Here is a 65,331-nt window from a genome sequence, read left to right as displayed (position 1 = left end):
TCCATGTTTCTCTCTCATCGATGTTTCTAACTCTCTATCCCTCTCCCTTCCTCTCTGTAAAAAATCAATAAAATATATTAAAAATAAAAAGAGGCAACCACAACATGTGCTCATGTTGCCATTTTCACTAGAATGCCACCAAGCAAAAACAAAAGCAAAAATTATATATATAATCTTCAGTTTATTTAAGTGTAATTCACATACCAGCCATACCACTCAACTATTTAAAGCCTTCGATTTCCGCCATGCTGTTAGCTGACAGCTGCACAGTGTCACACGACTTTCTTTTTGTGGTGAGTGTGGACAGTTTTCATTGCACTGGGTACCTTCCGCCGTTTTCCACAGCCCCTGCGCCATTCTACATGCCCATCAAGGGGTGTGACGGCTGCCTCTTCCTCATACCCTCGCCAGCACTGTTATTGCCTGTCCTTCTCATTGATGATGGCCATCCTTCTGACTGCGGTCTCTCACTGGGGTCTTCATCTGCATTCCATCTGCATGTTGAACATCTTTTCATGTGCTTCTTGGGCATCTGTATACCTTCTTTGCTGAAAGGGTACTCAGATCCTTTGCTCGGTTTTAAACAGGGTTATCTTCAATAACTTCCTTTAAATCCTCACCCGAGGATATTTTTCCATTGATTTTTATTTGTTTATTTTTAATTTATTTTCATTTTTTTATTGATTTTTTAGAGAGGAAGGGAGAGAGATAGAGAGGTAGAAACATCTATCAGCTGCCTCCTGCACACCCCCCGCTGGGGATGTGCCCGCACCAAGGTACATCCCCTTGACCGGAATCGAACCTGGGACCGCTCAGTCCGCAGGCCGACGCTCTATCCACTGAGCCAAACCGGTTTCGGCGCTTTCCATTGATTTCTAGAGAGAGTGGGGGGGGGGGGGGGAGAGAAACGCCAACTGGTTGCCTCCCACACTTGCCCCAACCCGGGTGGCGGTGGTGGTAGGGCTGGTTTGAGCCTGCAACCGAGGTCCATACCCTTGACCAGAATGGAATCCGGACCCTCAGTCCGCAGGCTGACGCGCTGTCCGCGGAGCCAGGCCAGCTAGGGCTCCAGTGACCTCTAGGTCCTTTCTCCTGTCAAAGGGGAGTGGAGACCCAGAGGGAACACTGGCCAGGCAGTGCCCGCGCGTGGCGTGGCCCCGAGGAGCTGGAGCCCCTTCCTCTCGCCTTGCGGGAGGTAAAGCCGAGGAGCCCGGCCCATGCATGCCTGAGAGGCCGGATGTGCGGCTCCCGCCGCTCACCACCCACTTTCCATCTTGCGTGCTGTGCCCCCTCGCTCCCCATTCCTTCCGTTGAACCTTTTCTTCCGGGAACGATTTCCTTAATTTTCCTCCCTTTGCCAGCTGCCTCGTCTCCTGAAACTGACCTTGCAGAGTCACTGAGGCTGACGGCGAGAGAGCCAGACAGCACCGCACACAGCGGAGGCGAACGTGCTAAGCCTCTGAAGGCGCCAAGGGCCTGGCAGCCTGGAGCTCGCAAGTAGTTACAGCGCCGAGAGGAGAGGAGCCAGGCTGCTGGGAGACCCGACTGCAGGTGGGCAGTTGTGGGACAGACTTCAGTGACCTCTGGGCACCCAGCCCGGTCTGCGGCACGGCCCCCTTTCATTTGTAGGGGACCTAGGCCATGGCCAGGCGCCCCAAATCCAGGTGGGTGGCACCCCACTCCAGGGTGTGAAGCCTCCAGTGGGCCGGACTGGGGCGGCGGAACCTGGCGTGTGATCTCAGACTCGGCGGCGCGCAGGTCAACCCCAGCCGAGTGCCCAGGGCGGAGCGTGAACGGCGGGCACAGGTGAGGGTGTGCCCCGTTTGCCTGGCACCGTCCTAAGTCAGCACCACACCCACGGCCCCTCGGGGCGGAAATGGGTGCGTGCAGCTGCCCACCCGAAGGATTTGCCGGATTTTGCCTTGGGCGCGTGGGTAACGGGAAACTGGGAAACCAAGGTTGCACGGGGAGGCGTGCTGGCCCATCTCCCGGACGGCGGCCGGAGGCCCCAGGCCCCGCTCTGCAACGGGCCCGGGGCGTGTGCTGGCGGGGAGTTGGCGGGAGCCTGGGGCACGGGAACCCGCTGGGAGTCATCTTCGTACTGAGGGTCTGGCGCGGCGCTCGGGGAGGGAACTAGGAGCCAGGCCCGGGCCGGGCAGGTCGCCAGGTCGCACCTCGAGGCGGCAGGGGCCTCGGTGTGGGAACCGACTGGCGCAGAGGCGCCGCCAGCCCGGGCTCGGCCTCCAGGGGCAAACCCGGAAGCCCGGGCCCAGGCGCGTCAGCGAACAGCCGCCCGTAGGCCCCACACCCGGCAGCCTCTGCGGCAGAGGCGAGAGGCGGGGCTTGCGTGGACCCAAGAGCCACCCCGCGCTTCTCATTGGACAAAGGCCCTTGTCAATCCCTGAGGAAAGGCGACTGGACGAGGCCGGACATCCGGGACTACCATCATTGAGTGGAGGGCGGGGTTTGGGGAGGAGGGAGCCAATGAGGGTGCAGGATCCAATGGCAATCAAGAGCTTCGCCTTCGCAGAGATTGGCAGATGCTCGAACCACTGAGGTGCCGCGGAGGGATACCCGCCGTGGAAAGTAAGGTTTAAACCTGTGTGTTTTGTCCCCGTGCGGGCTTCCTCCGAGTGCGTAAAGTGAGCGATTAATTAACGCGTAAATGAAGGGCCTTTCCTCAGTATCATGGCTTTCAACCAAGGCTGCGGAGTTTGGTAGGTGTTTCCTGGCATTGCCTTGGCCTCTGGACCCATTCGTGCCACGCCCCCTCCCGTACGCAGAACCGGGGCTGGGCGGCCGGCGCTGCGCCCCGAATCACGGCCCAAATAATGGGAAATGTGCGCTGTTAGGGGTATTAGAGCTAAAATGGATGGATGATGGTCAGTAGGAAGCAGGAAGAGACAGAAACGGACAGTTTGCAGGGGTTCTCAAACTACGGCCCGCGGGCCACATGCAAATACAAATATTGTATTTGTTCCCGTTTTGTTTTTTTACTTCAAAATAAGATATGTGCAGTGTGCATAGGAATTTGTTCATAGTTTTTTTTTTTAAACTATAGTCCGGCCCTCCAACGGTCTGAGGGACAGTGAACGGGCTCCCTGTTTAAAAAGTTTGAGAACCCCTTCTTTATGGGGTGGGGGGTGGGATGTAAGGAGCCCTTAAACACTTGAATGGATGCTCAACCTCTTTCATTAAAAAAGTGCAAATTAAAACTTCACTGAGCTAACATCTTGACCTATCAGGTTGGTAAAAATCCAAAATTTGACAAGGTCCGTCGGGAAGGTCAGCGCAGAAACGCTCTGTCATGTGCTGCAAATTGGATGGGGTGGGGAGTGGGGAAGTGACACCTGACAAAGGAACCTGTGAACTTAGCTTTGACCGCCAGTCCATTCCCAGGAATCTGCCCTGAGACACCTCCACAGGGAGGCGCGCAGTGGTATTTGAATTAGCAAGAATGGCAGCGATACAGATGCCCACTAGTCGGCCAATGGCAGAATAGACGGCAGCCATCCGCACTATAGTATTGTTATTCAGCAGACTTTGCAGCATTAAAAAGAATGAGGAAGCCAGCAGCGTTTCCCATGGGGTGATCTCCAGAGATCGTGCGTGTGGGCTGCTATTTTAGCAAAAATAAGGGCTGAAAGGCCCAAACCAAAACTAATAAAAATGGTTTACTCATAAAGAGTAGAAGTGGTGGTGGAGAACCTGGTGGAAGACTCAGGAGCGGGAAATAGAGTAAAAGTAAAGTGAGAGTGATGGTAATGGGGGAAGAAAACAAAAGACCACGACACAACACAGAACTGTGACAGTTGGGAAAGTGCTCAGCTTGGCCGTCGTTCTCCAGGGACCCAGGACTAAAGCCTGGCAGGACGGCGGGCGGGCAGGGGGGGGGGGGGGTGCCCAGGTTATCCATCCTGGGGCCTTCTGTTAAGGGAGGCGAGGAGCGGAGAAAGGAAATGACTTCCCCTGCTTCACGTTCATGTAACCTCTCCTTCTACAGTGAGAAGTGGAGCCTGGACATGGATCCCAGGCAGTGAGGGTGGTGGTGCGTCCAGATGGCACAGGAGGCCCCGTCTGTCTGGGCCCAGCCGGGCGTCCACTTGCCGTCTTCCAGGCCTAGACAGCTGCCCAGAAGGTAAACTTTGTCAAACTGTGAGTACAGGGCGTCCTTTGGACAAGTGTATTTCTTATCATCAAATTGGGAAGAACAAAACAACTTTCAAGTGATCTGTTCTTAGGAAAACTCGTTACATTTTCAGGTTTTAAAGCCCTGAAAACAAGTATAAAGTATCTAAAGGGGGGTGGGAGTGGGGGGCGGCTGGAGGGGGCTGTGTGTGCAGCTCGCAGCACGCTTGCCCTTGGCTTTAGGCAGCTCTCCAGGCTGCTCAGAGTGCGCGCTTCCTTCAGTGCGGCCCCTGGGAAAGGCAGCGGCTCTAAGGGCGGGAAGCGAGGAGACACTCATTCTGTCCGATGCTGGCAGGTACTAGAGACTTAGAGGGAAGGAGGAGGCCTGGAAAGTCTCCAGCGAAGAGAGTTTGGTGCACAGACACGGACTGTCTGTGGACATGGTTTTAACCCACGGCAGGTGTGTGATGGGTGACGAGCCACAGCTGTGTGTGTGAGCGCCTCCGGGGCAGGGATCCAGAGTGGGGATGTGCCGGAGTGAAGGGGGGCGGTGCCGGAGTGAAGGGGGCGGTGCCGGAGTGAAGGGGGGCGGTGCCGGAGTGAAGGGGGGCGGTGCCGGAGTGAAGGGGGCGGTGCCGGAGTGAAGGGGGGCGGTGCCGGAGTGAAGGGGGCGGTGCCAGGGTGAAGGGGGGCGGTGCCGGAGTGAAGGGGGTGGTGCCGGAGTGAAGGGGGCGGTGCCGGAGTGAAGGGGGGGCGGTGCCGGAGTGAAGGGGGCGGTGCCGGGGTGAAGGGGGGCGGTGCCGGAGTGAAGGGGGGCGGTGCCGGAGTGAAGGGGGCGGTGCCGGGGTGAAGGGGGGCGGTGCCGGGGTGAAGGGGGGCGGTGCCGGAGTGAGGGGGGCGGTGCCGGGGTGAAGGGGGCGGTGCCGGGGTGAAGGGGGGCGGTGCCGGAGTGAAGGGGGTGGTGCCGGAGTGAAGGGGGCGGTGCCGGAGTGAAGGGGGGGCGGTGCCGGAGTGAAGGGGGCGGTGCCGGGGTGAAGGGGGGCGGTGCCGGAGTGAAGGGGGGCGGTGCCGGAGTGAAGGGGGCGGTGCCGGGGTGAAGGGGGCGGTGCCGGGGTGAAGGGGGCGGTGCCGGGGTGAAGGGGGGCGGTGCCGGGGTGAAGGGGGCGGTGCCGGGGTGAAGGGGGGCGGTGCCGGAGTGAAGGGGGGCGGTGCCGGAGTGAAGGGGGGGCGGTGCCGGAGTGAAGGGGGATGTGCCGGAGTGAAGGGGGCGGTGCCGGGGTGAAGGGGGCGGTAACGGGGTGAAGGGGGCGGTGCTGGAGTGAAGGGGTGGTGCCGGGGTGAAGGGGGCGGTAACGGGGTGAAGGGGGGCGGTGCCGGAGTGAAGCGGAGAGGCTGCTCTTGCTGGAGGAGACTGCGCCCTGGAAGTCTCTGAACCTCCAGACCTGGAGAGTTCCCTTCCGCTGGCTCCTGGGCCCCGCCTGGCGGTGACACACTGGCGGTGGCCTGCCGTGGCCTGGCTTGTGGAAGCCACCCTCTGATTTTTCTCCCTACCTTCTGCTGTTTTGTGGCCCTAATGGGGTGAATTTGTCTTCCCCGCCACACTTGTGAACGAACGGGTGTTTCCTCTTGGTTGCAAATTGCAGGGTGGGGTGCTATCTCATGGTGTTAAAGTTTTTACCAGGAAACCTCTAAGAATGGGCTCGAATCAGCAGGTACGTTATTTGGAAGGTACTTTGATTTTCTTGACCTGTAGCAATACTGATATCTGGGGGGACATGGGGGTGTCAGTTTGAAATGGGTTTTAGCCAAGCTGATGTGGCTCAGTGGTTGAGCATGGACCCATGAGCCAGGAGGTCACCGGTTCAATTTTTGGTCTGGGCACATGCCTAGGTTGCAGACTCGATCCCCAGTAGATCAATGGTTTTCTCTCATCATTGATGTTTCTATCTCTCCCTCTCCCTCCCTCTCTGAAATCAATAAAAATATATTTTTAAAAAGAGATGGGTTTTGTTTTTAAGAGGACTCTTCTGGCCACAAATGGACTTGATGGTGTCTCAGTGAGGCAGCAAAGGAAGGACAGGGGGCAGGAGGTGAGGAAAAGGAAGTACAGTGCCAACAGGGCAGTGCCACCCTGTAGGGCAGCCCCGGAGACCTGCCCGCTGTGTGCGTTCAGGGAATAGCGAGATAAAACCAGGTACGTGGGTCCTTGAGACCCCAGAAAGGGGACAAACAATTCTCAAATCATGAAATTTTTAAAAGCTTGGCAAAAAAGATAAAAATAATTTTTAAGAGTAAAAAGCACTGACATTTGAGTATAACCCTGGGCAAGAGAGCAGCCCGCCTGCCATGCCGACTGTCAGCAAAAAAGCCAAAGGGATTCCAGCAGCAGGTGGAGGAGGCCGAGAACGGGTCTAGCGACGGGAGAGGAGAGGAGGTGCCTGTCCCCAGCGTTGCTGACTTCAGGGCCTCAAAATGCCCCGGCCTCTTTTAATTCTGTGTGTTGATTTCATTTTATTCCAGCAAATAAAAAATATAAGAACATCATGGCTTCTTCCTAACTCACTTGGCTCTGAAATGTTCCGCCGGCGGGGAGATCAGACACAGCCTGCGCCCCACAGAAACACCCGGCTCTCGTGAGGGGCCCCGACTGTTCTGAGGTTTTATTGACTTTATGTTTTAGCATTTTCTTGAATGCTGCCTGGGGAGGTTCCTCCCCTGCGCCGGGCCTGTCTTCTCTAAAGCGCCTTCACCTCCCTGAAGGCAGGCGAGTGCCCAGGGTTTGTGTCTTCTGTCTGTTGTGTCTGGCATAGTGCTAGGTGCTTAGTTATACGTAAAGTCAGTCTCATGCTTATGTGAGGGAAATGCTGGGAGGGCCTTAACCCTGAGACGGATGCTTTGTTCCAGGATGGACGGTGGGGTTGAATTAGCCTCTCTGCTGAAAGAGTGCTCCCCCACTGCTTGCTTCCCTATAGTCACAGAAGCTTCCAGAAGTCCTTCTAAGGCAGGGTAAGAGTGTAGTGTTACCAGACTGGACATGCAGGCCGCAGGCCCTGATACACATCTTCCCCCGGCACCAGGGATCCTTCCACATGTGTGCTGGGGCCTGAGCCTTCAGGTCAACCCTCCCGGGCCACCCCTGCCCTGGGGCTGCGTGGAGGGTTCAGTTCGGGAGTGGAAGACAGTCTGGGAGAGTTACCTGTGTAACAGCTGGAGCCTCTGGAACCTGAAGGGTTACCTATGGAACAGCTGGAGCCTGAAGGGTTACCTATGGAACAGCCGGGGCCTGGGAGGGTTACCTATGGAACAGCCGGGGCCTGGGAGGGTTACCTATGGAACAGCCGGGGCCTGGGAGGGTTCTCTATGGAACAGCCGGGGCCTGGGAGGGTTACCTATGGAACAGCCGGGGCCTGGGAGGGTTGCCTATGGAACAGCCGGGGCCTGGGAGGGTTGCCTATGGAACAGCCGGGGCCTGGGAGGGTTGCCTATGGAACAGCCGGGGCCTGGGAGGGTTGCCTATGGAACAGCCGGGGCCTGGGAGGGTTACCTATGGAATAGCTGGGGCCTCCCCCATGGGCAGAAGCCAGAGGAGCCGGGCCTTTCTCCCCTGAACACCACAGTCCTGATTCCTGTAACAACACAGAGGCTTCGAGGACTGAGCAGATCTGTACGTGATGAACCTCTCTGTCTGTGGATAGAAGATCAAGGGACGCCTACAAAGTCGACGTGACAAGGGCTGGGGTCGGGTCAGGCCGCGTCATGGCACAGCGTCACCGGGCGGAGGTGGCAGCCTACATGTCGTAGAGCCGGAGCTGCTCCTGCACGTCGCCGTGGGACATCTCGCCGAACGTCTCCTTGTTGTCCTCCATGAGCTTGAAGATGGCCGCCAGCTGCTCTTTCTGAACTCTGCCGGAGAAAGGACACGGGCGGGGAGAGCAGTGAGCCTCGGGGGCAGGGGAGTGCTGCGCGAACGTCCAGAACAGCAGAAAACTCAACTCCAACCAACCCCCTCAGAACACAGGGCGGTGTGGTCTAGACTAGAGGACTCAGCTAGAGTTCTAAACATGACCTGAGACTTGGGTCACCCTGGAGATTTGGGGACCCCCCAGTATGGCTCGGGTTCTCGGTGCTTGATCCCCCCGGAACCCCCTTTGGCTCCTGACCACACATCTCAGTGAGGCGAGGAGGAAGAAGGTGCGTCCCATGAAGGGCTGGAGGCTCTGTGCGGAAATGTTAGCAGCAGCCTTCGTGTAGAGGAGCCAGAGCGAGGAGAAAGCACACTGTGGGCTGGGGAATGGGGGACGTACAGATGTGCTTGGCCAAGGGCGAGGGGTGGGGGTGGGGGTGGGGTTCCGCTGCTCAAAGGAAGGGGCGCCTCTCTCTGATTTGCATAGACACCTTATGGCCTGCGGGTCCCTGTCCCTCAGGTGTGGCTGGAGATCGGCTTTGTTTATGACACTCGGGCTGCTCTCTTGTCTTTACGAGGCTCAGCCACGCTATCTGCCCAGCGCAGCTGCAGACACCAAACCCAGGGAACAGTTTGGTTGTTTGTTCTGCCTGGTTTGCTGTGCTGTTGGCATGACCGGGTGCTGTGTGCTGGCACCGGCTCGCTGCTCTGGCTTCGGGCCTCTGTAATTCCTCCCTGCACACCACACCACCAGCTTGGCGTCGGTCCCCTTGAGAATGTCAGCCAAGTGTCAGGGTGGGACCGCAGCACCTCCCTGCAGCCGGGCTGCTGTCGTCACTGCAGGTCCAGCCAGGCACGGCTTGGGCACAGCCTGCAGGGCCGGCACCCCGCGCTGCTGGGCAGGGGTGCGATGGCTTGTCTTACACTTGTCCCAACACATCCCTTCTGCAAGGACCATGTCTCCCCACCCAGCAGTTCTGACTGGAGTGGCACCTGGAGGCTGGAGTACTGCAGTCCCCAGTGCCAGCCTCTGTGCCACCCTGTCCCCAGTGCCAGCCTCTGTGCCACCCGGGAAAGTAATTTCCAGTGTTTCCTGTGGAGGAGAGGGAGCCTCTGCCAGGGGCCCTGCGCCTGCCGCCTGAAGAAAGGGCAGCACTGGGCATTGGAAGGGTGTGTATTGAGCTCCTTGGATGGACTCATCAGATGTACGTGTGGGCACCCCCACCAGTGAACGCAAACGCGCCCGTGTTTCGAGGGCCGTGACACTTGCATCCTGTTAACAGGGTGAGTGCCAGGCATCAACATGAGAGAAAGCTCAAGTTTTAAGGGGTTCAGAGGAGATTATCTTTTAAAACAAGCAAAACTGAAAAAACACACAGTAATCAAGATCATCAGCTCCGAGTTTATTGGACTGAACAGAGGCTGAAACGCAGATCCACGCCGTCAGCCGGACGCGAGGCCTGGTGCCTACGTTCGGAGTTTGCAGACAGACTGAGGTAACTGACCTGGAGGAGTCGCCTGTTTATGGTATCAGCAGCTCCCAGCCTGGACAAGGACACTGCTATGGCTGTGTGGGCCACGTATGCCCACAAGGGGACATCTGTCGTCCTGTGGTTCTGTGTGGCTGTGGTCGCTGCCTGCTCTGCCCTCGGCCCTGAACCTAAAGCATCAGGCCCGAGCAGAAGGGCCCTTGGAACGGGACATGCCCGGGGGCCGACACTGGACATTTATTTCCCAGCCTTCCATTCAATGGAAAAGGTTTTCCTATTAACTTATTGCTTTAAGAAAACGTTTTAACCTACACATCTAAAGACTGTAGACTAGTCTGGCCTGGTATAAATACTGTCACATAGAAAACTCCAGGAAACCAACCTGGGACCAACCTGATTACCTGGTGAAGCGCTAACGCATCTCGGAAACTTTCTAGGAAAAGGCAAAATCGAGGAGAAATATTTGAAGCGAACACTTATTACTGCTTCAGCCAAAGCAAAGGCGGCGACGCGGCTGAGCTGGTAAGAACATCACTGAAAAGGCCTCGAGCCACAAGAGGGCTGATGGAAGCCTCCTCAGAGGGCACAAGGGGGACGGTAAGCCGACAGCCAGCCCTTGCTTTGCTGCCTGGTCATCCATACAGCGTCTGTCACCCCCAGCGACTGCGCCAGACGGAGAGCAAGAGGGAAGTGGCCCCAAGGCAGAGGAGGGCAGCGGGCCATCCCGACCCTGCAGGGAGCATGGCAGCTCGCCCTGTTCGCCCGGTCACACCCGAGAGGCCTCAGTGCGGGAGCACGCAGGAGGCCTGCAGGAAAACGACAGACTGTGCAGGGATGGCCTTGTGACTGTCTCAGGGGTGCAGGTGTGTGGCGCAGGCAGGGCTGAGCGAAAAGCAAAATCAATGTTTAGGGAGTGAGGACAACTCCTAAGCCCCTTAGCGTAACCAAGCAAGCCACCCGAGCCCGGAGGAGGCCTCACACCCAGAGCAAAGGCGGCCCAGGGTCCGCAGCCGCAGCCGCAGCCGGGGGAGGCCCGCTGAGGGTCTGGTCCCCGCGGGGCAGGCAGGATGCACTGGGAGCCACGGCTGCTCTCTGGGGTCATTTTCTCTCTCCAGCTTTTAAGCTGCCAAAGGAAAAGCCTTTAGGAGGGCGCTAAGGGCAGCTTCCTCCTTCGGTTCTGTGAAGAGAAACGGAGAGAAGATCATTGATGTCACCCGTTGCATCGTCCGAGTGGATACCGTGGCGAGGAGGGGAGGGGGTGGGGAAGGATGTTTGGAATTGCAGAGGCCGCTGGCTTCTCAGACACGGGAGGGCAGTTCACCTCTCCGCACCTTCAGCAAGATAGTCTGTCCCCAGCCGGCGGGACCCCACACGGAGCCCAACAGCCCGCCGGCCCCCTAGTGAGTCTGCGAGGCATTTGGTGGTTGAGGGAGGGAGGCAGGCCAGGCACCCGGCACTTTGGATCCTGGCCTGGGGCCGCACTGGAATGTCCTGCGATGCTGGGTTGCTTCCTAGTCCCGCCGGCTGGGTGCTGTCCCCTCTGGGGACACTGGCAGCTTAGGACTCCTGCTCCCCCAGCTGAGGCCAACAGTGTCCCCGTTTTCTAAAGGACACAGGGACACAGACAGTGGGGGAAGCGGGGATCTGATTTTTGTCCTCTGGCGCCCTCTTCAGGTCAGAGTCTGCAGTTTCTAGAAATTCACACCCATGGGCAGGGCAGGCCGCAGAGACTAGAATATCCCACCGCTGGGCCCCTCCGCCTCCTCCCCCGGCCACTGTGCTGCCAACTCTTCCACTGGAGTCGCGTCCATCCCAGCGCCGTCCGGCCGTCCTGCGGACCTTCGGAATGGAGCGGCGCTGGGTCCCGGTCCTGGGCTATCAGCCAGCCTGGCCCGCAGCCCAGGCCCACTTTTCCTCTGGCCCAGAGATGGGAAGAGCGGGTGGCGTGCAAGGAGGGGAGTGGATGGTGGTGCTTCGTCTTTTTCCTGCCAAATTGGGAGCCAGCCAAGCCCACCAGCTTCGCTAGCTCTGGGGTGAGGGGGACGTCTTGCTGGGGGGCACAGTCACCAGCCTGCACACCCACCTGTCCAGGCCACACTCCCCAGAGAAGCTGCCTGGGAGCCAGCCAGGCAGGGCAATGCCTGACGCCTGTGAGCCTGAGCCCCGGGCCCCAGAGGACAGGGAGGAGGAGGAGGGCAGACAGACAAAGCAGGTCTTAAGCAGCAGCTGCCTCTGGGTGTGCGAAACCTCACACTTCCCGCTCCTGGGGCAGAGGAATCCCAAGGGAGGAGCAGATCTGGGTCCCTTGCTTTCAGTCCTGCTTCGTAAGGGCCATTCCTTGAAAACTTGTACAGTGGGGCCTTGACTTACGAGTGTCTTTTTTGAGATACCAGCTGTCTCTCGGCTGATTTTTTGCATTGAGTTGACAGAGTAATTTGAGTTAACGAGCTCGGTCTCCGAAGGAATTAAACTCCTAAGTCAAGGCCCCACTGTAAACAGGCTTCCAGGGCTTGCTAGGTCATGTGGCCACAAACGAGTCCGGCTCTAGATACTGTATGTTGGGTGAGTTGATACCTTAAAGCCAGGGGGTTGCAGTACTTACTGTTCACTAGCCTGCAACTTGACTGGGACCCTGAGTGTCAGGGGAGGAATTAGAGATGGGCAGAGTTTGGTGGTAGGAATTCGGCCAGCAAAGACGAGAGCATCTTTTCCCTGGCCGTGGTTCCAGCGGACCGACAGTCATGTGCATGTATTGTTCATACCGAGGCTCCTGGGACAGTTTTCTGGGCTCAGCTGGGGCCGGAGCTGCCTCACGCCCATCAGTTCAGTCCCCACCAGAACTATCTTGCTGTAGATGAAAAGGCAAAGCCAGACGTGCCAGCCTCTGCAACCCAAGCATCGCCATGCCCGGAACGGAAGCAGTTGTGAGGGGTGGGCACCCGGGGGCCCCACACGGGGCGCAGGAGCTGACCACATGCAGGGGCAGGAGCAAGCAGACGCCACAGGCAGACTCATGGGACAGCCGCAGGGAGCGTGCTGGGCGGGCAGGATGAAATGAGCATGACTCCCCCCACCCTGCGAGGAACCCTGTTCAAGGACCGCGAGCTCCACCTGACCCTCCTCAACTCAGGCTGCCCCTGTGGGCACCCCACCCCACAGGGTACGAGGCGTGAGTCGGCGATCCAGACTCCACAGATCGTGGGGAGACCCTCCTGGGCAACGCAGTCCGCTGCCTGAAAGTAACGGAGGGACCTCCCTCCCCTTCCCCAGGCCCCAGCTCGGACCCGGCTACAGTGCAGCCTGACACCTCCCCCCAGGCCTGGCCTGACGTCCCTCCCATCTGCAGTGCACACGCCTGAGGTCAGGTCCTGCCACAGCTCTGTCCGCGGGACCTTCGAGGGACCACAGGTGTGCCAGCCCCTCCCCCTAACCCGCGTGGTCTCTGCTGCTTCTAGTAGCTCCGGCCTAGCGCCAACAGCTGTGGCCGCCTGCCTGTCCGCGACCAAAGCCCTGCGGGTTCCCGCTGCCCCTGCGGCCCCCACCAGAGGGCGCCAGCCCCCCACCGGCTGGGCCAGGAGGCCCGTTTGCCGGAGGAGAACGGAGAGGGAGGCCTGGTGCCTAGCACGTGTTCCCTGGCGATGAAGGCGGCGGAGGAGGGGTTAGACCACTCGGTCGTTTGGGGGACACATTACAGGGTGAGGGGAGCACCCCTAGTCTAAGCAGTCAGTCTCCTTACCAAAAGGATTTGCAAGAATATTGTGGCTCAGGACCTAAGGAACTTGCTACAGGGAAGTGAGGTCAGAGGTCAGCTCAATCCTGAAATATAAAGCCAGCACACGGGTCACCAGAGGCGTCCTCGTCCTCATCCTTGCAGGGAGGGTGGAGGCTCGCAGGCCACCTTCCCCCTGGAGGGGCTCCTCCCCGCCAGGGACCGCCGGAGGGGAAGTGGGGTGCCCCGGGCGGAGTGGCTCTGATTGGATGGATGTGGGTGGCTGGTGAGAGTAATGAACGGTGAGTGCCCTCGGCCTCTCTGGGTGCCGGGAGCGGGGTGATGGCCCAAGCCCCGCGGGGTGCCGGTTAGACTCCGGCCAGACAAAGGACTCCAGGCCACACGCTGGGCTCAGGGTCAGCCTCTCTCCCCTCAGCCTCCTGCAGGGCGGGCTGGACAGGAAAGGCCCTGGCAGGGACGCTGGGTGTGTGGTGGGGCCGCCGTGTGTGTGTGTGTGTGTGTGTGTGTGTGTGTGTGTGTGTGTGTTGGGGGAGCGCAATTCTAGAGGAGCTGCGCCTGTGCGGCCGCCCCGGGCTCCCGGAGCAGAACAGATAAACAGGCCGCGGGCGCTGGGCTGGGAGGAGGCTGGGCGTCGGGCGAGTGGATGAGCGGAAGAGTCCGGCTCTGCCAGGTGATGGATGGGTTTTGTCATGAACTTGGCGGGTGAGTGAGCAGCCGATCTGCTCCAGGCCCTCCCCTGGCATCTCTTCCTTTTCTCTTTTCTGTCGGGGGAGGGTGGGTGCAAGGAATGGGCTCAGCATCCTCCCCCCAGTGCCCGTCCCATGACCATGGAGACGGTCAGAGTGGGTGCAGCTCACAGGAGCGGGCTCCTCCTGGCCCCTGAACCAAGGGTCTGGGTGAGACGCGGCCGCCCCCCCACCCCCCTGCCCGATGCCAGGAAAGCTGAGCCCCAGGAGGGCCGCCTACCTCTGCTCCTCCTCCAGCTCCTCCTTGGTCATCATCCTCTTGTACTGGCTGCCGCGCAGCTTCCCGGGGCTGTACTTGAGGAAGGCCTCTCCTCCTGCAGGGGGACAGAGGGTGAGCGCCAGAGCCCCCCCCCCCCCCTTCAAAAAGGGGCAGAGGCCCCTGCACACAGTGCCAGCCCGGGTGCAGCCTGGCCCCAAGAGGACCCGGCTCACCCTCACCTGCACTCAGGATAGCTTGCTGCCACCCTCCTATAGCTCTCTGCCCACTGCCCCGCCCTCCTTAGCTCCCCCACCCCCCATTAGCTTGCTGCCCTGCCCCCTCCTTAGCTCCCCCACCCCCTCATTAGCTTGCTGCCCTGCCCCCTCCTGTAGCTCCCCCACCTCCCCTCACTAGCTTGCTGCCCTGCCCCCTCCTGTAGCTCTCCACTGCCTGCTTGTAGCCAGTAGCTCGCTGCCCCACCCTCCCGCTGATCGCTGCTCCGGTCCTGACCAACGCGTAACGACCATTTGCTCACTGCATCTCCATTACATGGGAGACACACATGAGAGAACCAGGGCAGCTCTCCAGGCCTGAGGGGGACTCCGTGACATGGAGCAACGGCAGGTGCTGGACACGCGGATGCGGCACAGCCGAGGGCTGCAGGGCAGGAGGCGGCCAGTGTCCTGGCGGAGGGAGCCCTGTTGGGGAGCAGCGCCCTCATGGGTGGGTGGGGGGCGCTTCAGCCCTCAGGCCTGTGCAGGATGGCCGCTGGGCCACGGGGGACAAGGCTGAAGGCTGGTCTTACTAATTCCCAGGAGTGAGTACAGACCTGAGTGCGGAACTGCCAGCAAACCCCTCCCACACGCATATTCTTTTCGGTTCTGCTCTGGCCGGCTCACCCCCACCCCCTCCAAGGTCGGGAATCTCAGACACCTCCACACCCTGCAGGCCACCCTGACCCCCGCCCGCCGCTGTCCGTGCCTCGCGGACACAGGCGCATGTGGGCCCGAGGGAGGAGAGGCTCGGCTCTCAGGTTCTCTCTGGGCCAAACCAGGAAGGTCTGGGTGCGAATTCAGAACCCAGTCCCCATGCTGTGGGGTCGGCCGCCTCTCACCAGCACCGCTTAGGAGGTGGGGCTGTAGGAGCACTCCCCCCCACCCCCGCCCACCCGCCCGGGGCTGAGGCCTCTCCTTAGGGAGCAGTTACTGTTCTGCGTTCATTCACCAGACAGAGCCTGTCCTGGGCGCTGGGGCCCGGGCAGTGAGGAAAGCACAGCAAACAACGAGAAGTAACTCGGTGTCGAGTTTACAGCTGGTCCTGAACCCTCAGCAGAAAAAGACAGCAGCGGAGCGGAGCGCGAGGGGGAGCGGGAGGGGGGGGGGGGCAGGGAGCGGGAGGGGGCAGGCTGCCTGGCATCCACCGGGAGGGGTAGGGGGGCTGTACAGAGTCCGCACAGCAAGGAGCCCTGAGATGGGCCAGGGCCTGGCTCTTCCTCCAGATGAGAGACAGGGCGACTCCCTCCCTTCTCGGTGGGGTCCCCCCCCCATAGCCAGCCCTTCCCTCCGGGCTGAGCTCCTAAAGGCCCAGAAAGCTCACGGCGCAGGGTCTGGGCACAGGGTCGGGGCTCTGGGAACTGCTGCGTGATTCGGGGCCCCGGAGTCTGTGGGCACCAGGAAAGCGCAACCAGCCTGCCCCGGGCAGAACCCCACGGAGCTGGCCGCCCATGCTGCCTGTGGGCCTCAAAAAGAGGCAACGAAGAAGCCGTCAACCGCCAGGCGAGGCCGCTGCGCGGCTGCTGAGAGAAATAAAACAAAAAGCGCTGCCGGCGGGCGCTGCTCAGGCTTCGGCTCATGGGCAGGTCCGACCGGGGTTGTTTTCCAGGCCACAGACTTGCAGAGGTTTTCGCGTGATCACATGCATGTACCATGCATGTCCCAAACTTCCCATGTTGCTGGATCAGGAGGGCTCCGTGCGACCGCCCCCCGGGAGGGGGACAGCCTTTTGCAGTCTCATGTGAACCCACTGAGTGCTTAGGGACACAGGTCAATTAGCCTGCGGATTGAGCTGGTCACGCTGGCCTGGGAGCCCACAACCTCCCCCAGGAGGCGGCCTGGGATGGGGGTGTCCAGGGCAGCGGTCAGACAAGGAGGGAGGGCACTTGTCCTGGCTGAGGGGCCTCCAGCAGCCTCAGCTTTGCTTCTGTGTCCCCAAGTCACCCACTCACGTGGCAGGATCAGACCCTGGGGCCACGGTCCCTGCGGACAATCTGGGAGGACTGACAGCTGTTCGGAGGGAGAGTCCCTCAAGGGGCTGATGTCCAACTCCCCCCCCCCCGCCCCCCCCCCTCCCAGCACCCTGCCCTTCCTCTTCCCCGAGGCTGTGTTGACAGATGCAGACAGCCCAGCCCTGCTGGCCTCCAGCGGGAGGCTTCACCCCCAGCCCAGCCGGCCCACGCCAGCCTTGGTTCCTGCATTCCTGCAACCCTCTTCCGGCTCCTGCCGGCAGTCGACTTAAAGTCACAGCAACAGCCTTGCTTTTTAAAAATTACAAAATAGCCCTAGCCTGTTGGGCTTAGTGGCTAGAGCATCGGCCTGCAGACCGAAGGATCCCGGATTCAATTCCGGTCAAGGGCACGTGCCTCGGCTGCAGGCGCGATCTGGTTGGGGGCGTGTGTGGGAGGCAACCAAGCGATGCGTCTGTGTCTGTGTCTGCCTCTCCCTGCCACTCTCTCTGGAAATCGATGGGAAATACCCTCTGTGAGGATTAACAACAAACATTACGAAAGAGTTCAAACATACACAAAAGTATAGCAGCAAGTCCTCCGTCTCCCTGCCCTATGGGTTGAGCAAATGTTGACGTTTTGCTGTTTTTGCTTTAGCTTCTTTTTAAGAGAAGGAGACAGGACAGATGCAGCGGTGGCAGCTCCACACGTGTTCGGTTCTGTCTGTCTGTCCAGGGCACTGGCCCCAGGGGCGCCCGGACAAACACACTGCCTTCCACTAGGTCACGTTTGCATTGGTGGTTTCCTCCATGTCCTGGTCACTCCCTTTCTCTCCTGGCGCCTGACCCTGATGGCCAGCAGGAGGCCTGTTAGCTGGAGCCGCTCAGGTCGGGGCGTCCGTTCGGCAGGCGCACGGCAGCAGCCGGAGTGGCTTTGGTCTCCATGAAACAGGGCAGCAGGGCTTGGAGAGAGTGAAGGGCATGGCCATGACCCCATGGCCGCGACCCCAGGCGGTGAGGGGCAGCTCAGGACACGAGGTCAGGGGCTCCGTTTATCAGGGGACGGGCCCTGTGTTGGGAGACAGCTCACAGTTTACAGGTAGAAAGGAGGTGGGCAGGGAGGTGGGTGCAGGGAGGTGGGGTGGAGGGAGCGGCTCTGAGCTGGACATCCTGGGGCCAACAGGACTCCATGTCTCAGCCCCCCGCCCTCATCCTCTCCCCCGACCCTCAGCTGGGACCCCACGAGCCCCCAGCGCAGCGGGCGTTCATGGCCAGAGCGAGAGCTGGACGGAGAGCAGGCCTCGGTGCCAGGTCCCACTCACCATCGTCTTCCTCAGGCTCTGCTGGGGGTGCTTCCTCCTCGCTGTCCTGCTCCTGCTCCTCTTCCTGCAAGACGGGGGGGGGGGGTGGTCAGTGCCCTCGCTCCAGCTCTGGGGGTGCGGGGTGCGGCTCAGAGGCGAGTGGACAAATAGGAAACGCCTGCAGGTGTAAGACGACTGCCCACAGCGAGGAGGCAGCACCGGGAGCACGAGGTCTGGAGGGGCTGTTTCGGGAGGGGGACGGGCGTGTCCAGTGGGAAGGGCCGGGCGAGGCCTCCAAGGGCCTCTCTCCGGCTCCAGCACCGGCTCTCGGGGCTTCGGTGAGGGCACCGCCTCCTGGGCTCCGCAGTCAGCGCCCTCCGCCTCCCCCACGCCTGGGCAGTTGGTCCCACCGTGTTCATGTCCAGTGCACCCCCCACCGCCACCGAAACCGGACATCAGTGCGGCCGGTGCTCACTCGGTAAACGCGGAGCCCAGAACCGGGGCTCAGGCCCCCCTCAGTCAGAGAAACCGCACTGGGGGGAAGGTGGGCGACTGGGCCCAGGCCGGCGGGGCACCGGGGAGGAGAGCGGCGACTGCTTGGCGTGCTCTGGCGCACGGCCTGTCAGCAGGTTAAGCTGGCCCTCCCCGATCCCGTCCGCCTGGTCCCCGTCCCTCCCATTTCCCGTCCGTGGCAAAGGCTGCCCGTCAGCATGCACCTTCCCCACCCTCCTTTCCAAGCTTCAGCTTAGCTGGGGCGTTTACAGTTCTTCCCTTTGACCTCAGAAGAGCTAGAAGGTCATCACGATGCAAGGCTGAAACCCCATCGGTCCTGTTTCCCGGCAGCGGAAAGCCTGAGGCCCTTGTTGCCCGCGCCCCCAGCTGAGCGCTGTGTGTGGGCATCACCCCATGCGGTTCACGCCACACGCCCGTGAGGTGGACGGTCGCCATCAGCACCAGGCGTTACTGCAGGGTCAGGACGGCCAGCCAGCGAGGCGCTCGCCTTGAGGGTGTGTGTGTGAGGGTGTGTGTGTGTGTGAGGGTGTGTGTGTGTGTGAGGGTGTGAGTGTGAGAGTGTGTGTGTGAGGGTGTGTGTGAGTGTGAGGGTGTGTGAGTGTGAGGGTGTGTGTGTGTGTGAGGGTGTGTGTGTGTGAGTGTGAGGGTGTGTGTGTGTGTGTGTGAGGGTGTGTGTGAGTGTGAGGGTGTGTGTGTGTGAGGGTGTGTGTGAGTGTGAGGGTGTGTGTGTGAGTGTGAGGGGGTGTGTGTGTGTGTGTGAGGGTGTGTGTGTGTGTGATTGTGAGGGTGTGTGTGTGTGTGTGTGAGGGTGTGTGTGTGTGTGAGTGTGAGGGGGTGTGTGTGTTTGTGTAGTGTGGTGTAGTGTGTGTGTGTGTGAGTGTGAGTGTGTGTGTGTGTGTTGTGTGAGGGTGTGGTGTGGGGTGAGGTGGTGTGTTGTGTGAGGGTGTGTGTGTGTGTGAGGGTGTGTGTGTGTGTGAGGGTGTGTGTGGTGTGAGGGTGTGTGTGTGGTGAGGGTGTGTGTGAGTGTGAGGGTGTGTGTGTGTGTGAGTGTGAGGTGTGTGTGTGTGTGAGGGTGTGTGTGAGTGTGAGGTGTGGTGTGTGTGTGGTGCGTGTGCGGGTGTGAGTGTGCGGGTGTGTGTGCGGGTGCGGGTGTGTGAGTGTGAGGGGTGGGGTGTGTGTGAGTGTGGGTGTGTGTTGTGTGTGAGTGTGAGGGTGTGGGTGTGTGTGTGGGTGTGTGTGAGTGTGAGGGTGTGTGGGTGAGGGTGTGTGAGTGTGAGGGTGTGTGTGAGTGTGAGGGTGTGTGTGTGTGATGGTGAGTGTGAGGGTGTGAGTGTGAGTGTGAGGGTGTGTGTGAGTGTGAGGGTGTGTGTGAGTGTGAGGGTGTGAGTGTGAGTGTGAGGGTGTGTGTGTGAGTGTGAGGGTGTGTGTGTGTGTGAGGGGGTGTGTTGAGTGTGAGGGTGTGTGTGGTGTGGGGTGTGTGTGAGTGTGAGGGTGTGTGTGAGTGTGAGGGTGTGTGTGTGTGTGTGTGTGTGTGTGAGGGTGTGTGTGAGTGTGAGGGTGGTGTGTGTGTGTGAGGGTGGTGTGTGTGAGGGGGTGGTGTGTGTGTGAGGGTGTGTGTGAGTGGTGAGGGTGTGTGTGTGTGTTGTGGGGCGTGTGTGTGTGTGAGGGTGTGTGTGAGTGTGAGGGTGTGTGTATGAGTGTGAGGGTGTGTGTGAGTGTGAGGGTGTGTGTGAGTGTGAGGGTGTGTGTGTGAGGGTGTGTGTGAGTGTGAGGGTGTGTGGGTGAGGGTGTGTGTGTGTGTGAGGGGTGGTGTGTGTGTGAGGGTGTGTGTGGTGGGGTGTGTGCGGGTGGGGTGTGTGTGTGTGTGGGTGCGTGGTGCGTGTGCGGGTGTGGTGTGGCGTGTGCGGGGGTGTGTGTGTGGGGTGTGTGTGTGTGTGTGTGAGTGTGAGGGGGTGTGTGTGTGTGAGTGTGTGTGTGTGTGAGGGTGTGTGAGTGTGAGTGTGAGGGTGTGTGTGAGGGTGTGTGTGTGTGTGAGTGTGAGGGTGTGTGTGAGTGTGAAGGTGTGTGTGATGTGTGTGGTGTGTGAGGGTGTGTGTTGTGTGGGGTGTGTGTGTGTGTGAGGGTGTGTGGTGTGTGCGTGTGTGTGTGTGCGTGTGAGGGTGTGTGTGTCTGCGGGTGTGTGGTGTGTGTGTGTGTGTGTGTGTGTGCTGGGTGTGTGTGTGTGGTGTGTGTGTGTGTGTGTGTGTGGTGTGTGTGTGGTGCGGGTGTGTGTGCGTGTGTTGTGTGTGTGAGTGAGGGTGTATGAATGTGAGGGGGTGTGTGTGTGTGTGAGTGTGTGTGTGAGTGTGAGGGTGTATGAATGTGAGTGTGTGTGAGGGTGTGTGTGTGCTGTAGGGTGTGTGTATGAGTGGGTGTGTGTGAGTGAGGGTGTGTGTGTGTGTGTGTGTGGTGTGTTGTTCTGTGAGTGAGGGTGTATGAATGTGAGTGTGTGGGTGTGTGTGAGTGAGGGTGTATGAATGTGAGGGTGTGTGAGTGTGAGGGGGTGTGTATGAGGGTGTATGAATGTGTAGTGTGGTGTAGGGAGGGTGTATGAGTGTGAGGGTGTGTGTAGTGTGGTAGTGAGTGAGGGTGTGAGGTGAGGGTGTGAGTGTGAGGGGGTGTGTGAGTGTGAGGGTGTGTGAGTGTGTGTGAGTGTGAGGGTGAGTGTGCGTGTGGGGGTGGGTGGGTAATTTAGTGGCGTGTCCACAACTCCTCAGTAACCAAGGGGAGCAGGCTCCTGTTTTAATACAGTTGTCTTGATGGTGAGGCATTCACGTTGGTTACCGTTTTGTGTCGCTTTCTGGTGCTCCCTTAATGTTTTCATTTTCCCAAGGCAAGTGCCTCACTCATTTCAGCCCACGCTAATCCCCACGCGTTCTCATCATCCCCATTCCGTGGACCCGCGCTGTCCAGCCGACACCACAGGCGGCTGCCGAGCGCTGGGTGTGTGCTTAGTCCTACTGACTGTGCCCTGCCCTGAGTGTGAGGCACACGTGGGATTTTGAAGATTTGGGATAAGGTATGTAAAATATCTGAATTTTTATAGGGGTTACACATTGAAGCAATATTTTTGATATATTGAGTTAAATAAAAAATTCCACCGATTCTTCTTTATTTTCTATTTTAATGTGGCTACTAGAAACTAGAAATTACATTGCGACTCACACATTTCTAGTGGGCAGCACTGTTACAGACCGAAGCTCAGGGAGGCTAAGCAATTTGCCAAAGGCCGGGATTTAGGCAGTTTGTTAACCGCCTGGGGCCTCAGGGTTGTTAAACTGTACAGCGGGGACAATGGTAACACCTCTCTGATCAGGTCCTCGGTCCTCGTGGAGGTGCCAAGCATGTACTGGCCTCTCTTTGTGACAAGTGCCCTCTGGGGAACGTCACTTCCCATCCGAGCTAACGTCCATTCTGCAGTGTTGGGAAGGACCACCCCCCCCCCCCGCCCCCATCCTGGGCACCCCTGCTTCACCTCCCTCTTCACCTGGCTTTCTTTTTCTCACAGCTGTCAAGTCATTGTGGACACCCATGATCGTCACATGGCATAGACAGAGATACACAGATAGAGACATACATACAGACACATGGGTGTAGAGGTGCACTGACAGCCATGCACACCTAGAAGCTAATGAGCTTCTCAGTCTGATGGCAGAGATTTTGTTTGCTGCTCTACCTCCGCAGCTAGGACAGTGTTCCGCACGTGCTTGGCACTTGATAGGTATTTGTTGAAGGAAGGAAGGAATGAATGAATGAGAGGCAACATAGACTGTGCGCCTGCACCCGACTGACCCTCCTGCAGGCATTCCCCTCCCGGGACCTCTGTTCAGACCTGTGCACCCATCTGCGCTCACTGCTGTCCCGGCTGGCATCGCGGCCATTTGGACAGGTGTCCCGTCTCTACCCTGGGTTGTGGCTGGGCGCGCCCCGAGGTCGGGAACTTTGCCTGACGGGTCTCCTCGCCAGCACCTAAGCAGGGGTGGTCCCCTCAAGTTCCAGGCAACTAAAGACAAGGCAACACCCCTCAGCTCTGAGCAAGATGGCGCCCGCCACAAGAGGGCGCAGGCAGAGCCCGTGTCATTCTTTAAAACCCGACTTATATTCCCCCCGAGGGGGTGCACCGATCCCGGAGGCCCTGCAACACCCGGGCCGATGCGCGGAGTAAGCCCCTACTCCACCTCCCAGCTTCAAAAACCCATTTACTACATTGCCCTGGGATGGAGGACGTGCCAGATACTGAACTGATAGGAACAGACGCTACACTTGATCTTACCGAAAGGCCGAGAAGCGATGCTGCCCGCACCCCCTGGCCGGCACCCTCCTCCCACCACCCACATTGCACTCACGGTGAGCCGGGTCGCCGGCAGTGGAGCCCTCACTTCCTTTGCTGCTTTGCCAGCACCATGGCACTCACCAGAGGGTAGACTCTTGTGCCGGCTTCTTAATTCTCTATATTTTTAAAGAGAAATTTTATGTGTCTTGTGCCGTCGTCCTTTGCGGGGAGGTTGGGCGGCGGACTGGGGGGTAGGGGGAACGACGGTATTTCTAATTTGCATGCCCCACCCCTGGAGGCGTGGCTGCGGCGGGCGGACCCTCCCCTCGCCGCGGCTCTAACCGCGCGCTGGGGACGCAGGCTCCGAGAAGGACAGAGTCGGAGGGGATTCGCGCCGGCGGGAAGGGGCTGCTGGCAGAGGGCTTCCTGGAGACAGACGAGGCGCTGGGGCCGCCCAGGCTGTCTGTACTGTGGGCGACTTGGCCGCCCGGCCGGCGGAGAGCCGAGCTCCGAACCTGCCCTGACCCATAAGGCGGACAAACCCCGGCCAGGCCGTCAGGGCTCCGGGTCCGGGGCCAGAGCCTGCAGCCTCGGCAGGAGCCCGACTGAACAGCGAGCTGAGCGGGACGCAGCGTTTGCACAAGCCTAAGAGCTAAGCACCTTCTCTCCCGGACCACACGCCGCCGCCGGCTGGGCGCAGACAGGGCTGGCTCCTCCAGCCGCGGCCCCAGCGAGGTGGGGGCCACGATGCCCTGAGCGCTGGTCGGTGCCCGGGGTCTCCACGAAAACGTCTCTGTGACTGTGGGGTCCCCAAAGGGCACATGCCCTGGACTCAGCAAACCCACTTCTGGTGCGCAACAAAATAAAGCCACGCTCCTAACGGTGTATCCTAGAGTTAATGTTACAGTTCAGTATATTTGGTTAATATGTTCACCAAAATATTACTGGGTCACACATGTTACCGCGCATGTAGACCACCCAACACCGAGTATTAAAGAGGCAAGCCTGGCGGCGTGGCTCAGTGGTTGAGCTTTGAACAAGGAGGTCAGGGTTTGATTCCCGGTCAGGGTACATTCCCGGGTTGCAGGCTCGATCCCCAATGGGGGGTGTGCAGGAGGCAGCCGATCAATGATTCTCTCTCATCATTGATGTTTCTCTCTCTCTCTCTCTCTCTCTCTCTCTCTCTCCCTTCCTCTCTGAAATCAAAAATATTTAAATAGGTGCATCCAAGTCTTAAAGTTTAAAATCACACTAATAACTTCAGAAGCATAGATGCTACAAACATACCAAAAAATGACATTGGAAAGGTTAGTTATTGACAGATGTATTGGTGTTTCTTACTCATTTTCATATAAGGCCACACCCCTTAGTGCTGCGCGTGGCTTCAGTTGGTTCTCAGACTTAGAAAACAGGCTCGGGCTGATGGGCAGTGACTGAAGGGACTGCCCTTCCATTTCAGCCTCACGGGGTCTTGATGCACATGTGGCAGAGTGGACATGGTGGCCTCTAGGGAGGTCGGCCAGCTCTCCGCGGTGCCGTGGGAGAGCCCTCCTCCCCCTGCCCACCCGGCCAGATGCTGGCCCACCCCAAGAATTAAAATGAAAAGCTTAGCATCCAAATGTCAGCAAGCCAAGTGTAAAATACATTTACTAAGTAAATATTCACCTGATGTGTTTGTAGGTATGTAGCATTTACACTTCTTAAGTGATTAAAATTTAAAACTGCACTTAGACTTTGAGGGCACCCTATATCCCAGAATTAGATGAAAGACAAATAGTGTGGAGTTAGTGGGGGAGATCCACAGAGCTTTGTAAAACTTCTGGTGAGGTTCTGTGACTTCGCATACACAAATTAAAATCTACGTTTCCTGTGAGACGCATGAGCTTTAGAAGACTGTAAATTGGCCGCTCGCTGTTTTCTGTCTGCACGGAAGCCTCCTTCCTTCAGAAAACGCCCTTTGAAGCCCTCAGTCTCCTGGGAACTGCCAGGTGGGGCTCAGGCCCCACCCCCTCCACACACCAGCATGTGGCTGTGCCCCAGGCCCACCTTCCCCTTGGGGACAGGGGGCCGAGCAGAGGCCATTCCACCCTGGCTGTCCCTGCCTGTGAGCCACTCAACTCCAAGTGTCTGCCCCAACAGCCAGAGTCCTGCCCACTGCACTGCCCACTCACACAACATCCTGCACGCCCAGAGCAGCTCCAGTTCTCCAGGGGGGCACGGGGTGGGGGTGTGCCTTGTCAGACTCCAGCGATGGACTGCTTTGCACCTCGTGCTCCAGGAAGGCACAACGGTCAGTTGGTTACCCAGTGGGGTTTAGAGAACATCGTATCGGAGAGGGTTCCATTGTCTCTAAAAGTAACAACAGTCCTGGCCGGTGTGTCTCAGTGGATAGAGCAGCGGTTCTCAACCTGTGGGTCTCGAGCCCTTTGGGGGTCGAACGACCCTTTCACAGGGGTCGCTTAAGACCATTGGGAAACACATATATAATCACATATTGTTTTTGTGATGAATCACTATGCTTTAATTATGTTCAATCTGTAACAATGAAATTGGGGGTCACCACAACATGAGGAACTGTATTAAAGGGTCGCGGCATTAGGAGGGTTGAGAACCACTGGGATAGAGTGTCGGCCTGCGGACCAAAGGGTCCCAGGTTCGATTCCAGTCCAGGGCACGTACCTCGGTTGCAGGCTCCTCTCTGGCCGAGCTCTGATTGGGGTTTGTGCTGGAGGCAACCTGAGCTGCCTCCTGCTGTGACACCCCCTCCCACCCCCCCCACCCCTGTTAATCTGGGGTGAGTTTAGAGCAGCGTTGGGCAAACTACGTACCCTTTTATGTAATGATGTTTCCTTTGAATTTATATTAGTTCACACAAACACTCCAGCCATGCTTTTGTTCCGGCCCTCCGGTCCAGTTTAAGAACCCATTGTGGCCCTCCAGTCAAAAAGTTTGCCCACCCCTGGTTTAGCGGCACATCTCCACCAGGCGGGGAGGGGGGTGGGGGGAAGGGAGGGAAGGGGGAAGTGGGGCAACTGAACTCACGCCTGCGCCTGCGGGAACACTTGTCCCTCCCGCCCCCATAGCAGCAAGGACAGGGGTCACAGGAGCTCTCAGGGGCCTGGGCACTGCCCAGCAGCCTGGGAGGGTCCAGGAGCCCCCACCACCCTGGAGGCTTCCCCACGGGCACCGAGAGCAGAGGGCAGGCTGCCTCCTGGCTCCCGGCTCCACGCAGGCTGCGGCCTGACTGCCCCCTCCCTCCCGCTGGGTCCCTCCGGCCACCAGGCTGCTCGTCTGCAGCAGAGGGTGGCGGCGGGGGGCGGGGGGCAGGAGGTTGCAGAGAAAGGGCTGGCGCCAGCGCGGGGCTGCTGGGAGGGCAGGCGGCAGAGGTTGCGGCTGGGTCGCTGCACACAGACCAACACATGAGCTCAGCCACCAGGCTCCTGATGCTGCTCCAGGCGAGGGCGGGCAGCTCTGCATCCAAACCTGCCACTGGAAGGCACTCCCGGGGACCAGGGACTTAGGTCTTCTTGTCCTAAACTGGCCCCTCTCAGCTCGTCAGCTGTTCTCTGGGTCCAGCACCCTTGACCTTCACTGCGGCCCAGGAGGCTGACAAGGCTGAGGCGTCCTTTCCCTCTGCCTCTCCCTCTCCCTGCCTGTGGGCGCTTCTGGGATTCGCCGTCCACGCTCCCGCCACCTCACGCAGCCCTTCATTCGGCACCGTCCCCGACCCCGCTCCTCCAGTTCATCTGCCAACTTTTGGTGCTTTTCCTGCTTGAAACCCCGTAAAGGCAGCTGCACGTTCAATTCCATAGCATCGGGCTTCAGACTGAAGGGCGGCAGGTCCAGCTCCAGTCCAGGGCACGTACCTGGGCTGCAGGCTTGATCCCCGGCCCGGGGCAGGCATGTGCGGGAGGCAACCAACTGATGTGTCTCTCTCACATCGATGCTTCTCTCTCTCTCTTTCTCTCTCAAGTAAATTTATAAAAAATTTTTTAAAGGAGGAAGGGCAGGAATAGAGGTCAAGACCCCTCCCTGAGCAGCTCTGCCTCCGCTTGGGCACTGGCTCCCTCCGAGCTCGAAGAGGAAAGCAGGTACAGTACCTGGTGCTTTAAAAAACGTTAGAAAACCACTGAGCTGATGGCCGCGACCCACAGCTCTGGTGATGAAACCTGCGGTGAACTGCCGGCTCCCAGCCACCGCCGGAGGTCCAGGCCGCGAGCAGCTGCCTCTGGGGCATCACAGCCCTGGGCGTCCCAGGAGGAGGGGCCGCCTTTGACAGGAGCCCGTGTTTTCTTGTTGTGTCGACGCCTAGTCGGTCAGGCAGCACTTGCTGGTGCCACTGGGCGCCTCTGGGTGCCACTGGGTGCCGGGCCTGGGGGAGCTGGGTGTGGCCGAGCACTTCCATCGTGCTGCGAAGGCTGCGGGCTCTGCACCTGGCGGGGCGGGGCACCTGTGGCAACAAGGCTGGGGAGGGGGACACAGGAGGGACCCAGCTTCGGCGGGCCCAGCGGCGCGGCGAGGACAGCCGAGGCGGCCACCCGAGCACAGGGGTCCGAGCAGCCCAGTCCTGCCCGGGGACACTCCCCCCGGGTTCCTTTTTCCCACGCTGTGTTTGAAACGTTCCAAACCTCCAGAAAAGCTGGAAGGATAATACAGTGACCATCACATCTTTCACCTGAATCGCCCACTGTTCACACGTCACCATCTTGGCGCTCTCCCCCCACACCCACACTTGTGTGCGTGACTGTGAATCACGGCCTGTCATGCCCCAATGTTTCAGCACCATCTTCCCCAGAACAAGGACATTTGTCGACAGAGCCGCAGCGCCAGCATCACACTCAAGAAACTGAGCACTGAAACAATAAACCGATCTCATCAGCCTTTCGTTTGAAACATGTCCAATTACCTCCCAAATGTCCTTCACCGCGCCCCACCCCCACCCAACCCAGCATCCAATCGGAGAGCGGGCATTGCACTTGTCTGCCAGGTCTCTCTGGTGTCTCCTTTAAAACATTTTTTTAAAAAAACACTGATTTGAGAGGGAGAGAGAGAGACATCGATTGGTTGCCTCCTTCGGGGGCCGGATGGGGAATCGAACCCACATCCCTTCAGTGCACGGGACGACACCCCAGCTGAGCCGCATGGCCAGGTCTCTGGTGTCTCCTTTCATCTAGAAGGGTCTCCCTGCCTGTTTTGTTGGTGACAGGACACGGGCCAGCTGCCGGGCACGAAGTCCGTCCTCAGTCTGAGTGGAGCCAGGACCTGCGGGCCACGATGCCTGAGCTCTGGCCCTGCCTGAATGACACTTGACCCTTCACCCTTGACCACTGTCTGGGAAGCCAACGGTACGGCCTCACCGGAACCCAACCTCATTAGGTCAGAAGCCGGGCAATCCTCAAATCCCGGCCCTCACATCAGCCCCCACAGCCCTGTTTCTGGCCTTAAAAGGGACCCGCCGGCCCTGGTGGTGTTCACGGTAATTCTCGGTGAGGGTGGGGCGAGTCTGTGGTGCTCCCGCCCCCGACCCTGAGAAACGAGAAGAAAGGGGTCTGATCCTTTGCCTTTGCCTCTGCCGGCTGCCCTGCGTGGGCCTCCCTGCCCCGCTGCCCCCCCCCCCCCGCCCTGGCCCGCTGCCCCCCTTTCCTCCGTCCATGCTCAGTGTTCCAGCCCACGGAGGGCCCTTGGCACCGCGGGGACACTTCCCAGCGGCCTCCGCCCCCCAGCACGGTCAGAAGGCTGCCGCTCCGGGCTCCAGATCCTTCTCAATAATCAGCTTTGTGAGAGGAGGAGCAGCTGCCCCGCCTCCGGCTGGCAGGGCAGGGAGCCGGCGGGATTAGCAGGGATGTGGTTAATGGAAAAGCAGGGGGAGGGGAGAGACGAGTTAAGTGCTGCTCTGGGGCAGGGACTTCCGCTCGTCCCCTCCCCCTCTCCCTGCTGCCCTTCACTTAGTGAGAGGCCAGAGGCCGGGAGGCTGGCTGGGGCCTCGCTGCTTCCCATCCGCACCCAGGGCTCAGGCAGTGGGGTAACGGGGGGGGGGGGGGGGGGGGGGGGGGGGGGGGGGGGGGCCTGCTCTTGAAACAAGCGAGTCCCTTTCCAGACAATCTCTGAGCAGCTTCTTCCGGGGGAGACCCCACACTGGACGGCAGGGAGTAGCTGTGGGCCCCAGCACCCGGCCCCCGGCCCGAACGCAGTGCCATGACTCCATGTTTGCCAGTTAGCGTTAAGCGGGGCTGGGCAACCCAGAAAGGCTGGGGACCTGAACCCCAAAGGAAGGGCACGACCTCTGAGAGGACGCTAACCTCACACTAATCCTCTAATTCTCAGTCAGTGTGGAGGATCAGGACAGTCAGGGAGGCCTGGCGTCAGCTGCGGGAGCACGCGGTCTGCGCCTGCCCCGGGCGGAAAGGGCCCTGTCCGAAGCCAAACACCCGGGACCTGCCTCCCAGAGCGCAGTGTGGCTGGGGCTCCTTCGGGAACAGCGGGAGCCCCGCGTTAGGTACCATCTGCAGAGGCCGGAGCCCAGAGGACCCACATGGGAGGGCGCCACTAATGGGCATTTTAACCCTCAGCCCAGAGCTGCCACTGGGCGGGAAGGGCCACGGTGTAGAGTCGACGCAGGAGGAGGCTGGTTGGGAGCAAGGGCAGCCTGAGGCCGGCTCACCTCTCCGCTCCCCCGGGCTGGGTGCCGGCAGAAACCCCAAACCCGGGGCAAACCCCAGCTGCCCGGCATGGGAGGCCTGTTCCCTGGAGAGCACAGCTCCCATCACCAGAACCCTGTCCAGCCGGGAGGCACACAGCAGCCTCCTCCACAGAATCCACTCTAGTGACACTGAGTCACTCACTTCTCAAGCAAAGCACAGCTCGAGAAGGTCGGGTACTCAGAAAGCCTCTCCTCCCCGCCCCCCGTCCCCCAGGTTGTCTCGGGTGTAAACCATTGTGTCCCGTGAACTTCAGAGTGGGCCCTGCGCGCAGGCTGACAGCACCGAAGCCGCTGGCTCTCGGTTTCGACCTCCGGGCCATCCTCCCGTCCAAGAAGAACCGGAGCTGGAGTGAGACCAGGGCATCTGATCAGAGGGGCCCTCGGGGCCAGCCTGGAGGGCCCCAGGGGCTGGAAGCCTGGGACGTTCGGGGGACGTGCAGGGAAGGGATGAAGGTTTCCAATCTGAAGAGGAGCTTGGGAAAGGGTATGGTGCTGGGGGCGAGGGCAGGCGCGACACCAGGCACCTCTCCGCATGCCCGAGCCAGGCCCGGCGGGAGCAGTCTGGGCCGAGCTGGCAGGGCGGGCAGGCGCTCAGCTGGCTACGGCTTGATCTTGCACGGGCGGCACGTCTGCCACCGGGAGCCGTGCCCAGGCGCAGGTGCAGTGTGACAACGACAGCGAGGGCGGCCGCGATTGTCCGGCTCGGCGCTCGGTCCCACCCCCTGCAGCGTGACATCACCCACCCCGGCCTCTGGAACGCAATGGCCTCAGAAGGAAAGGCACCCGTCCTTTCTTTCTCTCCAAGTGTCACGCTTTCCCATAAGCATCTCGTGCTCCTTGAAACAAACCACTTGCACGTGGATTTGGGCACCGCGGGCGGGAGGGGTCGGGGGTGGGGCGTGCGTCCCGGGAGTGGAGCGGGGCTGGGGCCGCGGGAGGAGGAAAGCAGCCCGACAACAGCACAACTCCGACGGGCTCGTCCCCGGGAGACACTTTCCGGGGGATGTGAGTTCGCCGGGCGACCGCCTTTCCCGCCGGCCGCGCGCTCTGTCCTGCGGGGACCGCCCGTCCCGAGGCCGGGGGCGCGGTTCCTGGCTCCGCGTGGGCCGCGGCGCCGGGAGGGAGCGGACCGGATGGGGAGGGGCGCTGGGGCCGGGCCGTACCTGCTTCTCCGCGGCGGCCTGTTCCTCCGCCGGCTCCGCGGGCTCCCCCGGCTCCTGGGGCGCGGCCGCGTTCTCCGTGGCTGCGGGGCCGGGCGGCGCCGAGGGTGCCCTGGCCGCGGGCGGGGGCGCGGGCTCCGGGGCCGCGCGGGCGGGGTCCGAGCTCGCGGCCGGCCGGCGCCGCAGCAGCAGCCAGGCGAGCAGCAGCGCCAGCGCCGTGGCCAGTGCGGGCAGCGCGGCCAGCAGCTCGGCCAGCGCCTCCATCGCCCGGCCGCCCGAGTGCGCGCCCGCGGGGACCCCGAGGAGGCTTCCCGCGCCCCGCCCCGGGGCGGAGCCCCGCCTCGGACCCGCCCCGACACCCCGCCCCCTGGGGCGACAGACCCGGGGGACCAGAGCCCAGACTCGTTGGGAAGCGCATCCGAGGCCGGAGGAGGGGTGAGCCCCGTCCAGCGGGCCCTCTAGAGGGTTTGGAAATGTAAGTGCCAGTTTGGGCCGAGGAAAGCCAGGGAGCCCCCGGAAACTGCCCTGGACTTCCTGTGGGACAATGAGACCACAGCCACTTGCTGGGCTGGTGGACAGCACTGCGTTCCCGGGGCGGCCTCACCCGCGTTCTCAGGGCCGTTCCCAGCTCCTGCCTGCGAATGCCCTCCCGTGGCCCCGGCCGCCTTCAGCACAAAGCGCGCCCCCAGACAGGCTTCTGGAACTCAGCTCCAATGGCGTGGGGTCCCCTCCGTTCCCGGTTCATGAATGCAGCACTCTGATGCCTGGGAGGCGAGTGAGGGAGGGGAGGCCCGCTGCTCTGTTTCTCCAGGGTAAGTTTGCTCTGAATATGTTGTTACCAAAGACATTATTTCTTTACCCTCCCAACTCCCCACAGTCGCTATTTCCAATAAACCCAGCGCTGGCGAGGCTGTCAGCGTCCATGGCAAACACAACGCCTAAAGCTGCAAAAAACAAGGTCCCGGCTTTTGCTGAGGAAGCATTTCATGCGATTGGAAAAGCGAGCCGACATCTGACTGAGCCAAGATGCCAGCCGGATGCTTCCTTTAAAGCGAAGGCGTGGCAAACAGGGTCCCGCTGCAGGGCGAGCTTGGCCCTGCTGCACCCTGACATTCAGGGCTGGGGCGGGAGTGTGAGAAACAGACTCCACATGGAACACGGGCAGCGAGCACACGTGACACCGTACCTGTGGAACGGCCACACACGCTCCGGGCATCGAAGCTGCCAATACGCCTGCTCCCAGGCAGCACTCAGAGCACGTATGACAGCCCCGGTTCCACCCCACTCCCGCCCAGAGGCCCAACTCCCGCCCGGCCGCGCGGAACCGCCAACGCGATAGCAAAGCACTTACGCCAGCAACTTGCTGGCCGAGCCTTACGTGCCTCTCGCTAATTTACAGAGAAGCCGCTGCTAAGCTAAGCATCAGCTGGAATGGTGATCATGTTCTTTACGACGATCTCATACACTTGTGAGCAGCGAGGACTTCTGCACGCGGCGTTACCGACCCCGACCAGCGGCCGTGGGGCACCAAGCACACAGCGGCCCGTGTGCTGGGCCGGAGGAGCACTCTTGGTGCTAGGACAGCGCCTGGCACTCAAGCAGGTGCTGAATGCTTGAATGATTAATAAATGGGCAAAGTGTGAACCATGTTCCTGGTTTTGGAGGCTCTCAGAGGAGTCACCCTGAGCATCGCAGTGCGGAGGCACCTGCGTGCAGCCCTGGGTTCTCCAAGCTGAAGGAAAAGCCGTTGGTGCCTCATTCCCAAATTCCGTCCTCTTGAAGTCTTGGCTGTCCTGGGACTCCACTCTCTACTTTTTTAATCCTCACCCAAAGCTATTTTTTCCATTGATTTTTAGAGAGAGTGGAAGAGAGAAGGAAAGACAGAAAGAAATATTGATATGATAGAAACACATCAATTGGTTGCCTCCTGTACAAGCCCCAACCAGGGCCCGGGCTGGGAAGGAGCTTGCAACCAAAGTACATGCCTTGACCAGAATTGAACCCGGGACCCTTCAGTCCACCGGCCGACGCACTGTCCACTGAGCCAAACCAGCCAGGGCAGGGGCCCCAACTCTGAACATGCCCCGTTGCTCCTCCCCATCACTCGTTCAGTCCAAGATCCCTTCTCTCATGGCCCAGCTTGTTGGCTTTAAACTGTCTGGAGAGTAGTCTCTAAAGCAGCTTGACGTTGTACGCTGTACCTTCACTTCACTGTTTTTGGCCCCATTCAAGCCTGGCGGGTAGAAAGGAAGGATCCTGGGTGCCCACCTCCTGCCTGGTCCTGATCGCCCGGCCCCACTCCCCTCCTTTGTCCCCACCTCATCCCTGACCCGTTATTTCCAGATGTTGTTTGTCAAAAAGGAATCACTTTTGGCACCTGGGGAAAAACAGGGCGGCTGATCTCTCAAGTTCACATTGCCGCTGCGTCCCAGCCCTGCACGTCTCAGCCCTGCACGTCTCAGCACTGACTCTCAGCACTGACCGGCTACCGTGCCCTCTGGCGGCAAACAGCCTTGTGCTTTTGTTTTCTTTCCGTTGCCGTCGGGAGAGGAGCAGCTGTGTGAGTGTGAGCGGGTGAGTGTGAGCGGGTGAGTGTGAGAGCCGGAGAGCAGTGCTGGGGGAAAGATCACAGCATCCTGAGGATGGCAGTGAAGTTCTTTAAAAAGGAGAAAAAAATAATATAAAAAGGAGGAGGCACACCATCCAGATAATAGGCGACTACGGCCTTAGGGTGCGCATTCATTGTCCTCCACACACAGAAGTGGCCACCCTGCCCGGTGGGGGAGGGGAGCGCAGCACCAGGGCAGGGAGCCTGCGGTGTTCCGGTCACCTGACTCCACCAGAGCTGGAGCTGCTGCTTCTGACCGCAAAGCAGCCTGGCCAAGTGGGAGAGCGGCCCGCCTCGGGCTCTGCAGATGCCAGGGGGTCCCCTCGCATTTCCCGTTGTGAGGACTTCCCTGTGCAGGGCACCCCATCGAGGGCACACGGTGGAGTCACTACTTTCCCCCAGGACCACGACAAGAGGTTCTGGTATTCTCAAAGGGAAAAAAAATCAAAGATATAAAATGCATTTCATTTTTATTAAATAATGTACAGGGTTTCCTTGGCACCATCCACATAGGTTCTTGCCTTTACGCCTAAAACAAGCCATGGTAACTTGCACTGGTAGCAGACGAAAGAGCTACTGTAGCAAATGCTGAGTGGACTCATCGCAGGAGCGTCCTCCTCCTCTTCCTCGTTCTCGGCTTGCCGTGTGCAGAGCCCACAGGCTGCCCCGGCCCGGCCCTGCCCTGGCCGCGGCATGTCCTCCGACAGCGTGAGCTGGCCGGTCACCTGGAGGAGCTGCGCTCCTTGCTCACGCAGTCGTCCTGGGAGGTGGTGTCCCCGTTCCCCATCATGCTGCAGGTCCTCCGCTTCTTCCTGCGGTGCATCGTCCCGTCTCCTTCAGACCCCGACTCACACTGGACACGGAGGAGAGAAAACGAATTCAACCGGACGGAACCTCTGGCCCCAGGAGACAGCACTCGGATGGTCCACGTCCCCCAGAAGCAAAGCAGCCATGCGACTGCTCCACAGTGCAGTCCGAGCACCATCAGACGTTTCCGGTGCCCCGAGAACCCCCTTCTCCCCGCAGGAGGCAGTGTCCCCCGTGTTCTCTAACAGGAGGAGACACCACCCTGAGAACAGTCAGTCATCATCTGGAGGTTGCATCATGGAATTTCACTCGACCAACACAGCCTGATGCATGAAGGTAAGCACCGCACTTGCCATTCATAAAACACACCACCTCCCGCCACGAGAAAGGGTGAAATCAGCACAGCATGCAGCCACCAGACAGAAGTCGCATCTGCTAAGGGTGCAGGACCCTCTCACCCAATGCTATGTTAGCTTTTAGCAAGTCACTGAATTTGCTGGGTTCCTAGGCTCACAATGCACCACCCAGAGGGAAAATCTGAACCTGGACCTTGAGGTCGGAATGCTTGGGGCCTGAATTTCCGGCCCGCTGTCTGCCAGCGTGAGGTCCTGGCCTTTCCTCACTGGACTGGCAAGCTCTCCTCTAACCTGAGGCTGGTGCACACAGAGCTGTGAGCTGGGCAAAGCCCTTCCGTGGCAGGATGAAGCAATGGTGGTTCCCGAAAGCGAAAAGCTCCCCATCTTTCTCCCTCCTGCCTGGGCGGAGGGAGTCACGGCTGGTTTCCGCGGGACCTGCCCTGGAGGCCTGGCGGCGAGCGGGGCTCACCTCCGAGTCCGAGTCCGAAGAGCTGGAGCTGGAGGAGCTGGAGGAGTCGCTGGAGCTGTCGGAGGCGATCCCTGTGGATTCCTGAAGGTCAACCGAGTCAGCCAGGACCGCCAGCTCGGGGTGCTCCTGCTTCAGGATCCTGGGAGACAGGAAGTGCGTTCTCAGTGGCGGGACAGGCACGGACAGCCACAGGCCAGCTCCCAGGCTGCGGCCCAGACCTGGCTGAGAGGCGCCGGCGAACGGCAGGTGCCTGTTGGGAGCTGGGCTGTCGTGTGGCGGGGACACAGTCCACAGGCTGGGAGCCGGAGCCCACACACTCAGGCTCTTCCGGAAGCAACCTGAGCTCCACATGCTCCCGCCACCAGCGCCACGGGCCGGCGCACTGCCACCTCGCGGCCACGTCCCCTGACTTGGTTTTTTCTCCTTGGGAGTAAGTCTCTCTCCCTCACTTTCCCTGCGCTTTTCCTGGCTGATTGTTTGAACCCCCCTTTCCACAGCACAGCACTGCACTATGATCGGAGTCGCACTGACAATGAAATTCTATTGGTGAGAGTAGAAACCATCAGGTCTGTGAGAAGCATCGAGGGTAAAACGGAACTGGGCCATCGGAGGCAGCAGCCCCCCCTCGGGACCTAACGTGGCATCTACATCTCCCGTGACAGGGACAAGCCCTGCGGAGGAAGGCCTACAGAGCGGCCCATGGAGCACACGGCAGCCTGCGGAGGGCGACGGGCCTCAGGTGCCTGGAGTTGGGGAGAACGAAGCCACCACCCTTGCTGGCCCTCTCGGCAGGGGCTGAGCCCTGAACAAGCCAGAATCCCTCTTACCCCGAGAGCTGGTCCCTCCAGGTCAGGGTTGGGACACAGTGGCACGGGGTGGCTGGGGGTGGCTTGCAGTGCCGCTGCCCGTGCTGTATCTGTTCTGTGGATAAACAGAGGAGCTAAGTCTCCAGGGCAGCGACCTCACTCCTAAGACCGAAGGGAGTAAGTTCAAACGGGAATAATGCTTCTGGGTAAGAAAAAGAAACAAGCAAAATAAACCCCCCCAAAATGGCTTCCTTTGCTTGTGCAAGCTCTGGGGGAAAAACAAAAAAAAACAACAAAAGGGGAAATGACCCCGACTACGCGAGTGTTTGACGCTCTGATCAACAGTGCGGGGCTACCTGCTACCTGGAGGCTGGAGCATCCTGAGAGTTAGCCCTGACCTTGACCCTCTCCCTGCACCTGCGCACTCATCAGCCCCAGCTTCTGCCAGGCCTAAGTTCAGCCCCTGGCATCGCAACGGCGGGCTCTTTCCATTTCTCTCCGGTAGAAATTGGAATAAAGCACAAATAAGAAAAAAATGGCTCTCACCTATACCATTTCCTGGACAACTTTGGTCTCCCTCTTACCGTCTTGTGCCATACAACAGGGAAGTTGGTGCTGCTGGCAAAATTCTGGGTGATGGCAATGGTGGTGTCAAGATTGAGGACAACGTGCCACCAGCCTCCTGAAAGCCAACAAGTGAACGGTTACGTAGGGCCAGGTTCTGTGCCCAATCGCTCTAGAACATCAACAGTATACAACATTGAACGTGAACTGCAGAAGCGGGTTGCTCCCACCAGCGGGGCCTCCGAGACGGTGCAGGGCGACCTGCGCTAAGTTTTACTGGGCCATGGCTGTGCCCACTCACTCTGGATTGCCATGGCTGCTTCCCTGCTACGAGGGCAGAGCTGAGCAACAGCGACACAGGCCGTCTGGCCAGTGCTGACGTGCTCACTCTCTGGGCCTTTATAGAGAAAGCGTGTTCTCTCCTGCTCACTCACAGCTGTGACCCACTGTGAAGGCAGCACGCTCTCCAGCCTCAGGAGGAGGACGTCCACCTGAAATGCCTTTGTTCCCAACTCTTAACCTGTCAGAGGCATCAGGTATGGAACTGCTTCCTGCCTCTAGGCTCTAAACCACTACCTCCTGGCTGAGCCCACCCAGTACGACACCGTATCAAGCCCCAAGTTACAGAAATGTGCACAAGTCACAGAACATACGTAAGACATTAGTGAAACTAAGGGTAAAAACGAGTGGGATCCGAAACGCAGAAAGGTGACCAAGTCATGTATCGAGGTGACAGTGGACAGCAGGCCCCCAGCACCCGACAACAGAGCAGCATTTCGCTGTCAGAGGTGGGCAGGCAGCTCTGTAGTCGGCTGCAGGGGTTTCCTGGACTCACTCACTCTCTGTGCAGTTCTGCTCCAAAAGGACAGATCACTACGCGCAGAGAGCACTTGCTCCAGTTCATCTGTACCTGGCACAAAGACAGTCTCTCCCGGCTTCTGCAAGATTTCCAGGGGCTTGAATTCGGGTGGCCAGGTTGGCAGCTGTGTCCGGGGGTAGATGATCTTAAACCAGGTGATAGCTTCATCCTGCTGGTTCCCTCCTTCGTCGCGGGTCACCTTGATGAGCTCCCGGGGCGTGCTGGTGGGGAACAGGCACCAGCGCTTGTGGCCCTGCACCAAGGCATTCCAGGCGCTGGTTCCCAGAGGGTCGATGTGAATTCCGGTTCCGGAGCGTGGGGGCCCCATCACAAACCACCTACAGGACAGAAGCATCCAAGAAGTGAAGAGCAATTTAACCACACACCCCCCCCCCACACACATCCCACAAAACAACAAGCTTGCAGGCACACACTACACTGTGTCATCTTTGCTGCAAAGACTACACAAATTTTGGAACCTAGAAACGCTGAGTGAATTGTGGGTGGACTGATCACCAACAGAAAAAAGGAAAACCACTAACGCGGCTTAGCGCTGGACTTACAACTTCCCTCACAGCTCAGCGATTTGCCTTCGCTCGCCCGTTTGAGTCACCTGGGGAGCTTCCAGAACTCCCGAGGCCCAGGCGGCACCCAGACCAATTCAACCAGAGCCTCTGGACCCCGCCGGGCGTCAGGAGCCCCCAAAGCCAGTCCCAGGTGCAGCCAAGGGGAAACCACTCACTGCTTTGTAAGGGGGGGGGGGGGGGCTGTACCTGTAAGGGGGCCTGCGCTTCTCCCCTGCGTACTGGAAAAGGTCATCGGTGAAGAACTTGGGCACCTTGTAGTCTTCCAGAAGTTTCCTTCTTTTGGGATGTTCGCCGTAGCTGCTGTCGAAGATGTACAGGGGGCTGTCGTCCCGCGTGCTCTCCATGTACTCGATGTAGTACTTCATCTTCATCTTCACCGAGTAGCCGTCATTGTCCTCCCCGCACTTGAACTTCTGGTTGCGGTACTTCCTCTTCAGGCGCTCCAGCGTCCATTTCTCCTGCGCGGACCAGCCCTCCTGGGCGTTCAGCAGAACCACGGGCTTGTAAGGCCTTTCGTATCGCTCCACAAAGTCTTCCACCGAGAGCTGTAGGGCGTCCGCCCTCTCCACGTTATCCTGAGGGAAGCAGAGAGGACCTACCCAGTTTTAAAAAACCAGGCAACTGAAGGTGCCCCCAGGGCCAACCAGCAGTGACATTCCTAAGGAGCCAGGTTTTTGTTCTGGCTTCCACGGGGGTGGGGGTGGGGGGAGGACCTGCGCGCGTGCCGCTACGACGCACCCAGAGCCACGGCACCAAGGGCGGCTTCGCATCTCCCACTTGGGGCCTGGGACAGCCGGGTCCCCGCGGGTCCCGCCGTCCAAGAGGATCGAGGAGCCACAGGCCTTTCCTTTGCGGGCGCCAGAGCCGTGAGGGTGCAGCGACCCGGGCAGGGGAGGAAGAAGGCCCTCCCGGCCCCGGGGAAAGGTGTGCGGCCGCTCGGAGCCCCCGGGCCCGGCCCGCGATGCCCGCGCGCTCACCGCCACGGCCGCCGGGCTCAGCGAGAAGCTCTCGTAGTAATTGTGCCGGGTCCAGTCCAGCGAGTCCTTCAGCTCCGGGCGTGCACTCCGCTTGGCCTCGCGGATCCGCTTCTTGCTCTTGTGGTTCATCCTGCGAGGGTCACCAGCGAGTTCCGCCACGACCGCCGCGCAGCCCGCCTCCTGCCACCAACGCGCCCCTTCCCGGCCCCGGCGACAGCCGCACTGCAACGCCCTTCGCTCGGCCCGGCGCCTTTAAGGTCGCCTTCCAGAAGATTCACTCCCCAACCACCTCCCGGGCCGCGGGTTGGGCGTGCGGCTGCCGTCTTCCCCGCCCCCCGGCCGCTCGCGGCCCGCCATTGGCCTCGGCGCCCGCAGGACCCTCCTTCACAGACGCCGGGTCTCTGCCATGTTGGGAAGGTCGGGGCTGCCGAGGCACCGCCCCCGCGGCCGGCTTCCGGCGCGTCACTTCCGGCAGCGCCGCCTGTCTGCAGCCGACTTCCGCTGGCGGGCCGCGCGGGCCTCCTGTCTGTGTCCCGGTGGCCTGGTTCCGGGTCTGCCCTCCGTGCTGCCGCCCCGCCGCCGGAGGGGTGCTGCCCCGTCTTGCTTAAGGTTTTAGGGGCCCGCCGGGCCCGCGTGGCTTCGGGGAAGCGGCCCAGCCGGCCCCGGGGCCCCGCGTGCGCAGCCTGGCGGCCCGGCGGCCCCCGCTGCTGCCGGCCCTCCCGGGAGCCACCGGCTCTTCACTGGGCGGCCGTGACCTCCGAGGGCATGTGTTCCGGGCCCAGCGCTTTCGGTTCTCGGAGGAGCCGGGCCTGGGAGCGGAGGGGGCCATGCTGGAGGTCCGCGTCCCGCAGGTGCGTGCAGCGGCACCCGCCCGAAGGCCTTCCGGCCCTTGCGCCCTGGCTTAGCGGTTCTCAGTCCACCGGGAGGAGAGGCAGAGAGGGGTGTGGGGGAGCGGGGTCCGGCCTCCTGCCTTAGGGTGGACCAGAGAGCGCGAGGCCTGGGGTGAAGCCTTTGGCATGTGACGTCTTTCAGTAAGGAATCGGGGGACTCTGCCGGGAGGGAGCTAATCCACTCCGACTGTTTCCTGCCAGAAAAAAAATGGCATTTTTACCACCTAATGTTTTCTTTGATCTTGTTGAAGGGCTTCTTAAATTAAGCTTCCTCTGGGAACGGGAGCTCCAACCCTCACTGATCAAGTAAAGTTTCGGGGTTGACAGTCATTTCCTTTCAGCTCTCGAATGTCCCCAAACTCAGTAATTGTACGTCAGGTTTTTCAAAGCATTTTCACGTTGCCGTCTTTCATTTGGTTTCTAACAGCAGCCTGTGCCATGTAACACTTTCCAGAGGAAACACAGCTTACGTGGAGCCCATTTCTGACAGTTGCTAATGCCTTCACGTTGAAATACCCACTTGGATTTCTTCCCAATTTTAAGAAGATTTTCCCTGTGAAAATGGAGGCCCTTTTTCTTTTCTTTTAAAATAGATTTTTATTGATTTCAGAGAGGAAGGGAAAGGGAGAGATAGAAACATCAGTGATGAGAGAGAATCATTGATCGGCTACCTCCTGCACGCTCCCTACTGGGGATTGAGCCTGAAACCTGGGCATGTGCTCTTGACCGGAATCGAACCCAAGACCCTTCAGTCTTCAGGCCAACGCTCTATCCACTGAGCAACCCTGACCAGGGCAGAGCCCCTTTTCTTTACACCCAAATCTGCACAACTCTGGCCAGAAATCCCCCATTGTCCTCCTGGGTAAAATCTACCAGGGCAGGCAGTTTTGCTCTTTTATTCACACTGCACCCTTACAGGTAGAACAGGATCTAGCATATCTTAGGCACTCATGTTTGTTGAGTGGATTAGGTTCAGGCCTTAGTTCCTTCACCTGTTACTTTTACAACTTCAGCCCCCTTTCTACCACCCCCCTAGAGGCACCCTTTGCTCTAGAAAACAGACCTGCGTGTTGCAGTGGGTTTAACGATAGCTAACTGTAGGTTTAATGGTAGCTACCTTTGTGTGCTTGCTTGGTGCCTGGCACTAAGTAGCTGGCATTGAGTTTTCCTGTTAACGCAGTGAGATAGTATTTTGTAATTGCGGAACCCGAGCACAGACGTAGTAACGTGAGTGAGGTCACACAGCTGGTAAAGCAGATCTGGAGTGGAACTCGGGCACTCATTGCAGAGCTGTGAGCTGTTCTTGCCTCACGAAATACTACGCTCTCGCAGTTCTCTGCTTTTTCAAAGGCTTTGTAAGTTGCCGGCCTTCCCAGCTCCTTCGAGGGGATGTAAAACTGCTACACCGTGTGGCAAGCACTCTGCAGACATTTGTTCATTCAACAAGCGTTTATTCAGAGACTCATGGCCACTCAGACCTCTTCAAGGATGTCTTCCTGGGCCTCCAGTTTCCCATTAGCACACCAGGTTATGCCTGTGCTTAAAGCCCTCTGATATCTTCTTGCATTAAAAAATAAATAAAGCTATACTTCCTGTGGCCTCTGCTTGCACTACAAAACCCTGCCTCCAACCCCTCCGTCTGTGCTGTTGTCCAGCAAGAGCCTTTAGTTCCTGCTTCAGGGCCTTTGAATCACCCTCTCTCCCTATCTAGTGCAGCCACCTTGTGGTCATTGCCCCCCACCCCCCCATTACTCTCACATCACCCCCTTTATGTATTGTGCTTATAGCATTATCATGAACCAAGAATCTTTGCTTACTTGCTGCCTGTCTCTCCCTAGTAGGGTATATATGCTTCATGAGAATGACATTCTCAGCCCTGAATAGTTAAGCTATAAATGAATAAATGCTTGTTGAATGAAGAGTGCTTACCACATGGTATAGCAGTTTTATATATACTCCCCCTCCGCCCCGTAGGATGTGAATTGGAGAGCAGGGAAATGTCATTTCTGTAATGGATGCCAGTCAGGCACTCAGTAATTGCTGTATTTTGTACAAAAATTCTTTCCAGGTCCTGCATCTTCAGTACGGAATGTACGTCTGGCCCTGTGCTGTAGTCCTGGCCCAGTACCTGTGGTTTCACCGAAGATCTCTACCAGGCAAGGCTATCTTAGAGGTACAATGTGCCCTTGAGGTCTCAAACACAGTTTAGATTGACGTCTACATGCTTGTTATTTGGGCTTTTGTTCAATACAGGGTGTGGCAAAGTAGGTTTACAGCTGCATGGAAAGTTTATTCTTGTATTATTTTCCATACTGTCAACCTACTTTTGCCCTAGCATTTTAAAATCGGGGTAACTTGGCCAGCTTTTAAGGCATGCGAGTTAAGGATGAGTTTTACATTTGTAAGATGGTGTTTAAAAGAATGTGGCCACCAAGACTAAAATCCTTACTGTCTGGCCCTTACTGCATGAAGCAAAGTGACTAATTGGGCAGGGAAGCAGTCAAGGCCATCTTCCTAGGGTGTCCCAGCAGGGTCATTTGGGCTCTAACACGCCCATCCTCAGACTGGAAATGGGAAGCTTTTATTTCAATCAGTTGGAATGCAAAAGCAGTCCTTGGCATTACTCATTGTTTAAAATGCCTTGTCACTTTAAACCAAATGGAAAAATCCTTTTGTACAAAGCCATGTTCTAGACCTGTCAGGCTTTATCACATAAAAACAATTAAAATCAGTAGCTGGCTGTGCATGTAGCCCCCCTGGAGCTTCTAGAGGCAGCACGCCCTACAATTAACTCATGAAAACTGAAAATGACAGAGCAAGTTCCCCAAGACCACTTCTCTGGGCATGTTAAGCAATGAAACGGCCTGACACACATGGAGTTTGGAAGCACTAGGTCAATTGCAGAATACAGGGAGGGCCCTGTATGAGATTATAACTGCACTTTGACCCAATTAAGAGGAATCAGACAGGCTTTTGCCAAATTCAAAGCCCAGGGTTCCTACAGGTTAAGGCAGCGCTTTAATCATGGCATGTTTTATAGACATAAGCTCAAAAACACACTGCTCACAAGGATGAAATGGGAACTAAGATCCAAATTCTTTGTAGTTGTAGACAAACTTTCAAATGTCATCTTTTAAACGTACTAGATTGGAGCTGGAGTGAGCCTTCCAGGAATTATAGCTGCAAAATGTGGCGCTGAGGTGACACTGTCTGACAGCTCAGAGTTGCCTCACTGCCTGGAAGTCTGTCGGCAGAGCTGCCAAATGAACAACCTGCCGCAGGTGCGTGTTGTGGGACTGACATGGGGTCACCTCTCTCTGGACCTTCTGGCTCTGCCACCCCAAGATATTATTCTTGCAGCTGATGTGTTCTTTGAACCAGAAGGTACATTTTTTTTTTTTTTGCCTAATAGCCAATTTGGCCAGAGATACAATGCAAGTAGTAAGTCTGTATTAATAAGCCCTTCCTTCCTAGACTTTGAAGACATTTTAACTACAGTATACTTTCTGATGCAGAAGAACCCCAAGGTCCAATTGTGGTCTACTTACCAGGTAAGAAGGTAAGCCCAACTAATCCTGGCTTATTCAATTTTTATTAAGTTAAATTAAGCCTTAGTAACCAACGCCAAAGGATAACATAAAAAAACATCTGAAGCAAAGCAGGAAAATAATTTTAGAGTTTATTTTTCAGTGCTGACTGGTCACTTGAAGCTTTGATCTACAAGTGGGATATGAAATGTGTCCACATTCCGCTGGTGTCTTTTGATGCAGACAAGGAAGACATAGCAGAATCTGCCCTTCCAGGAAGACACACTGTTGAAATGCTGGTTATCTCCTTTGCAAAGGACAGTCTCTGAATTACACCTACAAGCTGTTTTGGGACAATGTTGACACCGATTAGCAACTTGGCATGCCCATTAGGATCCAGACCACTTCAGCCTGAGAGTACAAGCCATGGGTTTCAAGATGGTCAGATCTATTGGCCTTAAGACTGTGATGTGTCTACTAGCCAGTACTTGTGGGATACACAGCCATGGAAACAAAAATTAAAACACCTATTAAGGACTCACGTTGTTCCTAAGTCATTAAAATAGGGCATCAATTAGGTCATGAGAAAGGAGTAGCCACACCTCCGTGTGCTGCCATAGAGCATCACTTTTAGGGATAGTTGATGTGAACTGGCATTTTCCATCAAAAGTCAACTAAGCATTTCACTTTCATACTATGTAATTGGTAACATTCACAAGAAAATTGCACAGGTCTTTCAAACAAAGAGGAAAAAAGGCCGAGACATATTCTGAGAAAAGCTAACACCAAGAAAACATTTTTAATTAAACTATAGAAACAATGGTTATAGTACAGAATATTTATGAGCAAAAAAGATACACCATGTTTTAAGTACTTACAAAGTTACAGACCATTTGCTTCCTTAACATTTTTCAAATTTTAAGTTCATACATGAAGATGATCATTTTTACCATTTGGTGGAGTGGAGTAGAAAAAAAAAAAAGGGTGTATTATTCATCAGCTAGATGTGCTCACTGTATGCTCCGTTATCTATATGCAAGGCCCGGGTGACTGGAAGTGCAGTTGTCAGGCATTTTAATAAACTGGACAGCCATTTGTTTCTGCACGACAAGGCATCTTTACACAGGAGCAATCGGGAGAAAACAGGAAACAGCCAAGCACTCTGCACTGCAACACGCCACCTTAACAGCTAACCAGCATTACTCAACTGCTACACAACTGCGCCTAGTGCACAAAAATACACAAGAGAAGAGATTAGAATTGTGTTTGGTAAACAATCCTTTCAAAAAAAATCAAGTCTTTTCACCTGAAAAGTCTTTATACGAGTTTAGGTTCAGATTACCATTTAGATCTGAAGGTAAATAACATGCACAAATTTACACCAACTTTTGTAGGTTTTTAATTCTAAGGAATGAAGGCAATGCTGAGTCAATCTCTTGACAGCTTTAGGCTGTGTGTGTGTAATGGCTGCACGTTTCCTTAAGTTTCCTTAAAAGTCAGGAGGCCACAAATTAGGTTACCAATCTGTTTAATTTCAAACAAAAAAAGTCAGCACTATATAAACAAAAAGGAAATTTTACCTCAAATATCCAAGCCAATAATGAAATCTGAAGTCGTTCACCTTACTAAATTACAAGAAATTTGAATAACAGCAACAAAATGGCACATAAAATGCAGCTTGCCGCCTGAGGCAAAGCTTAAAAGTAAAAAGTTAGACAAAATGTCACAAATAACCTTTCAATAGCCAGGTGCTTGTTCCAAGGACTGACGGACTGAGCATGGGGTCCTTTTCCTCCTCGTTTCTGTTATGTTGCTTGTCGACACATCTAGGTTTGAAAAGAAATTAAGTTCAGCTTCCCTCCCGTCACCGTGAAGCCGCCCAAAGTGCACATGGTTTCAATTTCGGGCATGTACTCGGCATGTGCCGTCTAAGGCTCTGGTGAAACAAGGAGGTTACAGAAAGGTTCCACCCGGCCGTTCTCACAAATGTTTAAGGCCCAAATTAGGAAAATTTCACATCAGCATTTACAAATTTGTGCGTGCTCGGCCAAATAACCAAGGTGAAAAATCGTTAAGGGGGGGGGGGGAGGGGGAGAAAAGGAAAAGGGGAAAAAAGGGGGGCTGTATCCAAACAAAACTTGAAATCAGAAAAGTAACCTATATTTCAGGATAAATTTGGTTTTTAAACGAAACGTTTGGCAATCGAGAATAAGGCTTTCATGTCTGAGCTACTCAGGGCCCTTCCTTAAAAAACAGGACCAAACAATTTGAGTTAAAGACACACTATCCTTTCCCCACCCCGCGCAGTACCTGGACACGCTGCTTTTTGCAGTGCGTTTGCCACATCCACTAGGACAGCGACCCAGTCGGCACAACAAGAGTCGAGCCGAGTGCCTCCTCTAGGAGGATAGTGCATCTTTAACATTTAAAGACAAACCTGCTCCAACACACGCCCACAGAAACTGGTCCCTGGAGGATCAGCCAAATCAGTTAAAATCTGCAATACTGGCCAATATTCTTTTATCAAACAGGAGACCGCAGCTTTAAAGGGGAAAATGCAGACGTTGGATAAAAACAGCAAGAAATAGTCATTTTCATCAATAGGTCTCAAACAGTTTCCGACACAGCCACTACCACCTGCTCACACACATCCTTCCTGCAGACCCCACCGCAGCTCCCCCCGCCGAGCCGGGCCGTGCGCCGGGGCCCCGCGGGCATTACCGTTTGCCTAAGAGGACACGGCTCCCTCCTCTTCAGGAGACTTGGGGGGGCTCTTGGACCGCGACCTGGACTTGGACTCCCTCTTGGACACGGGCGGGGGACTCCTGGACCGGGACCGGGACCGGGACCGTGAGCGAGATCTGGACACGGACGATGACTTGGACTTGGATCTTCGCGCCGACCTGGACTTGGACGTGGACCGCGATCGCGAGCGAGTGCGAGACCGAGACTTGGAGCGGCTGTAGCGAGATCGACTGCGGGACCGGGACCGGCTCCGACTCCGGGATCGGCTGCGGCGGCGCCGCCTGGGGCTGCGGGCGGAAGCGAGAGGCGCGTCAGGTCCCGCGATCCGGCCGCGCCCCGCCCGCCCGCCATTATCTCGCCGCCGCCGCCATTTCCCGGTCGCGAGTCGGGGTCGCCCAGGCCCGGGGCCGCCCGCCACCACGTGCCCCCACGGACCTTTGTGAGTCAGCCCGGGGCCCCTCCCCGCTTACCTGCGGCTCCGGCGCCCGTAGCCACCACCCCCATATCTGCGGGGTGGCGGTCCCCGGCGGCTGTGGTGCGAGTCCGGGGGTCGGCCGTAGCGCGCCATCTGCACGCGCAGCTCGCGGCCGTCCAGCACGGCCCCATCCATGGCGTCCATGGCGTCTTCGGCGTCACGCTTGTCGTGGAAGCGGACGAAGGCGAAGCCGCGGGATTCCTTAGTGTAGCGGTCCCGCGGGATGTATACGTCGCCGACGCGACCGTACTTCTCGAAGACGCGCCTCAGGGTGTCGGGCGAGGTACGGTAGGTCAGGTTGTCCACCTTGAGGGAGGTCATGCCCTCCACATCGGGAGGCGGGCGGCCGTAACTCATGGCCCTGGAGCGTCGGCCGGGCCCTGCGACTGCGCGCCGAGAAACGAACGCCCTGGGCGGGCCCGCGCGTTCCGCTGGGGCGGCGGCGGCTTCCTCCGACTAGCTCGGCTCCACGCCGCGCCTCTCCTCCGGCAACAGGCTTCCGCGTGGAATGGTTTCTGAGACGCCGACAGACGGACTGAACGACCCCAACCGCAGCACCGAAGAAACTGGGCGAGTATCTGGCCCCAGTGCCCATTTATATTCCCCCTCACAAAATGGCGCCCGCGCCACCCAGAAATGAGCCTTCTGATTGGCTGGTCCCGCAACGTCCCTGCCGCGTGCGCCGGCCCTGCCCGGCGCGCCTGCGCAGAGCCCGGAAAAGCGCGGAGTCACTGCAGCTGGGAGGGGGGAGTGGCTTCGGCCGGCAGTTGGAAAGCCCGCGAAACGCTTCTTCCGGCGGGGCGCTCCTAGGCAGGAGGAAGAGGAGGTGCTCCCCTCCGGGGCTCCGCCTTCTTTTCCGTGCCAGTATCCGAGTTCCACGCCGCTTTCCGGCTTAGGCCTCGGCCCCGCTTCTGTCGGAGGGCCTACTCCTTCCCTCATTTGCGTCTCTGTGTCCCCAGCTGCCCCAGACCCCCCCTATGTGGTCCCAGATCCCCTCCCGCAATTCTCCGCCCTTCCGCTGGGTTCCGCTTTCAGCCCCGCCTTAGCCGGACACCGCGGGGCCGACCCCGCTCCCTTTGGGGGCAAGGAGGTCTCGCGAGGCGCCTGCCAGTCCCGGGCGGCCCGGGACTACATTTCCCAGCGGGCTGAGCGGCCGGCGCCACGGCTGCGGTCAGGTGACCCGGTCGCCTGACCTCCACTGAGTCAGGGCCCGGCGGGCGGGCGGGGCCGAGCCGGCTCTGCTGCTCGTCCTTGGCTCCTAATCCCCCGGCGGGCCCCTCCACCCGGGGCGACAGCCTTCTTGGCGCTTCGCCGGGTGTTGGGCTCTTCCCTCCTCGCGTCGCGCCCTAGGAATGTCCTAACGGTGCCCGGGGGAGAGCTTCACCCTACGCCCGGGACTCGGATGCGCGAACTGGAAGGGGGCCGCCTGGCTGCCTTGCTCCGGACCTGCCTCCTCTGACCGCCTCTCCGTCCCCCAGGCGTGGCAGTGGGTTCGCCCCGAGGACAGCTGACTGCCCTGGGCCGCTGCCGCGGCGGACCTGCGGCAGGGTGGAGCCAAAATGTCCCCGGAATCTAAAAAGCTTTTCAACATCGTCGTTTTAGGAGTTGCCTTTATGTTTATGTTCACCGCCTTTCAAACTTGTGGAAATGTGGCGGTGAGTTGGGGTCTGCGGTCCCTCCTTTGAACAAGTGCCTCCTAGAAATGACGATACGCGTTCATCGCAGCTGAGCGCGCGCTTAAACCGCGCCTGTCATTTTCTCAGCCTTCCTCGTTGTTTCTTAACGATGAGGATTGGTTTCATGCATCAGACATTTCTCCCGAACGTATGGGGATGGGCAGCATGGCCGTTGGTTTCTCTGATTTGACTTGGGTGTGTCTGTTGACCTGTTTATTGTACTTGTCTGTGTTCAGGTCTGCATCGTACGTGGAGAGTTCAGGCATGGTGCCCGCAGGTCCCCTCCCCTGCCCCGCGCGCTTCCCTGCCGTTGGTTTATCTGCTGTTCTGTAATCCTTTTTCTTCTCTCAGTCACTTTCAGTGCTCAGTATTGAGCATCTCCCATTTTTACTTTATTCCCAGTACTCGGAGACTTTCCAGGGGAGAGCGGGGTTGCAAAAACGTTCGTTTTGTTCATTAGTTTTGTCTTCCACACAGCAAACTGTCATCAGGAGTTTAAACAGCACCGACTTCCACGGCAGTGGCTACACCAGGTATGGTTCTGTGCCAGTGGTTTTACGTCACACGTCCCGGGGGGCGGGGGGGCTCTGCTTAAATCCACATCAAAACCACGGGCACTAAGGACCGTGAGTGAGTTAGTAGTGACTGCGTTTTTCTTCCCTGGATCTAGACTTTTGGGAGAACACCCTTGAACAGAGGTGATGAGTTCAGGTTTCCTGTAGGATTAGACACCAGGTTTGAACTCCTGGCTTCCTGGCTGAACTGCTGCATTGTCTTAGGCAAGTTGCTTGGTGGAGTCGGGTTTCCTGGCTCAGCCAACGCCTGCGAAGCGCTTGGCGCAGGACCTGGCATTTAATGGGCACTCCAGTCTTGTCGTGTTACATCTTCCCCGTCTTACAGCAGAGGCCGTTTTATAGGACTCTTGAAACACTTGGTCTTCCTGCTTTTGCAATTTCGTGAGGATGCATAGGCTGTCTGTCATCAGGAGCTTTTAGGTTTTTATGAAGGCGTTGAGGCCCAGTTTTGCACTCGGTGAAAATGAAGTGGAAAGACCTGCATAAGTCCCCAGTACACTGTGCCTGGAGCTGGGAACGTAACATGCGCATGTAGCCACGCCCAGACGGGTTTCCCCATTTCTCCATCCTTAGGTATCAGGTTGTGGCCAATACCAGTCTTGAGGGGCGTCTCGCCCCACCCCCACCCCGTCTTATTTGGTTATCACCTATCCTAAGCCTGACCTTGTATATGACATATGAGAGGAAAGGGATATTTACGCCCATTTTTTCTAAAGGATTCCCACAACGTTTTGTAGTGCTTTGTATTCACGCGTATTCTACAGAACAAGGGAAAGGACATTTGATAGTTGAGAGATTCATAAAAGCCAAAGGATAATTTACTGTGGGTTTATAAGTAGTAAATAAATTCAGGGCCTTTGAAATGGTTTTAGTCACACTTTGTCCCAAGATATGCGTACTAGGTAAGGCTGGGTCTCTGGTAGCTGAACAGTGTTCAATGAGACACTTAGGTTGAGCTACATGGACTCTGGCTTAAGGACTCGGCCTGTTATTTATAGCAGCGAGGCCACACGCACTTGCCAGTCTGCAGAGCAGACTGGTTGACTGGGGCCTCGGGAGTCACATGACCAGGTACGGGATCTGGGCTCCTCCGGTCACCAGGCACCCACGCGGACGCTGGACAGGTCACTTAGCCCTTCTGTGCTTCAGTTTTCTTCTCTGTAAAATGAGGACGTTAGCAATACCTTCTTCCCAGAGCTGTTAGGATTGAGAGCAAAAACATGTAGAAGGGAGTTGGCCTAGTGCCTGTTCCGTGTGATGTGTTCGCTGTTGTTATAATTTACCAGGACATCGAAAACCATATCGTCCAGGGCACACTTACTCAAAGGAACATCGGATGAGGCTTCAGTATTTTGTGCACGTGCAAACTTTAATATGGCCTTCAGTTTAAGGATATACTTGTACACGCCGCCTAGAGAATAGAAATGTTTATTGCAAAACGCCTGTAGACTAAGTAAACTTGAAAAGTGAACTTTAAGACAGCTTGGCGTTGTTTTGTTTTTGTGTGTTCTGTGTCCAGCATGGCGATTATTTATGGCGTGTTCTCCGCTTCCAATTTGATCACACCATCCGTGGTTGCCATCGTAGGACCTCAACTCTCCATGTTCGCTAGTGGACTGTTTTACAGGTGAGTCGGGTACTTTTCTTCCTTTCATTTTACTGAGAGCACCGTCAGCGTCCCTCAGGCACATAGCGAACTTGTAACAGGAACCTGCGGCTGTGGGTTGAATAGAATAGATGAAGACGATGTTTTAGGGATCTGGCTGTCTTCTTTGTGCCCAGGGTTACCACATTGTTTTAATGTGATTGGTCATGTGTGTACTTGCTTTTGTTTTACTCTTAATGAAAATAGCATTCAAAAATCTCTTTCCACAAGAGTGGAAAAGAATTCCCCGTGAAATAAGCTTATTTGATATCAAGTTGATTAACAGGAGTTTAAATGAAAGAACCAAACTTTCCTATGGGCTGTGGAGCTACAGTCCCATCGCGGGTTACGCAGTCGGCAAAAACCAACTGCACACCATCATTCAGGGTCTGATTTTACGCATTTGAGCCAGTAAATTAAGAAATGAGTAGGTCACATCTGTCCCTTTTTATTGTTTTGTTTTCAGCACTGGAGGAGTCCTTTACAGGTTGAATTTAATTTTTTAAACTATGTTTTTATTGATTTTTAGAGAGGAAAGGAGAGGGAGTGAGAGAGAGAAACGTCAATGATGAGAAAGAATCACTGATCGGCTGCCCTCTGCACGCCCCCCACTGGGGATGGAGCCCGTCACCCTAGGCCTGTGCCCTGACCAGGCATCGAACCCGTGACCTCCTGGTTCATAGGTTGACGCTCAACCACTGAGCCACGCCGGCCGGGCTACCGGTTGCATTTTAAAAGAGGACCCTCAGAACTGACTCCTAGAAGGCACAATGGCGTCCGGTGTCAGGTGTGGTTTGACGTAATCCGTTGACCTGTTATATTTTAGCATGTACATTGCCGTTTTTATCCAGCCTTTCACGTGGTCCTTCTACACAGCCTCTGTTTTCCTCGGCGTGGCAGCTGCGGGTGAGCATTGGGGTGTCTGTCTTCCTCGTGTCCCGGGGCTCACCTGAGAGTAGCATTGAAGCCGCGCGGTTTCACGCCCCGTAACCGTTTGGCTTTATTGTAGTGCTGTGGACGGCCCAGGGGAACTGCCTGACCATCAATTCCGATGAGCAGACTATTGGGAGGAACAGTGGCATCTTCTGGGCGCTCTTGCAGTCTAGGTAACAGTCCTTCGGAGCCCAGCCTTCCCTGGCGTTTCTCGTCACATAGTGGGAGGGCTTTGTTGTGTCGAAAACGCAGATTTTCCCACGTTGTGTGGCTTAAGTTCCTAGCTGCACACGGGTGAAAAAAGTTTATAGAATTACTCCAAATGCATTGGAAGTCTTGGTTAGCAAATAGAAACGGATATTAACCCTAATATGTTTAGCGTTGGCTATCCTTCAGGGACTATGGGGATCTTACTTAACTTTAATAAACCTCAGGAGATAACACACGGGTGAGAAAACAGGCTGCAAAGTTAAGTAACTGATCTGGTTCAAACCATCATTCTCTGGACTCCAAAGGCCACGTCCTTCCGACCAAGCTACACTGGCAGGTAGCTCTTAACAAAGACGTATTTAAATTCAGAAGTCAGACTGAGTCGGGTCCGGAGTGCCAACAAGCAATCACATGCCTTCGTGTGAGTCAGGACCTCTCGGAGGCGGTGCTGAGTCAGGTGCCGGCCGGTGAAGCGGGGCCCAGCTCCATCTGGGTCAGTTGAGTTTTTCAGAGTCAGGGTGGGGTGGACGCTTTCAGAGGATCTCGGGCAGGTAGATGCTTTTACAATTATGGACGCTTTCTGCTTTCTCTCTTTTTAACAAGTAATGGGAACATGGTTTAAAAGGCTAGACATATGAAAATAATTTTCCAACATTCTTTCCTTCCTTTTTTTTTTAACCCCAGCTTGTTCTTTGGAAACCTCTACATATATTTTGCTTGGCAAGGGAAAACTCAAATATCAGGTTTGTTTTACTCATTTTGCTTTATTCAGATATGTGCAAAACATCATGGCAGTTTCACAAAATTGCCCAGGGCTGCTTTGTTCAGAATTGTTCTGATGGACCGTGGTACCTGAGGCCTCTCAGACTTTAGCTTTCGGTGACTTTTCCCCTGGGATTATGTTATTACGCTGGGATTATAGCTAACGGCTGCGAGTGGCATCTGCAGGTGTGGGAGGGGGTTATGCTGTGAGTGTCCATATGTGTCAGTTGTCAGACTTTTGAATTCTTAATTGTTTTGTCTATATGCTTCTTTGATTCAAAGGATCCGATTAAGTTCTTGTACTTTTTTTTTTTTGCTTATTAGTATTTCTGTAACTGAAAAAGCAAAGGTGGAGATGCCCGTGTTACTGATGCAATAAAGTACAAGTTGAATGCGGAAGTGTCTCGGTGGTTAGAAACAGGCCCGAGACGTCTGCTTTCTTCTCCTCCTTCCCCCAGAGAGTGACCGGAGGACAGTGTTCATCGCCCTGACGGTGATCAGCCTGCTGGGGACCGTTCTCTTCTTCCTCATTCGGAAGCCAGAATCCGAGAACATCCTGGGAGAAGATGAGTTTTCCGATGACCAGGACCTGGAAGTCAGCGGGTAAGACGTCGGGCACGTGCCTCTCCACTTGAACACACATTTTGAGTCCATCTAGTCTAAAGGCTACCAGCCTTCATACAGCCCCACTGACACCCGGTGCCGGGCAGGCAGGAGGGGAAAGTTTTAAAGCAAGTACCGGGAGGGAGGAGCGCTCGGGTGGGAGGTGGCGTTGCCCCACCCCGTGCCTACAGGGCCTGGGGCTGATTTCAGAATTCTTTACAACACCTGGCCCGCATTTTTTATTGTTTTTGGCCCACATTTTTAATCAACCAATTACTGCACCCAACCGTGAACCCAGATGGCGGAGGTGTTGCTTTTGAAGCGTTTTAACGCTGAAGAACTGACTCTTTAACGGTAGGGGCGGCGGGAGATTGAGCTAGCACACATGGTTTTCCCGGGGTGAAAATAGCAGGCTGAGCCGTCACGTCTGAAAATGCAGGACGGTGTTCAGCGCATCGGGCTTGAAAGAATTCTGTTCCTGGTCAGTACCATAAAGAGCCACCGGGTGGCGCCAGGCCAGCTGCTGGGCAAGGCCAGCCTCCTGGAGCGGGGAGCACTGAGGCGCTGGGTCCTGGCCCTTACCAGCTTCAGTGGAAAGTTCTCTTTTGTTCTCTTTTCAGTTTTCAGGGGATAAAACTCTTATTTCCTTTCTTTCTATTTTCCCAGGTCTTCCCGGAGCAACCTGACCAAGGCCGTGGATGCGTTCAGTAAGTGTTTTCTGTGGCTGAAGTACGAGAGCTGATTGTTTAGGAACCACGGCAGCGCGTGCCTCTCCCTCTCCCGTGGTAGCTGGGTGACGGTACCCGGTGTTTTCATGCTCTGGGGCTGCCGCTCTGAAGGCATGAGGCTTCTCCGTAAACACCTCTGGGACGGGGTGTGTGTGTGTGTGTGTGTGTGTGTGTGAAGGATGGCGGGGATCCCACAACCTCGCCCGAGCGGGGGTGTAAGGGAGGCGTGGGGGGGGGGCGGCGGCAGGGAACCCGGGAATTGGGGGTTTACGGGAGAAAGTGAGGACACGGGCCATCTCTCCAGGCATCCCTCGCCTCTCAGAGCGGGGCTGGAGCGCCGGGGACCGAGGTTCGTAAGGACGGCCGCTCGCATCAGTCTGGCTCTTCCTGGCTAACCCTCTTGTGCTTCATTTTATTCTCACAATCCCGAGGCTTGTGTAACATGTATGATACGACCTGGAGATGTGACCCATCCTTATCTCCATTTAATAGAAGAGAAAACGGAGAGTCTCGGGTTCGATTCCTGGTCAAGGGCATGTACCTGGATTGCAGGTTTTGATCCCCGGCCCCGGTCAGGGCGTGTGGGAGGCAACCAGTCGATGTGTTTCTCTCACATTGATGTATCCCTCCCTCCCTCTCTCCCTTCCACTGTCCCTTAAAAAAAAAATCCTCAGGTGAGGATTAACAACAAAAATCCAGTTTTTAGAAACGCATTTTCCATTGTATATTTTAATTTGAGCAGCATGAAAACAAACATTAAAGCGAGTGTAAGCAGGTGCGGAGCTGAAGTTTACCCTCAGATCTGAGTGAGCAGCTCAGGAAGTGTGTTCGGCGGCCGCGTGGTCAGCAGGGCCCGGTGATTCCCATCTGAGTCAGCCTTAAAGCTGCTCCGGACGCTAATTCCTTCGGGAAGCGAGCACTCTGCCAGCTGACTCCCTTAAAGGCCTAGCCTTTCAACACGACTGTTAGAATGTTCTGTTGTTTGTTTGATTCCATTTTCTCCATTTCGTGTTCTTTTTTAATTAGAGCTGGAGAATGCATTGGGGAAAACACGACTCTAGGGTATATTTGAGCAGTTGAAATGAGCATTTTATTTATAGAGCAAATAGTTCATCCCTTAAGCTTTTTGTTGTTGTTGTTGTTAGTCCTCACTGGATATTTTTTGCATTGATATTTCAGAGAGTGGAAGGGAGAGGGGGGAGACAGAGAGACATTGATGTGAAAAAGACACATTGATTGGTTGCCTCCCCCTCACGTGCCCGACTGGGGCCAGGGATGGAGCCTGCAACCGAGGTACGTGCCCTCGACTGGAATTGAACCGGCAACCCTTCAGTCCCAGGGCCGATGCTCTAGCCACTGAGCAACCAGCCGGCCAGGGCCAGCCCTTAAGCATTTCAGTCTGAAATGTGGATCACGGAGCTCTGTCCCAGTGTATTTGTTCACTGGCATTATTGACCAAGGGGTGTTTCGGTGAACAGATGTTTTAGAATGTTTGTTCGATTAGTTGAAATTAAGTTCCAGATTCTTTTTTTTTTTTTTTTTTTACAGAAAAGTCTCTTAAATTGTGTGTCACCAAGGAGATGCTCCTTCTCAGCATTACAACCGCCTATACAGGTGAGTGCTTATCAGGGAGTAAGTGCCTTGATTTTGGTTTGTTTTCTGTTGCCGACTAATGACAGCCACCACCACGCCATGCTTTCTCACAGTTCTGCGCACTGACTGGGCTCAGCGGAGGGGTGCTGGTGATGGCCCCTTTGGGGGTCTCTTGTGGGTGCTGTTAGAGGGCAGCTGGGCTAGAACATTCCAGATGGTTTCATTTGCTTTCGGAAGGGTCAGATCCAGGCTGGGTCTCTGCCTCTCCAGGTGTGCCTGGCCAGCTGCAGGACCTCCCACGTGACCCCCTCCTCCCCTCCCTGCAGGATGCCAGGCTTCTTAGTGGCATGGGCTCCAAAAGGGGCAGAAGGAGAAAGGACCAGACCCTGAAGCTAGCCTGGCCTCTGCCAGCGTCACCGCCACAGCACACAGGGCCAGCCACATGCAGTGTGGACGGTTCTACACGCGGGCTTGTATCCGGGGCACAGGTCATCCCAAGCAGTGATTGTAGGGCAGAGTGGACACTATAGGAAACAACAGAATAAACCTTTGTGGTTTTGTATGGATTAAGGTCATTCCTTTTTTTTTAATATGATTTTTTATTGATTACAGGGAGAGGGAGAGAGGGATAGAAACATCATTGATGAGAGAGAATCATTGATCAGCTGCCTCCTGCACGCCCCACACTGGGTATCAAACCCACAGCCCGGGCAGGTGCCCTGACTGGGAAGCTAACTGTGATCTGGTTTGTAGGTCAGTGCTCAACCTCTGAGCCACGCCCGCTGGGCATTAAGAGAATTTGTAATGAAAAGGAATGAATCTGGTGGCTAACTGCTGGTCATGTGATGTGATAATGGGTGGAGTGCTCTTACGTCTTAAGAATGACAGGAAACTTATTTCCTCTTAAAAGGGCTGGAATGCGCCAATTGTTACTTTTGCCCTTATCTGCCTCATGGGTATAAATATCTTTTTAGAAGAAAAAGTAAATATCTTTAAAATTCAGTTAAGGTTTGTATCTTTGAGGAATCAGGTCTTAGGCTGATCTGCCCTAATTTTTACCCTTTTCACAGTTTCCTGGGGAAAAAGGATTTAATTAAAAGGTTATTGTGCAATAGCACCTACTAGTTTTCCAAATGTATCCCCTGTTCCCTTGGGAAGCTATTACATAGTATGTGAGTTCTATCCTCTGCCCACCCGCCCCTATGCACACGCAGTGACCGTTTTGAACATAAGCCCGTCTTTGCTGCTCTGAGTTGTATATTTTTATCTGAAATATGTGCCATCTGCCGTCATGGGGCCAATTCCATTTCATCATGAACGTACTCTCTGCTTGGGAGGAACGTTTCAGGCTGAACGAGTTTTTGTGGCTTGTGTGTGTTTGGTATGTGCACGGCTCAGACACTCCTAGGCACGGAGGAAGCTGGGGAGGGGCAGGTGTGAGTGTCTAACTTAAACCCGATTGTTCCGGAAGGTCTGGAACTGACGTTCTTCTCCGGCGTGTATGGGACCTGCATCGGCGCCGTCAATAAGTTCGGAGCAGAAGAGAAGAGCCTCATCGGGCTTTCCGGCATCTTCATCGGCATCGGGGAAATCCTCGGTCAGTGAGGGAAAAAGTTTCGCGTGAAATCTGTTAAGTTATAGTTGAAATTTTAAGTGTCCTTTGCCTCCCTCTGTTCTTGAATTTCTATTTCCCTGTTTATTTTTCCCCAAATGGGCAGGTCTTTGTTTTTTTTATTATCACTGTTGTAAGGTAACTAAGTTACGAGACATTTGCCAGATAATTCAGAGGAAAACACAGGGTCTCTGGAGATGCTCAGTGAGGTGTCTGGGAATCCCCGACTTTCTTGTTCTCTGTCTGACGCCAGCTGGGGTCCGCGCCCCCCCCCCCCCCCCCCCCGTTCTGATACTCCCCAGGGTCAAGGGCGTCGGCCCTGACCTCAGACCCAGGAGGAAGCCCTGGTCCCCAGTCTGCCCGCACTGCTCACTGGATTTCATTTCTTTCTTTTTCAGATCATTATTTTGATTTCTTAACCTGATCTTGGGTCATTCTGTTCTCGGTTTCATTGACTTTATAGGTGGGAGCCTCTTCGGCCTCCTGAGCAAGAATAATCGTTTCGGGAGAAACCCGGTTGTGCTGCTGGGCACCCTGGTGCACTTTGTAGCTTTTTACTTAATATTCCTCAACATGCCCGGGGACGCCCCGATCGCCCCCCTGGAGGGGACCGACAGCAGTGCTTACATCAAATCCAGGTGAGGCCACCTGCTTTCCCAGCAGTCAGGGGAGGGCGGGGGGTAGATGGGGAGGTCTTCACAGCAGGGCAGGTAATCCTCCTCTATAATGCGCTTATGGAGCCAGCATGAGTTTAGGTGGAAATCCGTAGAGAACCAGTTATTTCTGTAGTCCGTGCTAATCTTTTCCCACCAAGTCTGCTCGATCTGTGAAGAAGCACGGGGGCGGGCATCGGTGTGAATGTTGTGCCTCTGCTTTCTGAGCAGTGAAATCGCTGGAAGTGAGGGCCCGGGGGAAGCACAGCGAGGAGCAGGGCGTGGCCGTGCGGCTGGGCAGGGCGGCCGGTCCTTCACCGACATTTTGTCCAGAGCCACAGCCTCAGGGCGGTCCTGCTGCAAACGCGTGGCAGCCAGAGTTTGCTGGACTGCGGACATGAGTGCACTGGAGCATGAACTCTTCCTTTGAAAATGCCAAGATTTACTCACTCTTGTTTCACGGTGTTGGAAGCTTGGGAGGGACAGTGCTTTTGTGGGTGAGCTGCTTCCACCTTTGAAATGGCTCTCGCAGATATTGTTGGTGCTCGTTCTAAATTAATGTTTCTTCTCCTCAGCAAGGAAGTGGCCATCTTCTGCAGCTTCCTGCTGGGCCTGGGAGACAGCTGCTTCAACACGCAGCTGCTCAGCATGCTGGGCTTCCTCTACGCCGAGGACAGCGCCCCCGCCTTCGCCGTCTTTAAGTTTGTCCAGGTACCGCGGCTGCAGGTTGGGCAGCCTTTGTTTTAGTGCTTTAACTGTTTTCTTTTTTTTTAAATATGTATTTATTGATTTCAAAGAGGAAGGGAGCGGGAGAGAAATAGAAACATCAGTTAGGAGAATCATTGATCGGCTGCCTCCTGCACACCCCCTACTGGGGGTCCAGCCGGAAACCCCTGGCAAGTGCCCTTGACCGGGAATTAAACCGTGACCTCCTGGTTCATAGGTCAACACTCAGCCACGGAGCCACGCCGGCCGGGCTAACTTTGTTTCTTATAATGTGTCTCTGACGAGCAGTGGGGACATCTGCTAACGGGGTTTGTGAGTAGAATTAGGAAGCAATGCCCAGAGTGTGACCCTCCTGCCCCACTCATGTGAGAGCTTATGCCCTGGTCTCCAGTTCAGTTAGAGCCTTCCTTAGACACCTGGATTCGTGCGCAGTATAGACAGTCCTGGCTGTGATGCACATTACTGCTCCAGTTTCCGCCAATTGCTGTTTTAAAGAACAGAGACTGTAGCTCACTCGATCGTCACCCGCTCTGGACGGGAGTCTCTGGTGCATTTTGTGAGCGGGTGACGGGCGGAGCCCTGTCGAGAGCACGGAGAGCTCTGCCAGTCGCGGAAAGCCGGGGCCTGCACGTCAGGGGGGTGGGGGGGGGCTCGCTGTGAGCTCGGGCCACCGCGTGCATGTTGTGACCCGTCTTCCTTCTTCCTAGTCCATCTGTGCAGCCGTGGCGTTTTTCTACAGTAACTACCTTCTCCTCCACTGGCAACTCCTGCTCATGGTGGTCTTCGGGTTTTTCGGAACCGTGTCCTTCTTCGCGGTGGAGTGGGAAGCCGCCGCCATCGTGGCCCGGGGCTCTGACTACCGAAGTATCTGATCCCGGGAGGCCGTGCGAGGGGGGAGGTCGAGCCTCTGCAGCAGCCGGCACAGCCGAAGGACAGCGTGTGGCAGGGCCACCTTCACTCCCGCGGGGGCGGTGCTCAGTGTGGGGAAGTGAGAGACGCGGGCCTGCCCGGCCTGCCAGCGCCGGAGTCCGAGGGCACAGACATTCACTCTCCAGCGCTAGCGGAATAAGGGAAGCTTGTTCTGTCGATGATGGTTGTTTAAAGATGTTGTTTTTCAATCCGTCTACCGCAAGTTCTTTATAATCATGTTACCAAATGTCCATGTTTTCCTCTCCCTCCTGTTTCCTGGAAAGATCTTGCCTCGATGCAAAGCACTAGGCCACATGTCACGTGGAGACTCGCTGGGCCTGGGGGGTGTGCCGCTGTGGAGTGATGGGGAGCGTATGCTGCCCCCCATGTGTGTCTGGGACGACATTGAAATAAATGGCAAGATGCTGAAATGGGATCTCATCTTGGAAAGGATTTTGCACTTTCTTCCTCTTTAAACGTCTTGTTGGATACGTTTTCGTACCTCGCAGTTCATAGCAAGGAGTGCCTGGTGGCTGGCGCCCACTGGGCGGTGCCTCGTAGATGAACTGTGCCCCTGGCTGTTCTAGAAGAGCCCTAGTGGGAGGCTTCCCAGGATTCAGGGTTTGTGGGCGTTGGCGGGGCCCCGCTCCCCTGTGAGGAGTGACTGGACACGGGAAGAGCCTCTCCTTAGCTCTTGGAGACCTCGGCTGCCCTGGATTGTCCTGTAGCCCAGCAAGGAGGTGTCTGCAGCCACGGCCACGCTGCCTGCTGTGCCTGGAGCCACACCCTGGGGGGTGGAAGGCCCCGAGGGAGGGAGCCGTGGGGCTCAAAAGCCAACTCTTTCCACGGGGTCTGTCTGACCGAGTTGGGCCTCGGGGACTGTGGCTCCCACGTGCACTCAGGCATCGGGATTATCAGTGCGGATGAGAAAGGGCCAGAGCTGGGGAGGCCCGCATGGCAGCCTTCACACTCAGAGACGTAAACATTCCTGACCACACGCAGGTCAGGGCAGGTAGTCCATCCCGGCCGGCAGCATCCTTGACGAAGGTCAACCTTGACCTTTGAAACTGTTGCCTTTGGCATCTGGGACAACATACCTTGGGAGTGACAGGCGTGATCTCTGTTTCCAGACCCTGGAAGGCACGCCCTCCCTCCCCACCAGAGCCCGAGCCGGGACCATGTCGTTGTCTTTTCCCCACAGCCCGTCCCGTGTGCCGTGAGTGTTCGCGTTCACTGCCCGCAGCCCCGATGGGCAGAAGTCCGTGTCTCCCTTTCACTCTTTATCAAGTCAGGGTTTCCCCACTTTGCTCTCTCACCCCTTAATCTGCCACCAGTGGATTGCATGTCTCCTCCTCTGCTTCTTTCTTTAACTTAAATGCTTCATTGTTTAAAGTGTTGCCCTCCTCTGAGTCTCCGTCTGAAGGAGGCTGCAGCGCTGCCCAGTCTGAAGGAGGCCGCGGCGCTGCCCCGTCTGAAGGAGGCTACAGTGCTGCCCTGTCTGAAGGAGGCCGCGGCGCTGCCCCGTCTGAAGGAGGCCGCGGCGCTGCCCTGTCTGAAGGAGGCTACAGTGCTGCCCTGTCTGAAGGAGGCGGCAGCGCTGCCGACCGGAGCATTGGCTCCTTCCGTTGAGCTTTTGCTTCCTGGCAGTCGTCGTCACTTTGGCTCCAAACACTCAGAAATTCCCTGCTGGTCGGACGTGCCTTCCGTCCACGTCGTCATAACATCCCCGGCGCTGGATTCGCTCGAAAGCTTATGTCCATGTCTGCACCTGCTGACAGCCACGCAAAGGCTCTTCCTGAGACCGGGAAGCCCCACCGGGAAGGAGGAGAGGGACGGGCTGTGGGGATTAGGAACCTGGAGCCGTGACCTGTGAAGGTCACAGGGATCCAGCAAAACCGAGGGTCCGCAGTGCTGCCCCCACAGCCGCCGATGGAGCTGAGGGCGACGCTGGTCCCTGATGTTCGATCACATCTCCCAGTTAAACTGAGAGTAGGACCACAAGGGAGACATTGTTTAAGAGAAAACCCCCAGGCCCCCAAATGGGGTCACTCCAGCTAACAGCCTGTGACCCCAAGCCTGGATTTAATACCTGCCCCACTGCTAATCACCTGGCCTGGGAGTGTCCGCTCAGCACCAGTGAGTTAGTCATGTGGGCCCTCTCTGCACCCCCATCGGCAAGAGGCAAGCTGCATGACAAACATGTTGCCATCCCCGCAGCCCCCACAGATGCCCTGTTCTAAGAATTCTTTCCTTTTGCTAGTTACTCCCCTGCCCCACCCTCTGTCTATAAAGACCTTCCATTTGTTCGACCCCTCGACCCCTCAGAGCTCCTAGCTGGCGGATAGGATGCTGCCCGGTGCATGAATCGCTTAAAACCAATCAGATCTCCCAATTTACTCGGTTGAATTTTGGTCTTTAACGGCCCCAATTCTGTGTGAACCAAGAAAGAGAAAGAAGCCGAAGCCGGTTTGGCTCAGTGGATAGAGCGTCGGTCTGTGGACTGAAGGGTCCCAGGTTCGATTCCGGTCAAGGGCATGTACCTGGGTTGCGGGCACATCCCCAGTGGGAGATGTGCAGGAGGCAGCTGATCGATGTTTCTCTCTCATCGATGTTTCTGACTATCTCTCTCCCTTCCTCTCTGTAAAAAATCAATAAAATATATTTAAAAAAAAAAGAAAAGAAAGAGAAAGAAAAAGCTGATCAGTTTCAGAGATTTCAGATCCAAAAAAAGGCTCATTTGAGCATTTTTTTTAACTTCAATTCATAATCCTCCTTTTCCCTTCCCTTCCTGAAATTGTTTCAGTGTGGATTCATCAGTCTTCCTTATTATATTCTAAGCCTGCTTGACTTTATGTTTTAATTGGTTTATTGCTCTCCATTTTACATTCTAAGAGGATCTTGGGGATCATTGTCACAGGAAGGGAAAGCAAAACCCTGGGCACAGAGGGAAAGGCAGGTGTGTCTCTCTCGCCTGTGTGCTCACAGGCATTTCAATAAATGAGGAGCACAGCACTCCCCGTGGGGGCTGGGTCAGTCCTCTGCCAGGATGATGCTGTGGGGGAGCCTTGGGGCGGCTGGGCCCACAGCTCCCTGTAAGCTGGCCTGCGGGACACATCTGCTTTGGGTCCAGCCCTTGCTTGGGACAGGATGTCATTGCCTTGGCAGCAGCCGACCCTTTTTAAAAATATGTATGTTTTTATTTATTTTGGAGAAGGAGAGAGAAACATCAATGGTGAGAGAATCATTGATCAGCTGCCTTCTGCAGCCCGGGCATGTGCCCTGACCGGGAATTAAACCGTGACCTCCTGGTTTATAGATGGACGCTCCACCAAAGCTGTAGGTTCGATTCCTGGTCAGAGGACGTGCCTGGGTTGCTGGGGGCTTGATGCCAGATAGGGGGCATGCAGGAGGCAGCCAATCCATGTTAGGCTCTTACATCGATGTTTCTCTCCCTTTCCTCTCTCAAAATCAACTTAAAAATTTTAAAAAGGAGGAGCTGTATTAGAGATACTTTCATGACTGCCTCCCATAGATTGTCCTAAACAAGTACTTCTCTGCCCTGTTTGTTGGGATGTTACAGGCAGTGGAACTTGGGGCCCCAGGAGGATTCCCCGCGGAGGGAGTGAGGGCGCACTGCATCTGCCCACGGGATTGATGGACTTCCGTGCTGGGCCCTTAAATACTTATCTGTGAGCGCAGATGGGCCTGGTTTCACTACCGCGCTCTCCCAGCCCTGAGGACAGCTGCGGGCTGCTCTGCTCTCTGGCAGGTTAATCCCAGACTTGTAAACAGGCAGCGATTCCCGAGCCAAACCCAGAATAACCTGGGGAACTGTGGGCGTCAGCGCTGACTCATGATGCATGGATGTTGGGATGAAGAGAGCGGAGGGGCCCTGGCCGATTTGGCTCAGTGGATAGAGCCTCGGCCGGCGGCCTGAAGGATCCCCAGTTCGATTCAGGTCAAGGGCCCATGCCCAGGTTGTGGGCTCAGTCCCCGGTGGGGGGTGTGCAGGAGGCAGCCCATCGATGATTCTCTGTCGTCATTGATGTTTCTCTCTCCCTCTCCCTCTCTGAAATAAAAATATATATAGTTAAAAAAAAAAGGGAGAGAGAGAGGAGGGCTCACACCCACACGACAAGATGAGCAAGACTGGGGTCCGAGCAGGAAAGGGGAGACTGGGGTCTGGGCAGGAAAGGGGAGACTGGGGTCTGGGCAGGAAAGGGGAGACTGGGGTCTGGGCAGGAAAGGGGAGACTGGGGTCTGGGCAGGAAAGGGGACACTGGGGTCGGGGCAGGAAAGGGGAGACTGGGGTCGGGGCAGGAAAGGGGACACTGGGGTCGGGGCAGGAAAGGGGACACTGGGGTCGGGGCAGGAAAGGGGACACTGGGGTCGGGGCAGGAAAGGGGACACTGGGGTCGGGGCAGGAAAGGGGACACTGGGGTCGGGGCAGGAAAGGGGAGACTGGGGTCTGGGCAGGAAAGGGGACACTGGGGTCTGGGCAGGAAAGGGGACACTGGGGTCGGGGCAGGAAAGGGGAGACTGGGGTCGGGGCAGGAAAGAGGAGGGACGCACACGGGCAGCGTTCTAACCTCACCCAGCAGCCGCCGCGGGAAGACACAGACCGTCACCCAAGTTGAGAGCAGGTGGGAAACTGCAGCGAGGCCTCCGGCGGGCGGACTGAGGTTGGGGCGAGCCCCCTCCTGGTTCCGGGGTCAGAGGACAAGGCCTCGGTTGTATAACCCGACTTCGCAGAGCCCTGGCGGTGCATCTCACTCGGGCCTCCCAAGAGAGCACAGAAGTTAGGGGAGGGATTAGCACCCACCTAAGGCTCAGGACGGAGCAGAGAAACGGGAGGCAGCTCCGCCAGCTCAGAACAGCCTTCCCCACACGCACGCGGCCCGGGTCTCCAGCCACGGCCTCGGCCCCGGTGCTCACTCGATTCTTGGGCTGGGTAGGATTTTAGGCGTCGCGTGGAGAGCCCGTGGAGTCTTTCCCTGGGATCTGGCCCAGGAGAAGTGAGTGCCGGGCACGCCGGGGGGAGCGTCTCCCCATGGTGAGGTTTGGCCGAAGGGCCGAAGGGCCGGTAGACTTCGGGATGTTCACCGGCCAAGAGGGGGGCAGGTGAGGGCGATTCGGAAGCATCCAGGAGGGAGGCCACTGGGGGCGTGGCCAGTGCTGCTGGGCTTGGCCGGGGGCGGAGCCCAGAGCCAGGCAAGGTGGCCACAGGCCCCGCGTCTGCTGACTCAGCCTCCTTCGTCCCTCTCCAGAATTACGCTCTTCTGTGCAGATTTTTTTTTTTTTACCACTTGTCTCTCTGCTATTGGAAGCTGCAAGGTGTCCGCAGTAAAGCCAATTTAAACCCAGTGGAGCCTGCAAATAGGAACACTTAGCTGGGGAATGGGAAAGGATAGAGCTGCCGCAGAAGGGCCTGTGTCCCGGGGGTGAAGAGACGAAAATGACCTCGGGGCCTGCAGAGTGAATTTCATTTTATGCAAAGAAAAATGGGGGGCCCTGACCGGTTTGGCTCAGTGGATAGAGTGTCAGCCTGCAAACTCAGGGGTCCCAGGTTCGATTCCGTTCGGGGGCATGTGCCTTGGTTGCGGGCACGTCCCCGGTGGGGAGTGTGGAGGCAGCTGATCGATGTTTCTCTCTCATCGATGTTTCTAACTCTATCCCTCTCCCGTCCTCTCTGTAAAAAATTAATAAAATATATTGAAAAGAAAAATGGGAGGGGGGCTGGCTGGTTTGCTCAGTGATTAGAGCACCCTCCCTTCCATCCCTCCAACCCCCTCCCTCCTGTCCACTCTCCCTGGAAAGCAATGGGAAAAATATCCTCAGATGAGGATTAACATACAAAAGACAAATGGGGAGGGTTCCCGCAGAATATTCATCAGCCCTCCAGGTGTGTGCTTTCAGGGCCCACGGATTCGTCTCACTGAGTGGTCAGTGGCAGGCCGGGGCTCCTTGGCCATCGCAGCTGGTCCTGGCCGAGGTAGATGCCAGCTGTAGGGAGCTGACCACCTGGAGCCTCTCTTGCCCTCAGATCCCTCCCACCCCCCATCACTGAGCAGGAGCGGGTCTCTGCCCGCAGAGCACAGCCCCCAATTACCAGGCAGGAGCACCTCTCCCAGCCCGACTTCAGCTTCCCTAATTATAGCTGAGGCCCCAGCAGGCCTTCCCCCTAATCAGCTTAATGCAGACACACACTCCCCCCTCCCTGGCTTCTAACTCGCTCTCTGCTGCTGGGGTGAGGTTTTCTTTCTTGTAAAAAAAATTTTTTTTGATTGATAAGAGGGAAAAAGAGATCAGTTTGTGTTCCACTTATTTATGCATTCCTTTGTTTCTTTGTTTAATCCTCACCCAAGGATATTTTCTCCATTGATCTTTAGAGAGAGTGGAAGGGAGGGAGGAGGGGAAGAAACATCGATGCGAGAGAGACATGGACTGGCTGCCTCCCCCGTGCGCCCTGAGTGGGGCTGCAGATTGGCCCTGCAACTGAGGTAGGAGGTAGGGGATCTTTTCTTTTTTTAAATGTAATTTTATTGATGTCAGAGAGAAAGGGAGAGGAAGATAGAAACATCAGCGATGAGGGAGAATCACTGATCGGCTGCCTCCTGCACGCCCCACACTGGG

The 65,331-nt window shown here is 56.8% G+C and overlaps 5 protein-coding genes, 1 long non-coding RNA gene and 1 other non-coding gene across 22 annotated transcripts; 2 read left to right on the top strand and 5 right to left on the bottom strand.

The window, feature by feature from the left end:
- Positions 1–6,396: 6,396 nt before the first annotated feature.
- Positions 6,397–7,532, bottom strand: LOC118671987. The gene is made up of 2 exons (XR_004972949.1): positions 7,325–7,532; positions 6,397–7,124 (listed from the first exon to the last, which is right to left on the bottom strand). It is a non-coding gene; the product is annotated as an uncharacterized LOC118671987 (long non-coding RNA).
- A 9-nt stretch (positions 7,533–7,541) lies between these two features.
- On the bottom strand, positions 7,542–30,720 carry MXRA7 (matrix remodeling associated 7). 4 transcript variants are annotated; one of them, XM_036341226.1, is made up of 5 exons: positions 30,407–30,720; positions 17,740–17,803; positions 14,219–14,312; positions 13,259–13,338; positions 9,415–10,699 (listed from the first exon to the last, which is right to left on the bottom strand). In XM_036341226.1, exons 1-4 carry the CDS (start codon positions 30,665–30,667, stop codon positions 13,305–13,307), a joined length of 453 nt encoding a protein of 150 aa, XP_036197119.1. In that variant the 5' UTR covers positions 30,668–30,720; the 3' UTR covers positions 9,415–10,699; positions 13,259–13,304. The 4 variants fall into 4 exon arrangements, with proteins under 4 accessions (XP_036197118.1, XP_036197119.1, XP_036197121.1 ...); XM_036341227.1 differs by lacking the exon at positions 9,415–10,699 and adding an exon at positions 10,707–12,370; XM_036341225.1 differs by lacking the exons at positions 9,415–10,699; positions 13,259–13,338 and adding an exon at positions 7,542–8,031.
- LOC118672590 lies at positions 22,381–22,562 on the bottom strand. Its single transcript, XR_004973143.1, has one exon. It is a non-coding gene; the product is annotated as a U2 spliceosomal RNA (small nuclear RNA).
- Positions 30,721–33,464: 2,744 nt separating the features above from the next.
- JMJD6 (jumonji domain containing 6, arginine demethylase and lysine hydroxylase) lies at positions 33,465–38,777 on the bottom strand. Of its 5 annotated transcripts, XR_004972623.1 has the most exons (7): positions 38,437–38,777; positions 37,646–38,034; positions 36,924–37,210; positions 35,996–36,131; positions 35,471–35,564; positions 34,644–34,782; positions 33,727–33,864 (listed from the first exon to the last, which is right to left on the bottom strand). XR_004972623.1 is itself a non-coding variant. In XM_036338865.1 (6 exons), the coding sequence occupies exons 1-6, from the start codon at positions 38,563–38,565 to the stop codon at positions 33,733–33,735; spliced, it is 1,212 nt and encodes a 403-aa protein (XP_036194758.1). In that variant the 5' UTR covers positions 38,566–38,777; the 3' UTR covers positions 33,465–33,732. The 5 variants fall into 5 exon arrangements, 4 of the variants coding, with proteins under 4 accessions (XP_036194758.1, XP_036194757.1, XP_036194759.1 ...); XM_036338865.1 differs by lacking the exon at positions 35,471–35,564 and having other exon boundaries at positions 33,465–33,864; XM_036338866.1 differs by lacking the exon at positions 33,727–33,864 and having other exon boundaries at positions 34,605–34,782.
- Positions 38,778–38,943: 166 nt separating this feature from the next.
- Positions 38,944–43,390, top strand: METTL23 (methyltransferase like 23). 2 transcript variants are annotated; one of them, XM_036338872.1, is made up of 5 exons: positions 38,944–39,287; positions 41,395–41,499; positions 42,473–42,710; positions 42,801–42,885; positions 43,017–43,390. In XM_036338872.1, the coding sequence occupies exons 1-5, from the start codon at positions 39,264–39,266 to the stop codon at positions 43,180–43,182; spliced, it is 618 nt and encodes a 205-aa protein (XP_036194765.1). In that variant the 5' UTR covers positions 38,944–39,263; the 3' UTR covers positions 43,183–43,390. The 2 variants fall into 2 exon arrangements, with proteins under 2 accessions (XP_036194765.1, XP_036194766.1); XM_036338873.1 differs by lacking the exon at positions 38,944–39,287 and having other exon boundaries at positions 41,395–41,482.
- A 230-nt stretch (positions 43,391–43,620) lies between these two features.
- Positions 43,621–46,666, bottom strand: SRSF2 (serine and arginine rich splicing factor 2). Of its 6 annotated transcripts, XR_004972625.1 has the most exons (5): positions 46,069–46,665; positions 45,575–45,885; positions 45,291–45,394; positions 44,588–44,679; positions 43,621–44,077 (listed from the first exon to the last, which is right to left on the bottom strand). XR_004972625.1 is itself a non-coding variant. In XM_036338871.1 (3 exons), the coding sequence occupies exons 1-2, from the start codon at positions 46,428–46,430 to the stop codon at positions 45,582–45,584; spliced, it is 666 nt and encodes a 221-aa protein (XP_036194764.1). In that variant the 5' UTR covers positions 46,431–46,666; the 3' UTR covers positions 43,621–44,077; positions 45,575–45,581. The 6 variants fall into 6 exon arrangements, 3 of the variants coding, with proteins under 3 accessions (XP_036194764.1, XP_036194761.1, XP_036194762.1); XR_004972624.1 differs by having other exon boundaries at positions 43,621–44,679; XR_004972626.1 differs by lacking the exon at positions 45,291–45,394 and having other exon boundaries at positions 46,069–46,664.
- A 597-nt stretch (positions 46,667–47,263) lies between these two features.
- Positions 47,264–59,139, top strand: MFSD11 (major facilitator superfamily domain containing 11). Of its 3 annotated transcripts, XM_036338861.1 has the most exons (14): positions 47,642–47,728; positions 48,227–48,282; positions 48,420–48,528; positions 49,844–49,951; positions 50,796–50,875; positions 50,979–51,075; positions 51,797–51,855; positions 52,333–52,477; positions 53,144–53,184; positions 54,754–54,819; positions 56,270–56,395; positions 56,874–57,048; positions 57,639–57,774; positions 58,497–59,139. In XM_036338861.1, the coding sequence occupies exons 4-14, from the start codon at positions 49,845–49,847 to the stop codon at positions 58,659–58,661; spliced, it is 1,197 nt and encodes a 398-aa protein (XP_036194754.1). In that variant the 5' UTR covers positions 47,642–47,728; positions 48,227–48,282; positions 48,420–48,528; position 49,844; the 3' UTR covers positions 58,662–59,139. The 3 variants fall into 3 exon arrangements, with proteins under 3 accessions (XP_036194756.1, XP_036194753.1, XP_036194754.1); XM_036338860.1 differs by lacking the exon at positions 48,420–48,528 and having other exon boundaries at positions 47,266–47,728; XM_036338863.1 differs by lacking the exons at positions 48,420–48,528; positions 50,796–50,875; positions 50,979–51,075 and having other exon boundaries at positions 47,264–47,728.
- The last annotated feature ends 6,192 nt before the right edge of the window (positions 59,140–65,331 follow it).

Source organism: Myotis myotis, unplaced genomic scaffold (assembly GCF_014108235.1).
Source record: "Myotis myotis isolate mMyoMyo1 unplaced genomic scaffold, mMyoMyo1.p scaffold_m19_p_17, whole genome shotgun sequence".
Classification (NCBI taxonomy): Eukaryota; Metazoa; Chordata; class Mammalia; order Chiroptera; family Vespertilionidae; genus Myotis; species Myotis myotis.
The sequence above is the reverse complement of the archived record's forward strand: the minus strand, read 5'-3'. Positions and strand labels throughout refer to the sequence as shown.

Bases quoted from the DNA above. Each gene is read 5' to 3' on its own strand.
- MXRA7 (XM_036341225.1), bottom strand. From the start codon at position 30,667: ATGGAGGCGCTGGCCGAGCTGCTGGCCGCGCTGCCCGCACTGGCCACG. The intron at 17,804-30,406 runs GTACGGCCCGGC...CCCGTCTTGCAG, and splicing joins AGGCCGCCGCGGAGAAGCAG to GAAGAGGAGCAGGAGCAGGA. The intron at 14,313-17,739 runs GTGAGTGGGACC...GTCCCCCTGCAG, and splicing joins AGAGCCTGAGGAAGACGATG to GAGGAGAGGCCTTCCTCAAG.
- JMJD6 (XM_036338864.1), bottom strand. From the start codon at position 38,565: ATGAACCACAAGAGCAAGAAGCGGATCCGCGAGGCCAAGCGGAGTGCA. The intron at 38,035-38,436 runs GTGAGCGCGCGG...TGCTTCCCTCAG, and splicing joins TGAGCCCGGCGGCCGTGGCG to GATAACGTGGAGAGGGCGGA. The intron at 36,132-36,923 runs GTACAGATGAAC...GTTGGCTTTCAG, and splicing joins AGAGACTGTCTTTGTGCCAG to GAGGCTGGTGGCACGTTGTC.
- METTL23 (XM_036338872.1), top strand. From the start codon at position 39,264: ATGCTGGAGGTCCGCGTCCCGCAG. The intron at 42,711-42,800 runs GTACATTTTTTT...CTTCCTTCCTAG, and splicing joins TGTGTTCTTTGAACCAGAAG to ACTTTGAAGACATTTTAACT. The intron at 42,886-43,016 runs GTAAGCCCAACT...TTTATTTTTCAG, and splicing joins TCTACTTACCAGGTAAGAAG to TGCTGACTGGTCACTTGAAG.
- SRSF2 (XM_036338871.1), bottom strand. From the start codon at position 46,430: ATGAGTTACGGCCGCCCGCCTCCCGATGTGGAGGGCATGACCTCCCTC. The intron at 45,886-46,068 runs GTAAGCGGGGAG...TTCCGCCCGCAG, and splicing joins TACGGGCGCCGGAGCCGCAG to CCCCAGGCGGCGCCGCCGCA.
- MFSD11 (XM_036338860.1), top strand. From the start codon at position 47,633: ATGTCCCCGGAATCTAAAAAGCTTTTCAACATCGTCGTTTTAGGAGTT. The intron at 48,283-49,843 runs GTATGGTTCTGT...TTCTGTGTCCAG, and splicing joins CACGGCAGTGGCTACACCAG to CATGGCGATTATTTATGGCG. The intron at 49,952-50,795 runs GTGAGTCGGGTA...GTTATATTTTAG, and splicing joins GCTAGTGGACTGTTTTACAG to CATGTACATTGCCGTTTTTA.